Here is a 72,089-nt window from a genome sequence, read left to right on the forward strand (position 1 = left end):
TCACCTTGGAAAGGCGTTGTTCGATTTGGTAAACGAGGGAAATTAAATCCAAGGTATATTGGACCATTCAAGATTATTGATCGTGTCGGACCAGTAGCTTACCGACTTGAGTTACCTTAACAACTCGCGACTGTACATAACACTTTCCACGTCTCGAATTTGAAGAAATATTTTGCTAAAGAAGATCTCACTATTACGTTAGATGAAATCCAAATCAACGAAAAACTTCAATTCATCGAAGAACCCGTCGAAATAATGGATCGTGAGGTTAAAAGACTTAAGCAAAACAAGATACCAATTGTTAAGGTTCGATGGAATGCTTGTAGAGGACCCGAGTTCACCTGGGAGCGTGAAGATCAGATGAAGAAGAAATACCCGCATCTATTTCCAGAAGATTCGTCAACACCTTCAACAGCTTAAAATTTCGGGACGAAATTTATTTAACGGGTAGGTACTGTAGTGACCCGAACTTTTCCATGTTTATATATATTAATTGAGATTGATATTTACATGATTAAATGTTTCCAACATGTTAAGCAATCAAACTTGTTAAGACTTGATTAATTGAAATATGTTTCATATAGACAATTGACCACCCAAGTTGACCGGTGATTCACGAACGTTAAAACTTGTAAAAACTATATGATGACATATATATGGATATATATATAGTTAACATGATACTATGATAAGTAAACATATCATAAAGTATATTAACAATGAACTACATATGTAAAAATAAGACTACTAACTTAATGATTTTTAAACGAGACATATATGTAACGATTATCGTTGTAAAGACATTTAATGTATATATATCATATTAAGAGATATTCATACATGATAATATCATGATAATATAATAATTTAAAGTCTCATTTGATATTATAAACATTGGGTTAACAACATTTAACAAGATCGTTAACCTAAAGGTTTCAAAACAACACTTACATGTAACGACTAACGATGACTTAACGACTCAGTTAAAATGTATATACATGTAGTGTTTTAATATGTATTTATACACTTTTGAAAGACTTCAATACACTTATCAAAATACTTCTACTTAACAAAAATGCTTACAATTACATCCTCGTTCAGTTTCATCAACAATTCTACTCGTATGCACCCGTATTCGTACTCGTACAATACATAGCTTTTAGATGTATGTACTATTGGTATATACACTCCAATTATCAGCTCTTAGCAGCCCATGTGAGTCACCTAACACATGTGGGAACCATCATTTGGCAACTAGCATGAAATATCTCATAAAATTACAAAAATATGAGTAATCATTCATGACTTATTTACATGAAAACAAAATTACATATCCTTTATATCTAATCCATACACCAACGACCAAAAACACCTACAAACACTTTCATTCTTCAATTTTCTTCATTTAATTGATCTCTCTCAAGTTCTATCTTCAAGTTCTAAGTGTTCTTCATATATTCTACAAGTTCTAGTTACATAAAATCAAGAATACTTTCAAGTTTGCTAGCTCACTTCCAATCTTGTAAGGTGATCATCCAACCTCAAGAAATCTTTGTTTCTTATAGTAGGTTATCATTCTAATACAAGGTAATAATCATATTCAAACTTTGGTTCAATTTCTATAACTATAACAATCTTATTTCAAGTGATGATCTTACTTGAACTTGTTTTCGTGTCATGATTCTGCTTCAAGAACTTCGAGATATCCAAGGATCCGTTGAAGCTAGATCCATTTTTCTATTTTCCAGTAGGTTTATCCAAGGAACTTAAGGTAGTAATGATGTTCATAATATCATTCGATTCATACATATAAAGCTATCTTATTCGAAGGTTTAAACTTGTAATGACTAGAACATAGTTTAGTTAATTCTAAACTTGTTCGCAAACAAAAGTTAATCCTTCTAACTTGACTTTTAAAATCAACTAAACACATGTTATATATCTATATGATATGCTAACTTAATGATTTAAAACCTGGAAACACGAAAAACACCGTAAAACCGGATTTACGCCGTTTTAGTAACACCGCGGGCTGTTTTGGGTTAGTTAATTAAAAACTATGATAAACTTTGATTTAAAAGTTGTTATTCTGAGAAAATGATTTTTATTATGAACATGAAACTATATCCAAAAATTATGGTTAAACTCAAAGTGGAAGTATGTTTTCTAAAATGGTCATCTAGACGTCGTTCTTTCGACTGAAATGACTACCTTTACAAAAATGACTTGTTACTTATTTTTCTGACTATAAACCTATACTTTTTCTGTTTAGATTCATAAAATAGAGTTCAATATGAAACCATAGCAATTTGATTCACTCAAAACGGATTTAAAATGAAGAAGTTATGGGTAAAACAAGATTGGATAATTTTTCTCATTTTAGCTACGTGAAAATTGGTAACAAATCTATTCCAACCATAACTTAATCAACTTGTATTGTATATTATGTAATCTTGAGATACCATAGACACGTATACAATATTTCGACCTATCATGTCGACACATCTATATATATTTCGGAACAACCATAGACACTCTATATGTGAATGTTGGAGTTAGCTATACAGGGTTGAGGTTGATTCCAAAATATATATAGTTTGAGTTGTGAGCAATACTGAGATACGTATACACTGGGTCGTGGATTGATTCAAGATAATATTTATCGATTTATTTCTATACATCTAACTGTGGACAACTAGTTGTAGGTTACTAACGAGGACAGCTGACTTAATAAACTTAAAACATCAAAATATATTAAAAGTGTTGTAAATATATTTTGAACATACTTTGATATATATGTATATATTGTTATAGGTTCGTGAATCAACCAGTGGCCAAGTCTTACTTCCCGACGAAGTAAAAATCTGTGAAAGTGAGTTATAGTCCCACTTTTAAAATCTAATATTTTTGGGATGAGAATAAATGCAGGTTTTATAAATGATTTACAAAATAGACACAAGTACGTGAAACTACATTCTATGGTTGAATTATTGAAATCGAATATGCCCCTTTTTATTAAGTCTGGTAATCTAAGAATTAGGGAACAGACACCCTAATTGACGCGAATCCTAAAGATAGATCTATTGGGCCTAACAAACCCCATCCAAAGTACTGGATGCTTTAGTACTTCGAAATTTATATCATATCCGAAGGGTGTCCCGGAATGATGGGGATATTCTTATATATGCATCTTGTTAATGTCGGTTACCAGGTGTTCACTATATGAATGAATTTTATCTCTATGTATGGGATGTATATTGAAATATGAAATCTTGTGGTCTATTATTATGATTTGATATATATAGGTTAAACCTATAACTCACCAACATTTTTGTTGACGTTTTAAGCATGTTTATTCTCAGGTGATTATTAAGAGCTTCCGCTGTCGCATACTTAAATAAGGATGAGATTTGGAGTCCATGCTTGTATGATATTGTGTAAAAACTGCATTCAAGAAACTTATTTTGTTGTAACATATTTGTATTGTAAACCATTATGTAATGGTCGTGTGTAAACAGGATATTTTAGATTATCATTATTTGATAATCTACGTAAAGCTTTTTAAACCTTTATTGATGAAATAAAGGTTATGATTTGTTTTTAAATGAATGCAGTCTTTGAAAAACGTCTCATATAGAGGTCAAAACCTCGCAACGAAATCAATTAATATGGAACGTTTTTAATCAATAAGAACGGGACATTTCAATTTGTTCCTTTCGTTCTATTAACCCCTGGTCCGTAGACCTCACACTTCGCCGCGCTATGACCATTTCTTTTACACTTGTTGCAAAATTTGGTGCAGAACCCCGAGTGATACTTTTCACACCTTTGGCATAGCTGCTTCTGATTGTTGTTGTTGTTGCGGTTATTATTGTTGTTGGGATGATTGTTGTAGTTGCTGTTGTTGTTGTTGTTGTTGTTGTTGTTGTTGTTGTTGTTGTTGTTGTTGTTGTTGTTGTTGTTGTTGTTGTTGTTGTTGTTGGGCCGTTTGTTGTAGTTGCGATTGTTGAGATAATTGTTGCGATTATTGTTGTAATTGCTGTTGTTGTTGTATTGCTGATTCTTATCACCGTTTTCCTCCCACTTTCTTTTGACTTGCTTCACATTGGCCTCTTCAGCAGTCTGTTCTTTAATTCTTTCTTCAATCTGGTTCACTAGTTTGTGTGCCATTCTACATGCCTGTTGTATGGAGGCGGGCTCGTGTGAACTTATATCTTCTTGGATTCTTTCTGGTAATCCTTTCACAAACGCGTCGATCTTCTCTTCCTCATCTTCGAATGCTCCCGGACACAATAGGCACAATTCTGTGAATCGTCTTTCGTACGTGGTAATATCAAATCCTTGGGTTCGTAACCCTCTAAGTTCTGTCTTGAGCTTATTGACCTCGGTTCTGGGACAGTACTTCTCGTTCATCAAGTGCTTGAATGCTGACCACGGTAGTGCGTACGCATCGTCTTGTCCCACTTGCTCTAGATAGGTATTCCACCATGTTAACGCAGAACCTGTGAAGGTATGCGTAGCGTACTTTACATTGTCCTCTTCAGTACACTTACTTATGGCAAACACCGATTCGACCTTCTCGGTCCACCGTTTCAATCCAATCGGTCCTTCGGTTCCATCAAATTCCAAAGGTTTGCAGGCAGTGAATTCTTTGTAGGTGCATCCTACACGATTTCCTGTACTGCTAGATCCAAGGTTATTGTTGGTATGTAGCGCAGCCTGTACTGCGGCTATGTTTGAAGCTAGAAAAGTACGGAATTCCTCTTCATTCATATTCACGGTGTGTCGAGTAGTCGGTGCCATTTCCTTCAAAATAGTCAAATGGAACAAGTTAATCATACAGATTATTAAGAGTAGTTAATATTATTTCGTAGCATAATATGAACTCATTTATAAAAGCTTTTTCTTCATATTAGCATTTTATAAGTTTAAATTCGGGTAGTACCTACCCGTTAAGTTCATACTTAGCAGCTAATATACAATTCAACTACTACAATTCTATATGAAAAACTGATTATAATAATATTTCGCGTTCAAACTTTTACACAATATTTTACAAACTTACAATACCGCTTATTTTACATATAGCATGAAATATAGCACACAATAAATTTGATACAAGATGGTTGTGAAGATAATTCTAGCTAGTACACAAGTCGTTCAGCAAAGGCAATAAAGACACGTAATTCATACGTCCAGAAACAAGTCATGCATTCTGGTTTTACTAGGATTACTTCCCATCCTTGGTCTTGTGGAACATAACCGTTATGGCCGTTGATAAGATAGCGTGTTGTAACGTCGTCAAAGGGAAGAGGGTTACGTAATGTCCAACAGTCCCGTAACAATCTAAAAACCTCATTTCTTACCCTAATTACCGACTCCGTCACTTGTGGGAACGTTTTGTTTAATAGTTGTAGCCCGATGTTCTTGTTCTCACTTTGGTGAGAAGCGAACATTACTAATCCGTAAGCATAACATGCTTCTTTATGTTGCATGTTAGCCACTTTTTCTAAATCACGAAGTCCAATATTCGGATATATTGAGTCAAAATAATTTCTTAACCCATTGCGTAAAATAGCATTTGGGTTCCCCGCAATATATGCGTCAAAGTAAACACATCGTAACTTATGGATTTCCCAATGTGATATCCCCCATCTTTCGAACGAAAGCCTTTTATAAACCAAGGCATTCTTGGAACGTTCTTCGAATGTCTTACAAACTGATCTCGCCTTAAATAGTTGTGCCGAAGAATTCTGACCGACTCTAGACAAGATTTCATCAATCATGTCTCCGGGTAGGTCTCTTAAAATATTGGGTTGTCTATCCATTTTGTGTTTTTATACTGTAAAATAGACAAGAGTTAGATTCATAAAAAAAAAATACTTATTAATACAAGCAATTTTTACATATATCATAAAGCATAAGCACACTATATTACATATATTACACCACACGAATACAACTATCTTATTCCGACTCGCTTGTTTCTTCTTCTTCGGTTTTGGTTCGTTTTACCAAGTTTCTAGGGATATATGATGTTCCCCTAATACGAGCCGTCGTTTTCCACATTGGTTTAGAAAAACCTGGTGGTTTAGAGGTTCCCGGGTCATTGTTACAACTTAAGGACTTCGGGGGATGACGATACATATAAAGTTCATCGGGGTTGGAATTAGATTTCTCTATTTTTATGCCCTTTCCCTTATTATTTTCTTTTGCCTTTTTAAATTCAGTTGGGGTAATTTCTATAACATCATCAGAATTCTCGTCAGAATCCGATTCATCGGAGAATTGGTAATCCTCCCAATATTTTGCTTCCTTAGCGGAAACACCATTGACCATAATTAACCTTGGTCGGTTGGTTGAGGATTTTCTTTTACTTAACCGTTTTATTATTTCCCCCACCAGTTCTATTTCTTCATCCGGTTCTGATTCTTCTTCCGGTTCCGATTCTTCTTCTGGTTCCGACTCTTCTTCCGGTTCCTCTTCGGGAACTTGTGAATCAGTCCACGAATCATTCCAATTTACATTTGACTCTTCATTATTATTAGGTGAGTCAATGGGACTTGTTCTAGAGGTAGACATCTATCACATAATATCAAACGCGTTAAGAGATTAATATATCACATAATATTCACATGTTAAAAATATATAGTTTCCAACAAAATTTGTTAAGCAATCATTTTTCAAGTAAACACGGTCGAAGTCCAGACTCACTAATGCATCCTAACAAACTCGATAAGACACACTAATGAAAAATTCTGGTTCTCTAAGACCAACGCTCGGATACCAACTGAAATGTCCCGTTCTTATTGATTAAAAACGTTCCATATTAATTGATTTCGTTGCGAGGTTTTGACCTCTATATGAGACGTTTTTCAAAGACTGCATTGATTTTAAAACAAACCATAACCTTTATTTCATCAATAAAGGTTTAAAAAGCTTTACGTAGATTATCAAATAATGATAATCTAAAATATCCTGTTTACACGCGACCATTACATAATGGTTTACAATACAAATATATTACAACGAAATAAGTTTCTTGAATGCAGTTTTTACACAATATCATACAAGCATGGACTCCAAATCTCGTCCTTATTTAAGTATGCGATAGCGGAAGCTCTTAATAATCACCTGAGAATAAACATGCTTAAAACGTCAACAAAAATGTTGGTGAGTTATAGGTTTAACCTATATATATCAAATCATAATAATAGACCACAAGATTTCATATTTCAATACACATCCCATACATAGAGATAAAAATCATTCATATGGTGAACACCTGGTAACCGACATTAACAAGATGCATATATAAGAATATCCCCATCATTCCGGGACACCCTTCGGATATGATATAAATTTCGAAGTACTAAAGCATCCGGTACTTTGGATGGGGTTTGTTAGGCCCAATAGATCTATCTTTAGGATTCGCGTCAATTAGGGGCATATTCAATTTCGATAATTCAACCATAGAATGTAGTTTCACGTACTTGTGTCTATTTTGTAAATCATTTATAAAACCTGCATGTATTCTCATCCCAAAAATATTAGATTTTAAAAGTGGGACTATAACTCACTTTCACAGATTTTTACTTCGTCGAGAAGTAAGACTTGGCCACTGTTGATTCACGAACCTATAACAATATATACATATGTATTAAAGTATGTTCAAAATATATTTACAACACTTTTAATATATTTTGATGTTTTAAGTTTATTAAGTCAGCTGTCCTCGTTAGTAACCTACAACTAGTTGTCCCCAGTTAGATGTACAGAAATAAATCGATAAATATTATCTTGAATCAATCCACGACCCAGTGTATACGTATCTCAGTATTGATCACAACTCAAACTATATATATTTTGGAATCAACCTCAACCCTGTATAGCTAACTCCAACATTCACATATAGAGTGTCTATGGTTGTTCCGAAATATATATAGATGTGTCGACATGATAGGTCGAAACATTGTATACGTGTCTATGGTATCTCAAGATTACATAATATACAATACAAGTTGATTAAGTTATGGTTGGAATAGATTTGTTACCAATTTTCACGTAGCTAAAATGAGAAAAATTATCCAATCTTGTTTTACCCATAACTTCTTCATTTTAAATCCGTTTTGAGTGAATCAAATTGCTATGGTTTCATATTGAACTCTATTTTATGAATCTAAACAGAAAAATTATAGGTTTATAGTCGGAAAAATAAGTTACAAGTCGTTTTTGTAAAGGTAGTCATTTCAGTCGAAAGAACGACGTCTAGATGACCATTTTAGAAAACATACTTCCACTTTGAGTTTAACCATAATTTTTGGATATAGTTTCATGTTCATAATAAAAATCATTTTCTCAGAATAACAATTTTTAAATCAAAGTTTATCATAGTTTTTAATTAACTAACCCAAAACAGCCCGCGGTGTTACTACGACGGCGTAAATCCGGTTTTACGGTGTTTTTCGTGTTTCCGGATTTTAAATCATTAAGTTAGCATATCATATAGATATAGAACATGTGTGTAGTTAATTTTAAAAGTCAAGTTAGAAGGATTAACTTTTGTTTGCGAACAAGTTTAGAATTAACTAAACTATGTTCTAGTGATTACGAGTTTAAACCTTCGAATAAGATAGTTTTATATATATGAATCGAATGATGTTATGAACATCATTACTACCTCAAGTTTAGTAGGTAAACCTACTGGAAGTGACAAGAAATGATCTAGCTTCAAAGGATCTTGGATGGCTTGAAAGTTCTTGAAGTAGGATCATGACACAAAAACAAGTTCAAGTAAGATTTTTACTCGAATTAAGATAGTTTATAGTTATAGAAATTGAATCAAAGTTTGAATATGAATATTACCTTGAATAAGAAAGATAACCTACTGTATATAACAAAGGTTTCTTGATCTTAGATGATTACTTGGAATGGATTAGAAAGCTTGGAAGTAAATTAGTAAACTTGAAGGGATTTTTGAAGTGTTCTTGAAGTGTTCTTCCTATGATGATTATAGCTTGATTCTTGAAGTGATTTTTGATGAAGATGATGATTAACTACTGGAAAAATACATTCATAATAGTGTGTGTGTGTTGAGAGAGAATTAGAAAGAGAATTGGAAGTGAAATGGAGTGAATGATGAGTGGTAATTGGTGAGTGGTGAGTGGGGTTAAAAGGAGTTCTAGTTAGTTGACTAGCTCATGGTAGAAGTTAAAATTGATTAGTCATACATGACATAATTAAGAGTGGAATCCCATGCTAGTTCCTATTGGTATATACCCATAGTAAGTAGTTTTGAAGCTGTGTATAATACGGGTAAGAATACGACTAGAATTCTTGATGAAAAAAAAGAATGGGAAAGTAACTGTAACCATTTTCGTTAAGTATGAGTGTTTTGATATATGTCTTGAAGTCTTCCAAAAGTATTTTAATACATCTAAATACACTACATGTATATACATTTTAACTGAGTCGTTAAGTCATCGTTAGTCGTTACATGTAAGTGTTGTTTTGAAACCTTTAAGTTAACGATCTCAATTAATGTTGTTAACCCATTGTTTATTATATCTAATGAGATGTTAAATTATTATATTATCATGATATTATGATATATTAATATATCTTAATATGATATATATACATTTAAATGTCGTTACAACGATAATCGTTACATATATGTCTCGTTTCGAAATCCTTAAGTTAGTAGTCTTGTTTATATGTATATAACTCATTGTTAATATACTTATGGAGATACGTACTTATCATAATCTCATGTTAACCATATGTATATCCATATATATATCGTCATGTCGTTTTTTACAAGTTTTAACGTTCGTGAATCGCCGGTCAACTTGGGTGGTCAATTGTCTATATGAAACATATTTCAATTAATCAAGTCTTAACAAGTTTGATTGCTTAACATGTTGGAAACATTTAATCATGTAAATATCAATCTCAATTAATATATATAAACATGGAAAAGTTCGGGTCACTACAACCACTATCGAGGAGACGACGTGCCCGTGCAAAAGTGCATATCGGCACAAGTCTTCTACGTTTATCACCGTGAATAATTAACTCTCTCCCACTTGGGGTCTTCACACGAATAAATTTTTCATGGCATGCAATATCGGCTCTATTACGATCGAGCCAATCCATACCCACAACAATATCAAAATCGCCCAAAGTCATTGGAATGAGATCTATCTTAAAGTTTTCGGCACCAAACACAACATCACAATTTTTGCACACATCGACCACTAGCACTGTCTTGCCGTCCGCTATTTCGACTTCTACCGGACGACTTAACTTAGCTAACGGTCTATTAAGTTTAGGCACAAATTTAGGAGACACAAACGACAAATTTGCACCACTATCGAAGAGAATCCTTGCCGGATTAGAATTAACCATGAAAGTACCTGAGACAACTTCATTCGATTGTTTGGCTTCATCATTGGTCATCAAATAGTTGTGACCCCTAGCCGTACCCGCCGCCTTTTCTAACTTCTTGACATGATCATTATTTAAATCGGGACATTCCGGCCTCTTGTGCCCCTCCTTCCCACAATTAAAACACGTGACCGACTTGGTCAAACAATCACGGGCGTAATGACCCGACTTCCCACAACTATAACAAGTAGGCACAAAAGTATTTGAACCACCCTTCTTCACACTTCCGATGCTTTCGGACCCCTTCTTGTTCTTTTTGTGGGAAAAGCTCGATTGACTCGAATTCTCGAACTTCCTCTTTCCAAAAGTAAAACTACTCTTTCTCAACACATGCGCTTCAAAACCCTTTGCCATATTGAACAATTCATCGAAGCTCTTCACCACGTTCACACTAATTTTCTCTTGATAGTTATCATTCAAGATTCGATAGAAATCTTCTTTCAACATTTTATCATTCCCGACATACTCCGGGCAAAATTGGGTCTTGGACAAAAACACGGATTTGAGAGTGTTCAAATCCATCGACCCTTGCCTCAAGGAACGTAGTTCATCCTTAAGCCTTGTAAGATCGGCCGAAGTTCGGTATTCATCGAAAAACTCCGCCTTGAATTCATCCCATGTGAACTCCATGCATTGTTCTTCGCCATAAAGTCGGATCTTCGCGTCCCACCACAATTTAGCATCACCTCTTAACATGCTACAACCATATCTCGTCTTTTTATCAAGAGGGCATTCACACGTACGAAAAGCCCCCTCCATGTCGGAGATCCAACGGGCACTCTTAAGTGGGTCCCGTTCACCATCGAAGGTAGGAGGTTAAGAGTCCTTGAAATTCTTATAGAAGAAGTCCCGTCTCCCCACATTATCCTCTTGAAGAACGACCTTCACTTGCTCCTTGACTACATTGACTAATTGCTCGTCAATCGTATCTAGAAACATTTTCTTAACATCCTCGAGGAACTCCGCCTTTTGACGTTTAAAGATGGCCTCAACTTTGGCCGTGGACTCAACGTCCTCACTCATACTTCCGTCATTGGTGTCGTGTCCATTTCTCATCTTCATTCTATAAAACGGAAAAGATTTAAACAACGAAACGAAAGGACTTAACACATATGTATATACATATACACCACACTACTCCATCTTGCTCGACAATCGTCGTACATTACTTGTTTGACACGATTTGCACCCGTAACAACAGTAGCTAATCATTGTTACGCGAGCACGTCGCATTAACTTGCTAGTACCACGTCCATCTCGCTTGATGATTGCTAAACACAACACAAAACCATTAGCACAAGGTTAGTTCACATAAACCAAAGTACTAACAATTCCCGATTAGACCCAAAGTCCTACAAGTCCCGCATAAAGTGTACACACAATAAAGTCTAAGTCTAGGCACCTATCTCAAGTCGCCTAAATCCCTTAGACCATGCTCTGATACCACTTATAACAACCCAAACCAAACCACGAACGACCCGCGTTAAAATCTCAAAATAAAAAAAAATTTGCTGGGACAGCATATGGCGCGGCGCGCTAAACTGGTCTGTCCCAAAAGTCATGAAATGCGAAAAAGATCGGCCACTTCCTGACATAATTAGACAATACGCTTTTAACAACATATTCAAACATGTAAAACTAACACAATTCAAACATAAAATAAGTTTTACAAAGCGGGGCCCACTTTGGCCGTTTTACAAGTTTAGTACATAACGTGTGTTTCGACCACCAAAAAGTTTAAGTACCAAACGACACGAAGAGCATGGTGTTTGGGATTAAACTACCCAAGTCATGGTCAAACTCCAAAAGCTAACACATCCAAGAGGCGTCCCTTAACAAGCGAGATCTCTAATCCAACCGTATGCCCTTACCCTTATCCACGCCGGAACCTATAAAATGGTAAACAACGAGAGGGTAAGCTAACGCTTAGTGAGTAGAATAAATATATACATGCATATAAGACTTACCTACTCGCATCCACGATATCATATAACGCATACAAATGCATAACGCCTCAATAAATAAGCTAGTACCATCAAATCGTACAACTAGCAACATCAATAGCATAATATTCATAATAATAATTTAATGCTAACGTCAACAACTATAAACCATGGTTAACCAATATCTTCGCAAGGGAATGACTTCGCGAAACAAGTCATCGATGTTCATAACAACCGTTAGCTCCCAAAAACGGCTATGGTATGCTAACCCCCGAGGTGTTCCAAAAACTGCTATGGCATCACCCCCAAGTGTTCCCAAAAACGGCTATGGCATCACTTGATCAACGTGTGAGTAAAACACGGCTATTACTCACAATCATGTACACAAACACGGCTATGTGCACAATAACTCGGATAATAATGTGGGAGTAAAACACGGCTATTACTCGCCACTCTATGCACAAACACGGCTATGTGCATAAATATAAAACGTGGATAAAACGGCTATGTCTCACAAATACGGTCACAAAATGGCTATGTGACACCATTAATACGGCACGTAAATCATATACATACATATATAGATTTTTCACTCACCTCAAAGTCTTGATGAGAGATAGACAAGCTCGGAAACCTTCAATGTAACGTACCTATTACATTATACATAATGTCAATCACAAACTCAAGTTGGTCAACCAACTCAAACTCCATTCTATAGTCATTTTGACCCATGGTGCAATCTCGACCCATTTGCACCCTTAACCCTAATATTTGGGTCAATCATAACCAAAACCCTATCATTTGCCAAATTAGGTCTTAAAACACTTTTCAACACAAGTTCTATGCATTTTAAACATACACTAACTATCTTAGGTCCATTATGACCCATTTGACCACTTAAAAGTCAATACACCCATTTCGGGTCATCCACTAACCCACTTAACACCCATTTACATATATATAAGTGTGCTAGTACTTTAACTAACCAATTTAGGCTCATAAACATAGTTTACTACTTTGAAAACCCTAGTTAATCATCTTTGGGTCTACATGACCCAAATTCACCCAAAACACCCAAATTCACTAACAAATGGGTCTTAGTGTTCATTACCTACACAAACCCTAATTCTTAAACAATTAAAACAAGGAAATTAGTTTTAGGGCTTACCACAACTATCAAAACGTAGTAAATGAGGAGATGAACAACTTTAGTGCTTGCACTTTGACCCGATTCGAGTTTCTTCTTCCTTAATTTGAGCTCTCTCACTCTAGAATCTAACTCTCTCTCTAGAATTGATTGGAAGATGATAAGGTGGGTGAATATGGAGTAAATGACACTCCAAACGACTGATCCAAGCCTTAAAGTCGGACCTTAAGTGGTTTTACCAAAATGCCCTTAAAATATCTAATTTAAAAAGAAAAAGGAATCTGTCAGCCCGTAATGACGCGGCGCGCCAAATGCCCAGTTCAACTACTTTTGCCTTTTAATTATATACAACGTATACCCCACAACTTGAATCACTTATTCACACATATGTACAATGAAATATTTGGGTCTTACATCGAACAAGTAAAGAAGAAGGTTATGCGTGTGAAATGGCTAGACGTCAATTAGCTACCAATGGTCACAAAGTGCAGCTGTTGACCAATCACTTCAAAGTCAACGTCTCAAATGTTGATGGTCACTTCTTTCATTACAGTGTATGCATCATTCTCATCCATTTAATGTTTGTTCAAAATTAATGTGACAGTTTACTCTGTATTTGTTTGTTACTGATTTATTTTGTTTTGTGCTTCTGTTTTACAAACATGGGCTCCCAGTTGAGGGAAAAGGTGTAGGAAGGAAGGTGTTGGAACGAGTTCAGAAAACATATGATATTATTCTTGAAATCATATGTGGCTAACTTTGTGTTGATTAAATTGATATCGCAGAGGGTGTCTAAGTAAGTTTGTGTTTATACATTTTGTGGGTAAGTAATTTATGATTAAATAAAAACTGCAATGAGCAGAATTCACAAATATCTCGAATACATATATATTTCATAAAATAACAATCCCTTATTTTTAAAAATTTGATTTGTATTAGAAATGCTTATTATATATTTCAAATTTATCTTTTGTTAATATCTTCTAAAAATATAGGCGATCAGATTGTTTTATGAATAATCGAGTCAAATAATCGGTGGTTCTATTTCAATACGGTACGTTAACCATAGTTCTATTTAAATTCAGTGGTGTTGCCTATTGTCTGCTTACTATTATGTGATCTCATAGTTTTATTTTTTTTTCTTTCAAAATTGATCAACTACTCTGTTTTGGGATTGGATATCTCATTGTTGATTACATGTTATGATATGGTTTAATGGCAATTACTATATTGGTAATCCTTTAGTTTTAGGTTAAAAAAGTAGTAGGTAACTGTTCAAGTGTTTGGAATCTTCTTTGAATACTTTTTTAATACATCTTTTTGTATATAGTATCACTAATTTGTTAAGTTTGCTGAAGTATCCACTTAAATCTCTTATGTGGCTGCATCTCCAACACTAAGTTTTCAAATTTTTTTTTTTTTTGTCGGGTTATCAAGCAGCATATGTATTATGTATTCTGCCCATGTTGACTCAATTAGGCCATCCATAGCTAAATTTGCATTGATATGGGATGGTCTAACTTTGTTACTACATAATGGTAATTAGCTGAACCTTCAGTGTTATCTAATTATATGTTGTCGGAGTGGCCACATACGAGGTGGTAAATTGGGTGGAGCGGGTAATGGGTCAAGATGGAGCAGAACAACACAACCCACATACTCTTAATCCTTATCATTTTTCTTTTCGTTATTTCGTTGGGTATTAATAAAAATCTCTTTTTTGCGATTTACGATGTTAGTTTGATTATATTTAATACACTTGAATTATTAGTTTTCAGTCTTAATTATATAAACTTATCTAATTTGCGCAGTTTGTTCCGCATTTATCAGGATATTACATCAGAATGGGTGCGAATATAGCTAAATTTTTATGTTAAGTAGTACGTTTGAAAAGCAGTGTAAGTTGTGAATGGCTTTAATGGACCAAGCTCTTACCTTACACATTTGAGGTACATTTAAGTAGTCTATTTTGTTTACTTGAGTAGTTGTCTATTTTGTCTACTGTACTTGTTCTTTTAAAGTAGGTATTGCAACTGTTATTATTAATTAGTTATGATTGATTATAGTTTTGGATTTAGTCCCTAGATGTTTAAGGCATATTGGTGTTTGTTTGTTATAAATATTTACGAATTATAAGTACTATGGTGAGGCTGCAGGTTTGCTACGAACTTGATACGTTGATGAAGTACGTAGATGATAAAGGCATTTCAATTTTTGTGTTGAGCACATTTGCCCATTCTCAGCTGACCTCATTGAACACATTTTAAAGTGTTATTCAAGTAACTTCAAACCTCCAAATATATGAACATGGTAGACAATAAGTATAGGTAGGATAATGGGCGGGGCGGAGGATTATGTAACACACTAGGGATTTCTTATGGGTTAGTTGTACATGTGTAAGAAATGGCTGTTAATAATTTTATGATTAATGATACACGTTCGTTGTTATCATCCGCAAATCTTGTTTTATTGAATCTTAACTCTGTACGCACAAAGTCGATAGAGGAATGTTGATGAGGATCAAAGGATCCGTTGGAAGACAAACGCTCTTCACAACAATAATTAAAACACAAACGTGATTTAACCCATAAAAATACTCTCGTAAAGATCCTTTACGTAAACATGAAAGAGTTTCAAACTCAATATGGTTTATTGATTAAAAGATAGATAGCTCCTACGTACATAAAAGGAGTATATATATAAAATACAAAATAGACCTATAAGACTCCTAACCGACCTAAACTTCTAGTAATCTCGATTTGTATCCTATCTAGACATATATTATAATATTTCAATGTGATAAACAAATAAAGAACATAAATAACTCGATTCTTGGCTTTGCCTCCAAGTAAAAATCTGCCCAACCCAATATAGCTCTTTAATCAGCTCGGTTCCACATCAGTCTTCCCCACTTGAAAAGAACTCGCCCTCGAGTTCCAACTTGAATAAGACGATTTACCCGGATCAAAGATAAACCAATCAATGACAACTTGATGAACAGTGCAACTCAAATAAAATGATATGCCCGGATCAAATGCAAACACACCAATTACATATTCATAATTTCCATTCCAAATAAGTTTGCGACGACCTCTTGCAAAATTCTTATCCTCTAAAATCCTTTGACCTTTCTCCCCTTCTTTAAAAGAACTCGACCTCGAGTTCTCAATGATAAACACGAGCAAATCTTCTTTATTAATCCTCTTGCTTGCATCCAGGAAGTTATTCATAGAAGCAATTAAAATCTTATTTCCTCCGTTATCTTTTGAAACTATTACATCGTCACTTTTAGCAACGATACATTCGGAACTCGCGACTACTTTACATATGGCTAAATTATCTTCTTTTAAATTAGAGCCTAACGAGTTTGAATCTTTTTCAACATTAAACAGTATATCATTTTGTATCTCCTCCAAAATAGTTTCTTTTTCTGGACACGAGGATATATTTTCTGGACACGAGGATATATTTTCTGCCTCAAGATGACTCTCTTCAACTATTTTATTATTTTCTGCCTCAAGTTGACTCCCTTCAACTATTTTGTCACGATTCTTCATACGATCTGATTCTGATTTCTTCAACCTCGAGATTAAACTTTTCATCGAATCAAAAAACTCTTCCGTATCGAGATTCTCTTTAACAGGTTGACTCTGCTGGTAGAGTTGTGGTTGATAGTAAGGATGATAGTAGGGCAGTCGTGGATAGTAGGGTTGATGGTAGGATTGTGGTTCATAGTAAATGGGGCATTGGTGGTATTGAGATAATCCATATTGGTAGTATTGATGTGATTCGTTCCAAAGTCGTACATCATAAGTAGCTCTTCGGGTTTCTTCTTCAAGCCATCGCTGTTTTGCACGCTCGTTGGATTTATTAACTTTATCTAGCGTTTTCTTGAGTTCTTTCAGAGCGATAGCGAGATCGTGACTTCGGTTACCCTTATCGCCGGCCATTGAAACTAGAAAAGAAAAAAAAATCTTTTTTTCAGATGAACAGTAATCTGACAGAAATCTGACTGATGAACAGTACCCGGCAGATGAACAGTGGGGTGAATAGTGATTTTTTGATGAACAGTAATTTTCTGACGGGATGAACAGTAGCGATGAACAGTGATTCGCCGTGAACAGTACCCCCTGTGAACAGTACCGAATTTTTTATTTATTTATATATATAGGATATCAAAACCCAAACGTGGGAGAGACCCAACTAATGGGAGTTAAGATATGTTAGATAAACTATCAAAATTCAAACGTGGGCGAGACCCAACTAATCGAATGATGATAGGGTGGATCGATTGCTCTGAATACCAATTGATGAGGATCAAAGGATCCGTTGGAAGACAAACGCTCTTCACAACAATAATTAAAACACAATTTAACCCGTAAAAATACTCTCGTAAAGAGCTTTTACGTAAACATGAAAGAGTTTCAAACTCAATATGGTTTATTGATTAAAAGATAGATAGCTCCCCCTTCCTACGTACATAAAAGGAGTATATATATAAAATACAAAATAGACCTATAAGACTCCTAACCGACCTAAACTTCTAGTAATCTCGATTTGTATCCTATCTAGACATATATTATAATATTTCAATGTGATAAACAAATAAAGAACATAAATAACTCGATTCTTGGCTTTTCCTCCAAGTAAAAATCTGCCCAACCCAATATAGCTCTTTAATCAGCTCGGTTCCACATCAGGAATGCACCTTTATTATTTGGGTGTGGGAACTGTTGAAGCTAATCCAGATCATGCTGTCAATCTCATCCATTATGAGGTACATTTAGTTTTGTAATCACATCAATTAAAATAGTCTGTAGAGGTGGTAAATTGGGTGGGTCATTAGGTTTTGATAAATTGTCAAATCTCAAAACTTAAAAAAGTAATGGTATTGCATCAAAATAGGTCAGGTTGGGTTGCATTTATAATACAAAAAATACTATATTTTTATTAATATTTAATATTTAATATTTAATATAGAGTATCATATTGAATTACAATTACAATGTTACTATTATGGTAGCAATAATAAAATGTTTTTTCTTCTACTATGATGCCTTGGGAGGTTTTACTCATAAAAGTAAAATTGAGTGAATATTTTAACAATACCACCGATTGACCCACATTCTTTTTTAACGAATGATACAATTCTTTATCCGAATGATATGACCCATTCTTAAATAATTATTTATGATTTTCACGTGTATTTTTGTGTGATTATGTTCACGTCATATGATATGGAGTTGTTGCATCCCTACAGGATGCCGCCTCTGTTTCAGTTGCAATTCTGAAAAAGAAGCTACGCAGTCGGTTATTTTTGGGCTGTGACAATCATCCTGTATACGGGTTTGTTCTTATCACATTTCGTATTCGTGCACGAAGCTCGTCCTAATCTAAATAAAGTTGTTTTTTCAGGCAAGAAGTTATAGACTTGGTTGCTAAGAGTGGGAAATTTGATCAGTCGTTTGTGGGCTTTACAGGTAAATTAACAAACCAGATCCTTTAATATGGACAAAAAACATACAGGGATCATTCATAATTCTTCAATGGCATACTATATACCTTAACAATGGATATTTTTTATCAATCACATACTTACATTTCATGATATGATACGGTGTGCAGGCACTGAGGTGTTTTGGGTAAAAAGTTGAACAACTCAAGGACAAGGAAGGAGATAGGATGGGAGCCAAAGTATAAAAGCTTTGCTCATTTTCTTTGTCGGTCAAATTATATTATATTGAGTCCTAAGTCTATATATTCGTGGCACTCAACATCTAAACCACATCTGATGCTGCCAAATATAAATTGGTAAAATGGGTGCATTGTTGTTGGTTACTTCAAAAAAATTTACTCTATACATTACTGCTTAACATCAGCTTTTGTAAAAAAATAAATATTTTTGTTAATCCTCATAAAAGTAACATGCACCCATTTGTCGAAAAGTTACTGGAAGTGCCATGATTAGGCTTGTTCTGAATTCAACAAGTGAGCCATGTACAATTTTGCGTGCTTGAAAGATATGTTATTGGATAATATATAATGCTTTCGTGAACTAGATATGTGTAATATTTACTTCGATAACATCATATTGTAAAATATAAATAGACATGCTTTTAGATGTAGGTATTATTTTGGTTCCGGAGATTTTACATGCATTCAAGGATTACATTAAAATTCTCATTATAGGTGTCAATATGAGCGGCTTTTATAATTAGTCAAGTGAGTAATATATTACGTTAAGATTCTTATTATATGTGTCACTATGGGTGGTTTTTGTATTTACATTTTTAAACATTTGAAATATTATATTATTTATTAGTGTTATCATTGAAAGTAATTTATTACAATATGTAGGGTTTTGGGTTTAGATTTAAGGTTTAGGTTTAGGGTTTAGGGTTTATATTTTAAGGCTTAGGTTTTAGGGTTAGGGTTTAGAGTTTTTAGGGTTTAGGTTAGGGTTCAAGGTTTAGCGTTTAGATTTAGGGTGTAGGGTTTAGATTTAGTGTTTAGGGTTTAGATTTAGGGTTTAGGGTTTAGATTATAGGGTTTTGAGTTTAGGTTTATGCTTTTGGGTAGATTTAGGGTTTAGGGTTTTGGGTTTTGGGTTTTGGGTTTTGGGTTTAGATTTAGGGTTTGAGGTTTAGGTTTTGGGTTTAGATTCTAGGGCTTATGGTTTAGGGCTTATGGTTTAGGGTTAGGGTTTAGAGTTTTTAGGGGTTAGGTTAGAGTTTAGAGTTTAGAGTTTAGATTTAATTTAGGGTTTGGAGTTTAGATTTAGATTTAGGGTTTGGGGTTTAGGTTAGGGTTTAGAGTTTAGATTTAGCGTTTAGATTTTAGGGTTTAGAGTTTAGGTTTAGGGTTTTTGGTTTAGATTTAGGTTTATGTAAGGTCTAGAGTTTAGATTCTAGGGTTTAGATTTTAGGACTTAGGTTTTAGGTTTTAGGGTTTAGGGTTAGGTTTTGTTTTAGTTTTTAAATTAAAAGATTTAGAAATGTTTGGGTTTAAGGTGTAGGGTTTAGATTTTATGGTTTAGATTATAGTAGGTCTATATAATGGGTCAATTCTTGTGACGCTCATGCTAATGAAATAGTTATATATGTATATATTTAGTATTTTCATCCATGATAAAAATATCGTTTAATATGTTAGATATGTGCAACGTATTATTAGGTCAATATATGTTATTTGTTATAATTCAGTAGGCTTATAACTACCTTTAGTGGATTGGTTCTTGAATATAGACTTTGAAAATCTTAAGAACAAGAATATATGAGTAAAGAGAGAAAGGAAGAAACACTATGGATGTAAGTGTGAGAAATGGTACAACTTTACAAGCATAACTCATGGGTATTTATACTACAAAAAGATACTATGGAAGTGACCCCAAGTTGACTATAAAATTGTACCAAAATTGACTATCCATACTTGCATTATTGTAGTTCCATACTTGCACAATTATTATTATTATCATAACACTCCCCCTTGGATAGCAATTTTGTTTGTTAAAGATCAACTGTAAGTTACTGCCTCGTTAAAAACCTTGGCCAAAGAAAAACCCAGTGGGATAAAAACTTTAGCTAAGGGAAAAAGAGTGCAGCATATAGTTGACTCCCCCTCAAGTAGACATTGCTGAGCTGTTACATCTTTTGAACTTGCCTCATGCCAATATTGTGAACATGCGTTCTGAAAATAGCAGTTGAAAGTGCTTTGGTGAAAAGATCAGCAGAGTTTTGATGGATTGAACATATATCATTTCAATCTAGTTGTCCTTAATGATGTCTTGAGTGTATGAGAAGAATCTAGGAGGTATGTGTTTTGTTCGGTCACTTTTGATATATCATTCTTTCATTTGTGCTATGCAAGCTGCATTATCTTCATAGATAGATGTTGGACTTTTATCGGGTTCTAGTCCACAAGAATAAGTAATGAGTTGTGTCATTGATCTCAACCAAAAACATTCCCAAGTAGCTTCATGTAATGCAACCACTTTGGCATGATTTGATGATGTTGCAACAAGTGTTTGTTTTTTAGAACGCCATGATATTGCAGTACCTCCATTTAGGAATACATATCCAGTTTGAGATTTAGCTTTATGTGGATCAGATAAATAACCTGCATCTGCATAACCAACCAAAACTTGTTTTGATTCGTTAGAATAAAATAATCCTAAATCGGTAGTTCCTCGAAGGTATCGAAATATGTGTTTGATCTCATTCCAGTGTCTTTTGATAGGAGCAGAGCTGAACCTTACCAACAAATTAACTGCAAAAGAAATGTCAGGTCTTGTATAATTTGTAAGATATACATAAGAGCTCCAATTGCCCTAAGTTATGGTACTTCTGGTCCCAGAATATCTTCATGATCTTCACATGGACGAAATGGATCAGCTTCAACATTGAGTGATCTAACAACCATAGGAGTACTTAATGGTTTTGTCTTGTCCATATTAAAATGTTTCAAAATCTTTTCAGTATATGTTGTTTGATGTACAAGTAAACCATTAGGCATATGCTCAATTTGTAAACCAAGGTAATACTTGGTTTTTCCGAGATCTTTCATTTCAAATTCTTTCTTTAGAAGTTGAATGGCTTCATGGATCTCTTTATTTGTACCTATGTTGTTAAGATCATCGACATAAACAGCTATGATCACATATCCGGATGTTGTTTTCTTAATGAATACACATGGGCAAATATAATTATTTGTATACCCTTTGCTTATCAAGTAATCACTTAATCGTTTATACCACATGCAACCCGATTGTTTCAACCCATATAAAGACCTTTGTAACTTGATTGAGTACATTTCTTTAAGTTTTGCATTGGTTGCTTCTGATACCTTAAATCTTTCAGGTATCTTCATATATATATATATCACTATCAAGTGATCCATATAGATAAGCAGTCACAACATCCATGAGATGCATTTCTAAATTTTTAGAAATTGCCAGGATGATTAAGTATCTAAAAGTAATTGCATCCATAACAGGAGAATAAGTTTCCTCATAATCAATTCCTGGTCTTTGAGAAAAATCTTGAGTTACAAGTATAGCTTTACCTTGTAACTTCATTTTTCTCATTTCCTTTTCGGGTAAAAATTCATTTGTGTCCCATACGTTTCACATCTTTAAAGTGAAAATGATTTATCCGAAAACTTTTCTTTTATTGAGCAATTCTAATTCAGCTCGTATATAGTCATGTCTATTTTGACATTCAATGACAGATTTTGGTTTCAGCTCATCATCTTTATTCATGATGTCATTATATGAAAAATTCTCATCAATATTTGTCATTCCATTTCGATTCCATATTATTGCATAATTTATTGCAATTTATGTATTTACATTTATCAATACCCTCTGCAGAAGGAATATTGATTTGTGGTTCTTCTTGAACACTTTCTTTTACCTCATTATCAGCTGATTTTTCTTTTCGAGGATTTTTATCTTTGGAACCAATTGGTCTCCCACGTTTCAGGCGTGGCAAAGACTCATGAGTGACATTTCCAACTTTTAGAATTTCAATTCTAGCTGAAGCATTTACTGCTGGTATACATGATTTAGTCACTCCTTTTTGTATCTGTAAATGCATCAGGTAATTTATTTGCAAGTTCTTGCATATGCATTATTTTTTTAACTTTCTTTTCGCATTCTTTTGTGCGATGATCAAGATACATTAATTTATGTTCACACCATGAAACATCCTTTTCTTTATTTTTCATTTCTCTCCCTAATCTAGGGAACAATGATAATCAGCAAAACGTGCTGTAAAAACATTATCCGTTATAGGTTCAATATATCTTATAATTGAAGATGTTTCATATTTAACATATATATATATCCCCATCCTCCTTTGAGGACCCATTTTAGTGCGTTGTGGTTGTGTAACTAGAATATACACTGCACAATCAAATGTTCTAATGGTGGGAAATATTTAGCTCTCGGCCAAAATCAAGTTGTAGGGGAGAATATTTATGAGTTGCACTTTGTCAAAAGTGAAATAATATCGCAGCATGTAAATTTGCATGTCCCCATATATATCACCTTGAATTCTTTCAAGAAACATTGGTGATTCTTTCTCAATGTGTTTTTCATTAATCACCATATGTGCTTTTCATTAATCACCATATGTGCTTTTCATTAATCACCATATGTGCTTTTCATTAATCACCATATGTGCTTTTAATTAATGGTTTTTCATTAATCACCATATGTGGTTTTCATTAATCATCATATGTGCTTTTTATCATATGCGCTTTTAATCATATGCGTTATGGTCTAAAACCATTTATTTATGAGTGATACATAACAAGCTAGGAATCTTAGAAAATTCAAACCATTCAAGTCTCAAGGTAGCTCATGGTTTATTTAATTAAGATTTTTCAACAGATTCACTCTCGTTTTCTTTTCTTTTGGGACTTATTTGTAGAGCTAAATAAGATGTTCATGTATTCAAGAAATAGTTACGCACAAGGAATTCAAATGATTCCAAACTTTAATCACGCTCACAATTTGAGCATCATCTTCCCTTTCATTAATTTGGGGAGTGGTTCAGCCAAGAACCTCGCAAGATTCAACGTTGCCAGATAAAAGAACATCTTTTACTATTAACACATGAAGTTCACACTAGTAAACTTTTCCGATTTCTCGGCATGAGAGAACCGAGCATGCATGCTCGAAGTGGGGACAACTTACTCAATGAACCCCACAATGTCAATCATACATGATCAACATATATCATTAACCTTATGTATGCATATAGCAAAACAATATAAAGCAAATAAGCATGCTCATATCTAATACTCCCTCCAAAAACAACAGTAGTAGAGGTCATGATCAATTATGGGCTGAGATAAACTCTAGAATGGATATATTTCAAAGATAGAATTTTGTTATCTACAATCACAATGGACATGTCATAATCACAAATAGATATAGACTAAATAATTCAAAATTCCATGACTATTGATTTATATGATCGTGCATTCGTAATGGCTACAAAATAATCACATATGATATGTTAGTTTAATAAAAACATCTCACCATTCTGATCATAATTGACATATATTATTATATTATTATAATACAATAATACTTTTGAGTTTTGACCATAGTAAATAGACATATGCATTACCATTACCATTTACAACATATGCATAAAGAATTAGATATTTTCAGACGAATCTTTTAAACCAATTAGTTGTTCATAAAAGCAGTTCAAATACAAAAGCATATAAGCAGTTATATGGTCACTAAAATTAACAACCAGTTTAATTGTATCTAATTCCATGGCATACTCTTATTGACCATTATATCTAGTGGTTGACCATTATTCAAATACTCGTATATGTGTAATAGTCAGTACAAGTCTTTAAATTAAAGAGGCCCACACATATTTACAAGATATCCAATTACCCATTATCTAAGTGGACCCATGAAAATGTATTCAACAAGATCATTATCACATAGCCTTGATGAAATCATATTAATTTAAACCATACATATTAATTTAAACCATATAATCAAGGAATACATTAGGAACACATATGGACAGAATGATTAATTTAGCATTATGCAGTATAGCATATCATCAACAACTATGCTCAACAACTACACTAGCACAATTATAAATAGCCCCACTATCATCATCTTTATCTTTATACGTTAATATAAAAATAATCCATATCAATAATTCATATAAATCAAATGAACCATTATTTGCAACAAAATAATAATCTATACAATATATATAATCTCTATATATCTTTATGTCTATATTATTTATGCAACAAATAACTAATCCACAAACCAACAGAATAAATAGTGAACTCTGTCAAACGAGTTTATATATTCCGATTTTAGAAACGATAGTGAGCATCTCTTTTTCAGGCAACTTTTAAGTAAGATATACATAAATTATCAATATTGACTAATTTATAACCAACTCGGCAAATTTATGACCACCCAAAGTATCCGCAAAATAAATATGTACGTTAACTATTGGAGATTTTTTATTTATCAACACATAAATACAAAATAAAAAAAATCTACCCAAAAGCTGTCTGTACACTATCTGATACATGTGGTAGATAATCGATATATTAAATCAAACGATATCATATATTGAAAATCCATTATTATGGTCATAAAGGACATATAATAATAAAGTAATAATAGTTTCAACATAGGTGTTTACAGCCAATACCTATCAAATCAATAGGATATATATTTTATATACATATTACAAAGAATTTTATATGCTGTATGTTCATAAAAGTGGACCGTGGATAAAAAACGGCACCGGTGTTTATCGAAAATAAACGAACAAGTCAGTTTGTCTTATAAAACCTTTTTGACCAACGAATGATCTGTTGTTTATAAAAGCTCAGTTTCGTTTATCGAGTCTGTTTAAGATTGTAAGGAAATTGTTATGAAACTGAATCAGATAAACTTCTCATGTTAAACGGATTTTAAACATGTATAATCTAACTATAAGCAATCATAACAAATAATCAGATTATGAACAAAGATTGAAACGATCATACCACAAATAGGTTGAACAGGTACTCTGCGGTTCCGAAATCTGCAAAAGAATAACAAAACCAGTGGAACCGGGCTTGTGTTTGACACAATTCCCTTAAACAGATTCGACGTCTGTTCCCAGGGTACACCGGTTCGAAGCAGCGTACTGCCGGACTTGAATATTTATTTTGATTAGTGACTTGTACTTGCTTAGATAAACCTTGTTTATACGGAGCACTTCGTGCTGATAACGTGTTATAATTCAGTAGGCTTATAACTACCTTTAGTGGATTGGTTCTTGAATATAGACTTTGAAAATCTTAAGAACAAGAATATATGAGTAAAGAGAGAAAGGAAGAAACACTATGGATGTAAGTGTGAGAAATGGTACAACTTTACAAGCATAACTCATGGGTATTTATACTACAAAAAGATACTATGGAAGTGACCCCAAGTTGACTATAAAATTGTACCAAAATTGACTATCCATACTTGCATTATTGTAGTTCCATACTTGCACAATTATTATTATTATCATAACATTATTGAATATATCACAGCCTTTTATAATTTATCTAATATTGTTTGCTTTTTAATCAACCTAACAAATACTCTATCAAATTCTATCATTTCATAAAACCCGCGAAATCGCGGGTCTTTAACTAGTAATTCAATAATACTCGTATAAAAAAATATGATAATCAGTAAAGGTAATCAATGATAACTGTTATATGATTATGATGATTTGAAATTAAACCATTGATTATAATTTCAACTAAAACATACTCCGTATTTGTCTAATTAGAAATAGATCTTTCATAATTAGTTACTTGTCACCATCCAAATTAATTATTTATCTCTTCCTCTAATTAATTACTCTGTATTATTTATTATTAGTATTTATTAATTATTAATAAATATTACTCGACTTACTTGGTAATTGTTGATAAATAAATTATTAATTATTGGTATAATTCGGTATATTCGATAAATACAATGATTGCGAATTGTGACAGGTAATATTTATTACTTGAACAATCTACAACATCTAAATATAGTTACAAAACATACATAATCACGAAAATTCAAGATAACTAGTGTGCAGTGCCCGTGCGTTGCACGTCGGGGAAGGTTCAATGTGGAGATGGAGTGCGGTTATAGTAAATGGTTTATACAATGGTAAAAGTTACGATGAGTAACATTCCTGGGGTATGTGAATTTCACAACAGTTTATTTTTTAATATAGCAAAATAATAAGCATACACCAATAGTTAATATTACATGCTCTATGATTGTAGCAGTGGGTTAATTTGAAGACAAAACTATATAAGATCTTTTTAGCCAAGTTGATAAATTGTGTGGTTTGGGTTCAGTTTGCGGGAGTAAGCTTTGCGTGGTAGAATCAACTGCCCAAAAAGAGAGAAAAACAATTGTTAGTCATCTGCATTAAACTAAACATGACAGAACATGATGGGTTGAAATTTTTAGTTAGGAGGGCCAAAAATATGAACCAAAATGTTTTATTGCAGTGTCATATAAAATAAGCATCATCATACCGTAGTCAAATACAAAGTGAAAAGTAAAACAATATAAATACACATTGTCATAGATATAGAACCCATAACGTATCACCCATTATCAACATGTTTAGCTATTTACCTATTAATCTGTTATAGTGAGGTATCTCTATCTCTACATGGGAATTAAAACAAATATAAAACAATTTACTCAATAGCTGATGTACATATTTAAAAGGTTACTCACAGATTTAAAAACATATTGATTTGAATAAGTAGTTATTATGATACTAAGCATAAAGAGATAATTATGATGTCTGATAAAATACAATTATGATACAGTTAATAAATGAAAAGTTCTAGAAAATGAGTTAGCTGTTATCACAATAATAAGCAATAAGCATAGTTAGTTTACATCAATGACTACTGAGTTCATTTTGGGATATTACTGATTAGTGTTTTGAAAGCAATTTTGGAAGAGAGAAAGCGACGGTTCTATGAATGAAAAATATATTTGGTGAATTTTTAGGGAGGCCTAATACACTATATATTTTATTAACCCTTTAGTTAGTATGAAACTTGTACTAATAACCTAATAATCAGGGGTGCCTGATGCCCTCTTTTGTCTCAACTAAACTTCGGCCTTGAACATGATAGGGGGTACAATGCTTGTGAGTAGTTGGCCACGGGTATAGACACGTTACATATAGATAGTAGCAGAACTTCTGGGAACATATTCTACCCGTAACATAACATACCTGGCACAATAGTGAGGTGCAGATGGCAGTGAGTGCTTGTACGAAAAGTACGCTTATGATAAGATGCTCGGCACCATGTACCTGTTAGTTTGCGAACGATAAGCAAATCAGTTTCCGGAGCTTGGAATTATATAAAGTGTAAATAACATCTTACCTTAACTGGTACTTCGCACGATCAGTATTGTTGTGTCCTTACACTGGTCAAATTAGGTTGATGAAAGTCTCCTTGTAGACAACATTTCTCGTGTAGTGCTTAAAGTCTTCATCGTTGTCATTTACTATGGCTATTTTCAGGCCATTCGGGTTCGTTACTCGTGAAAGCGCAACATATAGTTTACCATGGCTGAAAACGGGTTTAGGCAAAAAGAGACCGACGAATTGGAGAGACTGGCCTTGGCTTTTGTTGATGGTCATTGCATAGCATGGTTTTACAGGGAATTGTATTCTTTGCATGACAAACGGCCACTTAGTTTGTGTAGAAGTCAGGACAATCCTGGGTATTATGACCATATTTCCTATATGCGATCCGGTAATGATCCGAGCTTGGATAACGAATTTCTGAAAATCGGTTATAATCAGTCGGGTTCCGTTACACATGCCCGCACTTGGATATACATTTCGTAACAACATTATGGGCTGGCCTATTTTGAGTTTCAGCTTGTGAGGAGGAACACCGGGGAAATTCAGCTTATTTAAGAACTCAACCGGGTAGGTTTGATGTTGTTCTAATGCATCAGTTGATCCCTTGCAAATCTCGTCCGAACTCTTAAATGTCATTGTCTCACCTTTTAGCTTTTTAAACATATGTTTGTTAATCTCATCTGCATCATCATTTCTCGGGGTTAAAATTGCTCGTTCACGCAAATAGTCCTCATCATCTTGCCTTTGAGTAAAATCAGGGAATATGCTGTTGACGATGTCTTCAATGGGTGTTTTTCTGATTTCACAATAAACCCCTCCGGAATTTGTATCCAAGTTGGTTCGTCTTCGCCCTCTTTTGATTTTGCAGGTACTATTCCATCCCCTATGTCTAAAACCCATTTGTTGAATAGGTGTTTTCGAGTATCAATTTGTCCATCAGATGTATATTCGTTAACCCTCATTATGAGGGAAAGCGTAAATAGTTGACAGTCCTTCCACAAATCTGATCTGTTAATGCACGATTAAACCACCTCTTGTCGTTTGCCTTTCGGTATGAAGGGTAGGATTTGTATGAAGTCGCCTCCCAGTAAGATAGGCATCCCTCCAAACAATTTGCCTCTGTTTTCTTCTTTTTTGGCGCCTAAAATATCTCTCAATGTTTTGTCTAATGCTTCAAATGCATATCTTTGAGTCATTGGAGCTTCATCCCAGATTATTAATCTAACTTCGTGCATTAGCTCGGCTAAATGTGATTTTTGTTTTATACCGCAGGTGCTGTTTTCCATCAATTCTAACGGTATGAAGAATCTGCTGTGCGATGTTCTACCTCCGGGTAAAAGCAATGAAGCGATTCCTGTTTTTATAAAATGATAACATCAAAACATGTTAAATTAGAAACTGGTAAACAAACTACAAAACATGTAATGAAAATATATTTCTGAAATACTCAAAGATTTTGAAATAAATATACCTGATGATGCAACTGCAAGAACTGCCATGCTTTCTGATCTTAATTTTGTGAGTATAGCGTTGTATAAGAAAGTTTTCCCCGTGCCTCCAGGTCCATACACAAAAAACAGCCCGCCTTTCTGCTGTTTAACTGATGTGACAACGTTCTCGTAGATTATTAGTTGTTCTGAGTTTAAAGAGTTAAAAAGGCTCTCATGCAAATTCCTCATTTCTTCTACATTGTAATTTAATTCTTCTCGAATCAAACGATTGTCAAGTTTCGTAAGGAGTGAAGGGTCTGGTTGTGGAAGATCTTGGTAGTCACTTAATGATTTCCCATTTCTATTAAGGATTGCTTGGATTTCAACCAGACAATAATTTTTTATTTGGGTCTCAGTGAGAATCAACTCTGGGAACTTAAAGTGTTTCCTTTTTTTATGTAAAATATCTTCCGACAAAGCTTCCCAGTTTAGTTCCCATAATTTTAATGGGCTGCTGACATTACAAAAGAGCAACATGGTGACGAACAAATCTCGAAGTTGGGCACCTGAGGCCCACAATCTTGCTTCAGATATAGCTTCTGTCCATTCCTGATCGTCATTAAGCAGACCATATGCGAAGCAAGCATCTTTAAATGTGTTTCGTACTCTACCATCAACTGTACAGATTTCTTCAAACGATCGGGGGCCTTTTACTATATTTAACAACATCCTTAGATAGTAACGCTCTCCAGAGGCTGGGTGTGAATATACAATACGTCCAATGCATCCCCTTTGTTTTCTAATGGTCCAGGTTTTGGCTTTTTGATCCCACACGTAGTGTTGAGGGATTTTTGCGTAAGTGAGTTTTCTCGAGTTTGCATCTCGTTTGTTAAGCTCAAACCACTCGGTGAACATTGTTTCTTTGATGCTTTCTCTCTGTAGTAGGGCAGGAAGGCTTTTTGAATCACGTAGCGTGACACTCTGTTGATTTGGTAGATGATACGACAATTTTATTACAGATGGTTTTGAATAGTGGATATCAAAGGAGAACATGAGCCAAACAGCTTCACATGGAGACAAATAGTGACAGTCTAAATAATTCTTGATTTCGTCGACTTCAACTATTTTTTCGGGTTCTGACTCAGTACTAGTTGTCAGGTTTTCTTGTATGACTATAGTTGCTCTATCTAGCCCTTTGTTTAAGTACTTAAATAAGTACTTAATTGCCCGAGATCTATTACACCATTCGACATTTATTTGTGCATTATACTTAAGCAGCATAAAGCGATTGTAAGGTACTACGAAACTGTTATCAAGGGTGCCTTTACCTTTAGCGACTTTCACTCCATTGTTTCTTCGTCTATAGTTTGGGTATCCATCTTCGTCTATTGTTGTTTCTACATAAAACGGTTTTGGGAAATGTTTTGAACACTTTTTATCAATGATGCAAGGGGAGTCCATGTTCTTCCCACCGCAAGGCCCATGTAACATATATTCTGTCACTGCTTTGTAATCCTTGGGATCATTTGTTTCGGAGGGGATTTCAGCTGATATAATATCATCAATGTCCGACGGTGTTTGGCATTTATATGCACGTGTCAACCATATTAGCATATGAACATGAGGTAAGCCGTGTTTTTGAAATTCAATGATATATATAGCTGCCAAGGGAAATTATACAGTATATTAGTGAAATAAAGCAAGTATTAAACAGTAATAGTAACCTAGTTTGTAAATATTGGGTAGGCGAACCTGCTCGACATATGCCGAAAATGTTATGTTTCATTATATCAGCCATAAGGTGATCGAGCTTCTGTTTGAAAAGTCGTGCGATAATTTCTGGGCGATCTGGTGCTTTCTGACCCTCAATATAGCTGAGCATCTCATCAATTTCTGGCCACTTGGGATTAGAGGTGAAGGTGATGAATAAATCTGGATTTTCGTATTCACGGCATAAAGCCATTGCATCTTGGTAGTTTTGAATCATATATCGTGGGCTACATGTATGGGAAGAGGGTAAAACTATCCTTTTTCCTATTGATGCTGCCTTGGTGTCGCCTTTCATTACTGCATCACAGACATTATGATATAGGTCAGTCCTCAAATCATTTTGATGATTTCGTACCCACCGTAATCTTTGTTCTTCGATAGCTGTATAAGCATCAACCAAATATTGTTGAAATAAGTGTCCACCTCTAAGTAGAGTGGTGCCCTCATTTCTCGATGTTGAATCCTGTAACAATAGAACTCACGCATGGTTACGTAACCTCGGTTTGTTTTCCTGTGCCCATTGTTATTATGGTATGGGATTTGTTCGTGGAAGCCTGTTTCTCCATAGGGAAAAAGCAAAGGGTATTGTAATGCCATGTATAAATGGTGAAGCTCTGAGATTCGCTTAGGAGCAGAGTTTTTTTTTGCTACAATTATGTCTCTTGCATTATTACAGTGGCCAAAATCGCTCGTAACCAAGGCTGCTATTTCAGCTACGTTAGGTGCGTTATATTGTCGTGAGTTTGGTCTTTTACCAAGCAGCCAAAGCTCAAAGTCTGATGATGTATTCTGAGCAGACCAGTCTCTGGCCATACGAAATGCTTGTGCTACAACGCTACATTCATTCAACATGTTAATGAGGTTTGCTGTTATTGATGCATCGGGGATTTGTCTGGAAGCAGGGTCGAGGAAAGCAGACATCCGATTGTTAGTTTCATTTTGGGTGTCGTAAAAGTACAGTTGTGCATACCTTGGTTGATTTCCTGCTTGGGGCATAAGAGAACCAATTGTGTGATAGGTTTGACCACTTATTCTAAATGTATATGGTCCTCTTCCCTTGTTTAAAGAGTGGTCTATTTTGGCTCCGAATGATGTAAAGCAAAACATACTATTATAAATCCTTATCTGTTCTCTGAATTTGGATGTTGTGGGATCAGTGTAATCAAGCAACCGTTTGAGCAATGGTGGAGGATCATTGAGTTTCGGTAGGAGTACTTTGCCATTTTGGCAACAAATGGAGAATGTTGGTCTTTTGGTTTTCTTGGCTTTGTTACTCCTCTCTTCATACCACATTGTGCTGTTGCAAGTTGGGCATTTATATGATGGAGGTCCTTGGTTATAATACGAAACATGAGAACCTGCCATTTTAAATGTGTAAATGTCATAGTTGAATAATGTGTTTTTGTTGTTGAGCTGAGTAAGCTAAAACATAGGAGAAATTAGAGATGTGTAGTAGTTAATAGTTATTTTGTTTTTAAAGATGGAGGGGGGATTCTGGTGAAGTTTACAAATTTACCTGAGGAGTTGGATGCTTTCTTCATAACTCCTTTTTTAGAAGAACATATATGGGCATTATGTGGATCTGAAGTAAGAAAATGGATGTAGAAAGGGTTAAGGTGTGGAAAATCAGATTGAACCAGTGGCAAGAAGAAGAGAGTGTACCTGCTGTAGTTGCCTCCGTGAGTGACTGGTTTGGAAGCTTGGCGGGTGCTGATAAACCTGTTTTGTTGTATCAGAAGGCAGTCAAAATCGAAAGGGGTGAATTTGATTTAAATAGCAGGTTTATTTCCCCAACTCCATAGTCTGTAGAAATAAGCAGTTATTGAAAGTATAAAGTTGAGGCTGTACCTGGTTGTCGACGTATATTGGGAGTTAGTTTCAAGCCACAATATGAGGAGCTTTTTCCGTCTGACATAATATTGGATGTCGATTGAATTGTCACTGAGTTGTGTAGTAAGCTGGAGAGAGGGAAAACTGTAACCATATAAGAGGTTCAAATCAAATGAGTTACAACAATTCAATTATATATATATATATATATATATATATATATATATATATATATATATATATATATATATAGAGGGGCAGGATCAATGGGAAAGTAACCAATCGGGGGGAAGCGGGGGGAAGCAAAAAAAAAAAAAAATTTCGCTTTTTTTGAATTTTTTTTTTTTCCGGCATCAAGATCACACGAAAATATGAACATTTAGAAGAGACACTTCGTGATGAATGTTATTATTTAGGCGGGAAAACGATCGACAAAAATAACATTCAAGATAATATTGTTCGTGAAGAATATGAACGTTTTTTTTTTTCATGTTTTGTGAAGTAAAATTTAGCCCGATTTAGAGTTTAGGGTTTAGGGTTTAGGGTTTGGTGTTTTGGGTTTATTCCATAAACCCAAAACACCAAACCCTAAACCCTAAACCCTAAACCCTAAATCGTTCGTGTTAAAAACTCAATCTAAATCCTAAATCTAAACCCTAAACCCTAAATTTCTAAACCCTAATATCTAAACCCTATAAACCCTAATATCTAAACCCCAATAGCTAAAACCTCAAAATACGCTCGAAAAACACGATAATTGTTATATATTACTTCTTCGAGCGTTTTCCCGCCAAAATAAAAACATTTATCACAAAGTGTCTCTACTAAATGTTCATATTTTCATCTCATCTATAATGTTCGTGAACAAAGTTTTTTCAAAAAACGAAAAAAAAAAGTTTTTGCTTCCCCCCGCTTCCCCCCGAATGGTTACTTCCCTCTTGATCCTACCACTATATATATATATATATATATATATATATATATATATATATATATATATATATATATATATATATATATATATAAAGATGGATTTCACCAACAGATAAAGCGTATGTTCACTTTCCAATTCGTATGTTTTCTAGAATCATAAGTTTGTGATGCTGACTTTTTCAATGTGTAAATGTGAGACATAATGTAATCAGTAAGCTAATGTACTATGTATTTTACTTATGTATAATATAAATATATACTAAAGTAAGCTAATGGTACTTACAGTCCCTTTGCAAATTTAGTCATGACTCTTTTCATCGTGTATAATATCGACCCACACATATAGATGAGTTGCACAATATATAAAGACTGATTTGATAAAGAGTATAAAATGTTTAGTGTTAAAAAGTAGGAATGTATAGTGGGTAATAGTATTTGTTTTTTCAAAGAAGCTGATTTTTGTGATTTTTTAATAATTAACAAAGATACCTGAGGAGGTTGATGTTGTCTTCGTAAGTCCCTTTTTATAAGAGGAGATTTGGGCTTGATGTGGAGCTATAGCAATGTAACGCAGGTTAAAAGTGGGCGGGGGTGGAAAAGTGGTTGGAAAAGAAGACTAAAGACGAAAAACCTACCTGTCTTAGTTGCCTCGGTGCATGAGTATGTTGTGGTTAATGCTTGGCCTACACAATATAATTAACATATAAGCATAGATCTTATTAAAATTACTCTAAGCGAGGGTTTTAGGAAGTGTAACATTACCCATGTTTATTGGAATATCTGGGTCAGTTAACTTGAGGCCCACATACGTGCGAAGCACACCATTCATTTGAGTCCTCGTTGAATGTATGACCATCGAATTGTGGAGTATGTTGGAGAAGGATGAGAATATTTCACCTCCATAGGTAGTAACTGGACGAAGAGGATGTATAAGTCATATTAGTTGTCTTTAGAAGCACAGGGATTAGCACACAATTAATATGTAAGAAGTTTGCATTTCAACTGTGTAGCAGGAAAACATGTTGACTGACCGTTGTATACTTTACCTGATTCGAGGGTAGATGGTTGGATTATTCGCAAACCACAATAAGTCTGTGTTTTGCCATATGATGTAACTGATTTTGATGAGTGTATTGAGATAGAACCATTCAAGAATGATGAGAGTTGTACATAGTGGCTTGTATCTTCTAATACATCTGTGCGAAAAGAGGCAGACATGCATACAATGTAAACATCTATGTTTGTAGACTTAAGGAAGTATAACATACCTGAATCCATCGGTGTAGAGGAGAAGTGGCGATAACCAGAATCCACTGTAGATGATGGCTGGGAAGGTAAAGGTGCAAGAATTGGTTATTTATTGTAGTGGGTGGCCTTTCCTATTCTTCAGTTATAAAGCTTTTGATTTTCTTTCAACAGACCATTAAATATTGACTTATTGTTGACTATTAGCTATTTTGATTAATTTTAGGGAAACTTATTTTAATTGAGTTGCAGTGATAATTCCAGCAGCCTCATTTTTTTTTTGTGTGTGCAACCTCTTCTTTTTTTTGGTGCAGAAGTCTGATGTTTCTGGTGCGAATCCCTTTTAGTTATTCACAGCTCTAATGACCGGGTCATGTTAAGAGGTTTAATGCATCTGCAATGTATAGCTGTAACAAATGTATATCACAATTCTAAAAAAATAGAATTACATTATGGTTGAAGCATTTGGACAGCCTTCTCACCTTCTTCAACCGTACTCAATGTCACAACCCCAAAACCCCTACTTTGATCAGTATCTCACAAATAAAAAAATCATCACACCAAACTGCAACATAGTTTTAGCATATTTTTCAATTATATACAACTTATACCATTCCATATAAACAGACTTGTATTCACATACAGTTGAAAAAGGTTAAAATGTACAAAAAAACAAACAACATTCACTTACTAAAGTCCTCTGGTTACCCTATATACTAAGTAAAGGCTATGAGACCAAGAATCATTTTACCACTTTTACTCAAAACGACACCAAAAACCAAGTCTCCTGAAAACATCCCAGCAATAAAATTTCTAGAACACGTTGCTGCACAACAGCTGCAAACCCTTCATTTTGACGCCCATTTAAAACATGTTGACACTCGGTAACACCAAACATATCATATACCATTTTAAAGATTTTCGGGAATACTTTCTATCGTTATTAATAATTTTCATCCAAACTCGACTATCTTCAAGTTACGGACCCGCAAAATAAGGCTAAGAGTCATTTTACACTTTCGCCAAAAATGACACCAAAAATGTTTGGCGGCCCAAACTCTTTTCCAATATATTCGCGTGACCCAAAATCACTCCAAAACTTTAGAATAACATTATAAACCTGTCGAAAATTTCAAATTTGCAAAATAACGTAAACAGGTTGTAATGGACAATTATGACCCAAACAAATCATAATTTCCCACCTTCACTAAAATAAGTTGACTCCTTTTTAAAATACCAAAACAAAAATAAGGCTTTGTTCTTTTTTGGGTAACTAACTTTTTAGGCCGTCGATAAGAAATGCATAAGACAGTAAGCGAAAAACATTAGTGAAAAGGTATTTAGTTACAGTTTAATATTTTATTAATATAAACGTTTAACTAAATACCTTCAGACTCGTGTAAAATAGAAGGTTGGCATGGTAATTGACGGGCAGAATTTGTGCTACTAACAGAAGAATGAGAAAAAATAAGTCCATAAGTACCCACTGCAAGTACAACAAAATATATGGTCAACAAATATATATCAATAGTTTAATGAACACTTTCAAATACATATACAACATCATATACAACATGATATACAAAAACCAACAGAAGTTATCAACCTATAAAAAAAGGCTAAACACAACCAAATGCTATATATAAAGCAAACAATGTATCAAAATTCATATCATATGAATGTAGTTATCTTTGACATTTCATCAAAGATCTTTTTATTCATTTTCACAATGACTATGCATATGTATATTTTCTTTTGGTACGTGGATTTGACCCAACACAAAAGAATATGAGATTCGGATGTTAAAAGTTTGAAGAAGGAAATCAAAGGTATGATGTAAAACAACACAATTTGATACATGAATCATTTACATCAATCTTAACCCCTTCTTGCACTAAACTTATTGAAATACTGCATATGTATTGGGCGCCAATGTTTTTACATGAATATATTATTATTTTTTGTCGGATTTGTTCTTTCATAATCTACATAGTGGGTGAAATTTAAAAGGCGCCATTTGGTAGCGAATAAAGCATATGGTTTCTGTATGGCCTACACGGTAATTTGGGTGGGGTGTAAATGGATAGCAAACAGTATGGCACCATCAACACAACTGGTAGCTAAGCAAAGTGAAATTCATAACCGACAAATATATTTCATTGTAGACAAATACTTTTTCATAACATTGGCATTAAATTAAAAGATTCAAAACGACCAATGGTCTTATTATTGAACAAAACAGAAAACATGAAGAAACGGGACTGTGTCCAGCTAATTTAAAAACAAAAAATGCGTATTCTATTAACCGCATTATTTATTCATGCTAAATGCGTATTCCATAAATCGCATTATTTATTCATGTATGCAGATACCCGGAACCTTGCTTCTCATCTGCTACTTGGCTGCAACAATCGTCTCCCCATCATCCGAATCCGAGCTTTCAACCACAAACCTATAGTCAAGAGAAACACATATCTATATAAGATTGGGCAGGAGGGTGTGTATATATATATGTATATATATATAGACATACATATGTATATAAAGAATAAAAGACTTACTTGCGATGACTGGGACGTTCTAGTTCCTTAGCTGGAGTATTGACATGCAGGTTTCGTTTCTGACCTTTCGGGGTTGAGCTCCTCGCCTTAGTGGTTTTAGCAAGTGAAAAGGTTGTGGGGGCTGCTGCCGCATCTCCTGGATTCCCAGGTGAGGAATCTGTGTCGTCGGGGTCAACCGTGAAAACCTTTATGCAGTTGAAGCTTTCGTAGGTGCCGTGCTCGTAGTAGGAGCTTGGCTTTAACAGGAAGGTGTGGGTGGTATTGATCAGATTTGCTAATGCGTTGGGCAAAACTGAAGTGCTGGAACCCTGTTTGCGAATGAGAAGAATTAATTAGTATTGTATAAAGTTGAGGAATTTAATATTGAAACCAAACCTTATCCATGTCAGCCAGAAGAGATTGGGCAGTGCCATTAACTATTTGTTCTGCGGTTTCATCAAAAAAAACAATAACAGCTGCAGCAGAGTCATCGTTTACATCAAACTGCAGCCTGAACCTGGAAGGGTGGAATTATTTTGGAGCCGAGTCAGCCATTATTTAAAAACAGATGGAAATGGTGTTGACATATGTAGAGTGAATAACCCAATATATATGTGTTTCATTACCGGGTTGTCGGGTAAGGAACCTCTTTTTCACAAGACTGACACCAAAACTGGTTACCTTGACGTGATATTCCCTTCCTAGAAGTGCATGTTGGACGGTGGTTGAATGCCTACCACAATATATTTGACATGTTTTTTTGGTGACTCAATTCCATAGATTCAATGTCAAAGGTAGCCTACAATTTTGGTGTATGAAACCAAAATATGAAATTGGAAAAGGAATAGTATGGCTATGTATTGTAGTATTATTTTCATACATGGTGTTCACATGTACCTAATACATGTGTAAGATGCATTATAAATACATGGCCATGAAGAAGGTGAAGATCATCCAAATGGATCCAATCCAAGAAAGGATCAAGTGATCCACAGAGAGAGGATCAAGTATCACAAATGTAGTAAACATAGTTGATCGATAATATCAACGGAGTGTGTTTCTTTGTGAGGTCGAGAGTTTTTATTCTTGTAAGGAGTGTAAAAGGGTGTACGGGAAACTTAGATTTTATCCTAAAATCTAAGGGGCTTGGGTTTGGGTTAACTCATAGTGTACTTTTTCTTGTACCGGGATCTTTTATATTATAAGAATAAAAGGAGACTCTTGGGGTGGACGTAGGCAGGGTTTGCCGAACCACGTTAAATCGTCGTGTTATCAGTTACTTTATTTTGCATTATATTATTTCTCGCAAGTTTGTCTCAACAAATTATATCCTCGCTTCCGCTGGTGTGGGTGCGCTAGGCAAGTTGTCATAACAAGTGGTATCAGAGCATCCAGATGTTTCGGATAGTTTTTTGTATGGAGATGACGAGAAACGGCGGTATGCAATTTATGGTGGAGCCTTTTCAGATGGCGGATGACGATTGGAATACTTTTTGAACACTTAAATGTGTTTAATGGTCTGGTTGATCAACTTGCAAAAGTTGAGGTTTATGTTGAGGAAGAAGATAAGACCCTTATTCTTCTTGCCTCTCTTTCCAGTTCGTATGATATTGTGGTTACTACTGTTCTTTATAGTAAGGCTACTGTAAAGATGGAGGATGTAGTATTGGCAATCTTATTAGAAGATAAGAGACGAAGATCCAGTGACCGTTTTGAGCATGGGTTTGCTATGGTTGGTCATGGAAGGGGAAGGTTTGCCATGAAGAGATCTAGTGATAACAGTAGGTCTATATCAGGAGAAGGCGTAAAGGGTATCCAGTGCTTCAAATGTAATGAGTGGGGTCACCAAGGAAGGACTGTCCACTTTGGATGAATGGTGAAGGTAAATCTGGGGGTTCATCGGTTGTGATAGCAGTTAATGTACCGGTGGAAGATGTTCTCACAATCTTCAAAAGTTCTATTTCTGCTCAAGATGAATGGATTTTAGATTCTGGTTGTACGATGCATGTGTGTTCCAAGGAAGCTTAATTTGATAAGCTAATGTTAAAGAAAGCGGGGTGCTGACTTTAGGTGATGGATCAACATGTGATTTTGAGGGTGTTTGCATGGTGAAAATAAAATTGTTTCAACGAGCTGCTTACGCTCTTGGTGGTGTGGCGTACACACCAAGGATGTACAAGAATCTAATTTCCTTATGATTGTAAGATTCTCAAGGATACGGCTATTAGGCCGTAGGTGGGGTTATGAAAATCACACGTGGTGTGAAGGTCCTGATGAAGCGAGAGAAGTATGAGGGTTTATATCGTCTGGTGGCGAGTACAAAATGTACTCGTGTCTCGAAGGTTTTGAAAGCGTGCACGCGGGAACAGGTTGGGAACATGTTGGGACATGTTTGACCAAGGTAGACGATGGTGAGAAGGAAAATCCTACTGTGGTGGGAGAGGTGATTCGAGACTCCTCTCTGGTGTCAACTAGGTAAGTTGAAGGGGTCAGCTGCACATGGTTATTGGCCGGTTTTATTTGAATCAGGTTCAGAACCAAGGTGATTCAAGGTGTGTGTAGCGGGGATAAGGTGGCCAATGGTGAAAGTATTTGGTGATAGTATTTTCAGTGAAGAAGAAGGTGGAATGTTCGCCAAGGTGGAGATTGTTGGACGGTGGTTGAATGCCAACCACAATATATTTGACATGTTTTTTTGGTGGCTCAATTCCATAGATTCAATGCCAAAGGTAGCCTACAATTTTGGTGTATGAAACCAAAATATGAAATTGGAAAAGGAATAGTATGGCTATGTATTGTAGTATTATTTTTATACATGGTGTTCACATGTACCTAATACATGTGTAAGATGCATTATAAATACATGGCCATGGAGAAGGTGAAGATCATCCAAATGGATCCAATCCAAGAAAGGATCAAGTGATCCACAGAGAGAGGATCAAGTATCACAAATGTAGTAAACATAGTTGATCGATAATATCAACGGAGTGTGTTTCTTTGTGAGGTCGATAGTTTTTATTCTTGTAAGGAGTGTAAAAGGGTGTACGGGAAACTTAGATTTTATCCTAAAATCTAAGGGGCTTGGGTTTGGGTTAACTCATAGTGTACTTTTTCTTGTACCGGGATCTTTTATATTATAAGAATAAAAGGAGACTCTTGGGGTGGACGTAGGCAGGGTTTGCCGAACCACGTTAAATCGTCGTGTTATCAGTTACTTTATTTTTCATTATATTATTTCTCGCAAGTTTATCTCAACAAATTATATCCTCGCTTCCGCTGGTGTGGGTGCGCTAGGCAAGTTGTCATAACAGTGCAAATGCTGCAACTAAAATAGTACCAACTACTTTTGGTACGAACATTAGCAATATGCAGTGTACATTTGAATGTGTCAGCCTAATAAAACACGAAGTGGATGAAGGTTAGGCACAGAATGTTAGCGTGGTTGTTGTTAAAAAAGAGTAAATACAGGAGCGAATTTCCACATACAGCAGAGTGCTTCCGTTGGCGGGCCAGGTCAAGCAACTCCGCAAGTGTGCCTTCTTTTGCCGAGCCAAGTTCACCTTCGGCTACACAGTCCTCGAGAACCCCAGCAAGGGCCTTGCCACTGAATAAACAAAAGCAACCAACATTTTACTTTAACAAAAATATACATCATATATATACCTATAGATATATATGTCATGTTTGTGTGGTGCTTTGTGTGTATATAAACAGGTAACGTACCTGACTTTGGATTTGAATGCTTGCAACGCTGGAATCTCGGGGTCATCCATAACCAAAGTGGACGAAGAGCTTGAAATTGACAGGCTTCCTGAAATGGTTGCAGGGGCAAAAAATGGTCACTATAAACATAATGGATGAGGTGCATAATGGGAGTTGAGAGATAGCCTACTAGAGCGATTGATTTTCACAGTCACCGAAGACAAAATGAGACAGTATAAGGCGGTGGTGTGTAGCCCATTGTGTTCAGAGACCTTTTGCACGAAAGAATGTCCTAAATTGCCCCAGAGGGTTACTGGCAGCTTCTTGCCCCTGGTGGATAAAATTGTTTGAGTGGGTAGTGTAGACAAATGATAAATTAAATGTGTAAGTAAACAATAGGGCAAGAAATGATAGTAATAGAAATAATTGTTGAAATGTCTCGTTCATATTGATTATAAACGTTCCATATTAATTGATTTCGTCGCGAGGTTTTGACCTCTATATGAGACGTTTTTCAAAGACTGCATTCATTTTTAAAACAACCATAACCTTTATTTTATCTATAAAGGTTTAAAAGGCATTACGTAGATTATCAAATAATGATAATCTAAAATATACCGTTTACACACGATCATTACATAATGGTTTACAATAAGAATATATTACATCAAAAATAAGTTTCTTGAATGCAGTTTTTACATAATATCATACAAGCATGGACTCCAAATCTTGTCCTTATTTTAGTATGCAACAGCGGAAGCTCTTAATAATCACCTGAGAATAAAAATGCTTAAAACGTCAACAAAAATGTTGGTGAGTTATAGGTTTAACCTATATATTATCAAATCATAATAATAGACCACAAGATTTCATATTTCAATATACATCCCATACATAGAGATAAAAATCATTCATATGGTGAATACCTGGTAACCGACATTTACAAAATGCATATAAGAATATCCCCTATCATTCCGGGAAATCCTTCGGACATGATAAAAACGAATTCGAAGTACTAAAGCATCCGGTACTTTGGATGAGGTTCGTTAGGCCCAATAGATCTATCTTTAGGATTCGCGTCAATTAGTAGATCGGTTTACTAATTCTTAGGCTACCAAGCAAAAGGGGCATATTCGGCTTCGATCATTCACCCATATAATGTAGTTTCATTTACTTGTGTCTATTTCGTAAAACATTTATAAAACTGCATGTATTCTCATCCCAAAATATTAGATTTTAAAAGTGGGACTATAACTCACTTTCGCAGATTTTTACTTCGTCGGGAAGTAAGACTTGGCCACTGGTCGATTCACGAACCTATAACAAATATGTACATATATATCAAAGTATGTTCAAAATATATTTACAACATTTTTAATACGTTTTAATGTTTTAAGTTTATTAAGTCAGTTGTCCTCGTTAGTAACCTACAACTAGTTGTCCACAATTAGATGTACAGAAATAAATCGATATATATTATCTTGAATCAATCCACGACCCAGTGTATACACGTCTCAGGCTAGATCGCAACTCAAAGTATATATATTTTTGGAATCAACCTCAACCCTGTATAGCTAACTCCGACATTACTGCATATAGAGTGTCTATGGTTGTTCCAAATAATATATATAGATGGGTCGATATGATATGTCAAAACATTTGCATACGTATCTATGGTATCCCAAGATTACTTAATATATTATAATACATGTATAATACAATATAAGTTAGCTAGGATATGATTAATATAGATTTGTTACCAATTTTCACGTAGCTACAACAAGCAAAAATAACCAATCTTGTTTTACCCATAACTTCTTCGTTTTAAATCCATTTTGAGTGAATCCAATTGCTATGGTTTCATATTGAACTTAAGTTTATGAATCTATACAGAAAAAGTATAAGTTTATTGTCGGAATTATAGGTTACAAGTCGTTTTTGTAAAGGTAGTCATTTCAGTCGAAAGAACGACGTCTAGATGACCATTTTGGAAAACATACTTCCACTTTGAGTTTAACCATGATTTTTGAATATAGTTTCATGTTCATAAGAAAAATCATTTTCCCAGAAGAATAACTTTTAAATCAAAGTTTATCATAGTTTTTAATTAACTAACCCAAAACAGCCCGCGGTGTTACTACAACGGCGTATATTCGGTTTTACGGTGTTTTTCGTGTTTTCCAGTTTTAAATCATTAAGTTAGCATATCATATTGATATAGAACATGTGTTTAGTTGATTTTAAAAGTCAAGTTAGAAGGATTAACTTTTGTTTGCGAACAAGTTTAGAATTAACTAAACTATGTTCTAGTGATTTCAAGTTTAAACCTTCGAATAAGGTAGTTTTATATATATGAATTGAATGATGTTATGAACATCATTACTACCTCAGGTTTTGTGGATAAACCTACTGGAAATGAGAAAAATAGATCTAGCTTTAAAGGATCCTTGGATGGCTTGAAAGTTCTTGAAGCAGAATCATGACACGAAAACAAGTTCAAGTAAGATTTTCACTCGAAATAAGATTGTTATAGTTATAGAAATTGAATCAAAGTTTGAATATGAGTATTACCTTGTATTAGAAAGATATCTTACTGTAAATAAGAAAGATTTCTTGAAGTTGGATGATCACTTTACAAGATTGGAAGTAAGCTAGCAAACTTGGAAGTATTCTTGATTTTATGAAACTAGAACTTATAGAATTTATGAAGAACACTTAGAACTTGAAGATAGAACTTGAGAGAGATCACTTAGATGAAGAAAATTGAAGAATGAAAGTGTTTGTAGGTGTTTTTGGTCGTTGGTATATGGATTAGATATAAAGGATGTGTAATTTTGTTTTCATGTAAATAAGTCATGAATGATTACTCATATTTTTGTAATTTTATGAGATATTTCATGCTAGTTGCCAAATGATGGTTCTCACATGTGTTAGGTGACTCACATGGGCTGCTAAGAGCTGATCATTAGAGTGTATATACCAATAGTACATACATCTAAAAGCTGTGTATTGTACGAGTACGAATACGGGTGCATACGAGTAGAATTGTTGATGAAACTGAACGAGGATGTAATTGTAAGCATTTTTGTTAAGTAGAAGTATTTTGATAAGTGTCTTGAAGTATTTCAAAAATGTATGAATACATAATAAAACACTACATGTATATACATTTTAACTGAGTCGTTAAGTCATCGTTAGTCGTTAGATGTAAATATTGTTTTGAAACCTTTAGGTTAACGATCTTGTTAAATGTTGTTAACCCATTGTTTATTATATCTAAAAAGATGTTAAATTATTACATTATCATGATATTATGATATATTAATATATCTTATTATGATATATATACAGTTAAATGTTGTTACAACGATAATCGTTACATATATGTCTCATTTCGAAATCATTAAGTTAGTAGTCTTGTTTTTACATATGTAGTTCATTGTTAATACACTTAATGACATGTTTACTTATCATTTATCATGATTAAACATAGTGTATCAATATCTTAATATGATTCATATGTATTTAGTAAGACGTTATAACGATAATCGTTATATATATCGTTTCGAGTTTCTTAATTCAACAAACTCAATTTTATGTATATAACTCATTGTTAAAATACCTAATGAGATACTTACTTATCATAATATTATGTTAACTATATATATAATCATATATATGTCATCGTATAGTTTTTACAAGTTTTAACGTTCGTGAATCATCGGTCAACTTGGGTGGTCAATTGTCTATATGAAACCTATTTCAATTAATCAAGTCTTAACAAGTTTGATTGCTTAACATGTTGGAAACACTTAATAATGTAAATATCAATTTCATTTAATATAAATAAACATGGAAAAGTTCAGGTCACTACAGTACCTACCCGTTAAATAAATTTCGTCCCGAAATTTTAAGCAGTTGAAGGTGTTGACGTATCTTCTAGAAATAAGTGCGGGTACTTCTTCTTCATCTGATCTTCTCGTTCCCAGGTGAACTCGGGTCCTCTACGAGCATTCCATCGAACCTTAACAATTGGTATCTTATTTTGCTTAAGTCTTTTAACCTCACGATCCATTATTTCGACGGGTTCTTTGATGAATTGAAGTTTTTCGTTGATTTGGATTTCGTCTAAAGGAATAGTGAGATCTTCTTTAGCAAAACATTTCTTCAAATTCGAGACGTGGAAAGTGTTATGTACAGCCACGAGTTGTTGAGGTAACTCAAGTCGGTAAGCTACTGGTCCGACACAATCAATAATCTTGAATGGTCCAATATACCTTGGATTTAGTTTCCCTCGTTTACCAAATCGAACAACGCCTTTCCAAGGTGAAACTTTAAGCATGACCATCTCGCCAATTTCAAATTCTATATCTTTTCTTTTAATGTCAGCGTAGCTCTTTTGTCGACTTTGGGTGGTTTTCAATCGTTGTTGAATTTGGATGATCTTCTCGGTAGTTTCTTGTATTATCTCCGGACCCGTAATCTGTCTATCCCCCACTTCACTCTAACAAATCGGAGACCTGCACTTTCTACCATAAAGTGCTTCAAACGGCGCCATCTCAATGCTTGAATGGTAGCTGTTGTTGTAGGAAAATTCTGCTAACGGCAGATGTCGATCCCAATTGTTTCCGAAATCAATAACATATGCTCATAGCATGTCTTCAAGCGTTTGTATCGTCCTTTTGCTCTGTCCATCAGTTTGTGGATGATAGGCAGTACTCATGTCTAGACGAGTTCCTAATGCTTGCTGTAATGTCTGCCAGAATCTTGAAATAAATCTGCCATCCCTATCAGAGATAATAGAGATTGGTATTCCATGTCTGGAGACGACTTCCTTCAAATACAGTCGTGCTAACTTCTCCATCTTGTCATCTTCTCTTATTGGCAGGAAGTGTGCTGATTTGGTGAGACGATCAACTATTACCCAAATAGTATCAAAACCACTTGCAGTCCTTGGCAATTTAGTGATGAAATCCATGGTAATGTTTTCCCATTTCCATTACGGGATTTCGGGTTGTTGAAGTAGACCTGATGGTTTCTGATGCTCAACTTTAACCTTAGAACACGTCAAACATTCTCCTACGTATTTAGCAACATCGGCTTTCATATCTGGCCACCAAAAATGTTTCTTGAGATCCTTGTACATCTTCCCCGTTCCAGGATGTATTGAGTATCTGATTTTATGAGCTTCTCTAAGTACCATTTCTCTCATATCTCCAAATTTTGGTACCCAAATTCTTTCAGCCCTATACCGGGTTCCGTCTTCCCGAATATTAAGATGCTTCTCCGATCCTTTGGGTATTTCATTCTTTAAATTTCCCTCTTTTATAACTCCTTGTTGCGCCTCCTTTATTTGAGTAGTAAGGTTAGTGTGAATCATTATATTCATAGATTTTACTCGAATGGGTTCTCTGTCCTTTCTGCTCAAGGCGTCGGCTACCACATTTGCCTTCCCCGGGTGGTAACGAATCTCAAAGTCGTAATCATTCAACAATTCAATCCACCTACGCTGCCTCATATTCAGTTGTTTCTGATTAAATATGTGTTGAAGACTTTTGTGTTCGGTATATATAATACTTTTGACCCCATATAAGTAGTGCCTCCAAGTCTTTAATGCAAAAACAACCGCGCCTAATTCCAAATCATGCGTCGTATAATTCTGTTCGTGAATCTTCAATTGTCTAGACGCATAAGCAATTACTTTCGTTCGTTGCATTAATATACAACCTAGACCTTGCTTTGAGGCGTCACAATATATCACAAAATCATCATTCCCTTCAGGTAATGACAATATAGGTGTCGTAGTTAACTTTTTCTTCAATAACTGAAACGCTTTCTCTCGTTCATCCTTCCATTCCAATTTCTTCCCTTTATGCGTTAATGCAGTCAAGGGTTTTGCTATTCTGGAAAAGTCTTGGATGAACCTTCTGTAGTAACCAGCTAGTCCTAAAAACTGGCGTATGTGTTTCGGAGTTTTCGGGGTTTCCCACTTTTCAACGGTTTCAATCTTTGCTGGATCCACCTGAATACCTTCTTTGTTCACTATATGACCTAGGAATTGAACTTCTTCCAACCAAAATGCACACTTTGAAAACTTAGCGTACAGTTTTTCTTTTCTCAGCAACTCTAGAACTTTTCTCAAATGTTCTTCGTGCTCTTGATCATTCTTCGAGTAAATAAGTATGTCATCGATGAAAACAATGACAAACTTGTCAAGATATGGCCCACACACTCGGTTCATGAGGTCCATGAACACAGCTGGTGCGTTAGTCAATCCAAACGGCATAACCATAAACTCGTAATGACCGTAACGCGTCCTAAAAGCAGTCTTTGGAATATCATCCTCCTTCACCCGCATTTGATGATATCCAGAACATAAATCGATCTTCGAATAAACAGACGAGCCTTGTAGTTGATCAAATAAGTCGTCGATTCTCGGTAGTGGGTAGCGGTTCTTGATGGTAAGTTTGTTCAACTCTCGGTAGTCGATACATAACCTGAATGTACCAGCTTTCTTCTTGACAAACAAAACAGGAGCTCCCCATGGTGATGTGCTTGGTCGAATGAAACCACGCTCTAAAAGTTCTTGTAATTGGCTCTGAAGTTCCTTCATTTCGCTGGGTGCGAGTCTGTATGGAGCACGAGCTATTGGTGCAGCTCCTGGTACAAGGTCTATTTGAAATTCAACGGATCGATGTGGAGGTAATCCCGGTAATTCTTTCGAAAATACATCGGGAAATTCTTTTGCGACGGGAAAATAACTGATGTTCTTTTCTTCAGGTTTAACTTCCTCGATATGATTACGTAACAACCTTTTCTTATTAGTTTTTGCACCTTCAAACTACTAATAAGATTTAATTTCGCGTTGTTCTTTTCTCCGTACACCATTAAAGGTTTTCCTTTTTCACGCATAATGCGAATCGCATTTTTGTAACAAACGACCTCTGCTCTCACCTTTTTCAACCAGTCCATGCCAATTATTACATCAAAACCCCTAACTCGACTGGTATTAAATCAATCTTAAACGTTTCATCACCCAGTTTAATTTCTCTATCCCGACATATATTATCTGCTGAAATTAATTTACCATTTGCTAATTCGAGTAAAAATTTATTATCCAAAGGCGTCAATGGGAAACTTAATTTAGCACAAAATTCTCTACTCATATAGCTTCTATCCGCACCCGAATCAAATAAAACATAAGCAGATTTATCGTCAATAAGAAACGTACCCGTAACAAGCTCCGGGTCTTCCCGTGCTTCTGCCGCATTAATATTGAAAACTCTTCCACGGCCCTGCCCATTAGTAATCCCCTGATTCGGGCAATTTCTAATAATGTGGCCCGGTTTTCCACATTTATAACAAACAGCGTTGGTATTACTTGCTCCGACACTATTCGTTTAGGCATTACTTGTTCCGACATTATTTGCTCCCTTAGTTCTGTTAAACTTTGGTCTGTAGACCTCACACTTTGTCGCGCTATGACCATTTCTTTTACACCTGTTGCAAAATGTCGTGCAAAACCCCTGGTGATTTTCTTCACACCTATGACATGGCTGTTTTTGGTTTTTATTGTCGTTGTTGTTATTGAAGTTGTTGTTGGGATTGTTATTGTTATTGAAACGGTTGTTGTAGTTGTTGTTGTTGTTGGGATGTTTGTTGTAGTTATTGTTAGGATTGCGGTTATTGTTGCGATTGTTGTTGCGGTTGTTGGGATAGTTGTTGCGATTGTGGTTGTAATTGTTATTGTTGTTGTACTGGTGACTCTTGTCACCATTTTCCTCCCACTTCCTCTTGAGTTGTTTCGTGTTGGCTTCTTCGGTTGCCTGCTCTTTAATTCTTCCCTCAATCTGATTTATGAGTTTATGAGCCATTCGACTTGCCTTCTGTATAGAAGCGGGCTCGTGTGAACTTACATCTTCTTGAATCCTTACTGGTAACCCTTTTACAAATGCGTCAATCTTCTCTTCTTCATCTTCGAATGCTCCCGGACACAATACGCACAACTCTGTGAATCGTCGTTCATATTTGGTAACGTCGAACCCTTGTGTTCGTAACTCTCTAAGTTCTTCCTTGAGTTTATTGACTTCATTTCTAGGACGGTACTGCTCGTTCATCAATTGCTTGAATGCCGACCACGGTAGTGCGTAAGCAGCATTTTGTCCTACCTGTTCAAGATAGGTGTTCCACCACGTTAACGCAGTACCTGTGAAGGTATGCGTAGCGTACTTAACTTTGTCCTCTTCAGTACACTTACTTATGGCAAACACCGATTCGAATTTCTCGGTCCACCGTTTCAATCCAATTGGTCCTTCGGTTCCATCAAATTCCAAAGGTTTGCAGGCACTGAATTCTTTGTAGGTGCATCCTACACGATTTCTTGCGCCGTTAGCTGCATTGCTAGATTCAGAGTTATTGTTGGTATGTAGCGCAGCCTGTACTGCAGCAATGTTTGCAGCAAGACAAGTACGAAATTCCTCTTCGCTCATATTCATGGTGTGTCGAGTAGTCGGTGCCATTTTCTTCAAAATAGCCAACTGAATCGAGTTAATCATACAGAATATTAAGAGTAGTCAATAGTATTTTGTAGCATAATATGAACTCATTTATAAAAGCTTTTTCTTCATATTAGCGTTTTATAAATTTAAATTCGGGTACTACCTACCCGTTAAGTTCATACTTAGTAGCTAATATACAATTCAACTACTACAATTCCATATGAAAAACTAATTATAATAATATATCACATATAAATATTCTTCAAACTTACAACTTCGCTATATTACATATAACATGAAATATAGTACACTTTGATACAGGACAGTTTTGAAGATAAATCTAGTTAATACGCAAGTTGTTCAGCAAAGGAAATAAAGACACGTAATTCATAAGTCCAGAAATAAGTCATGCATTCTGGTTTTACTAAGACGACTTCCCATCCTTGGTCTTGTGGAAAATAACCGTTATGACCATTGGCTAGGCAGCATGTTGTAATGTCGTCAAAAGGACGAGGGTTTCGTAATGTCCAACAGCCCCGTAATAATCTAAAAACCTTGTTTCTCACCCCAACTACTGAATCCGTCACTTGTGGGAAGGTCTTATTTAAAAGTTGCAATCCGATGTTCTTTTTCTCACTTTGGTAAGAAGCGAACATCACTAACCCGTAAGCATAACATGCTTCTTTATGTTGCATGTTAGAAGCTCTTTCTAATTCACGAAATCATATGTTGGGATATGTTGAGTCAAAATAGGTTCTTAACCCGTAGCGTAAAATTTCATTTGGGTTCCCCGCATTTAATGATTTAAAGAAAACACAGCGTAACTTACGGTCTCCCCAGTGTGATATACCCCACCTATCAAAGGAAAGCCTTTTATAAACTAAGGCATTTCTGGAAAGTCTTTCAAATGTTTGACAAGTTAATTTCGCCATAACTAAATGTGCTGATGAATTCTGACCGACTCTAGACAAGATTTCCTCAATCATATCCTCTGGTAGGTCTTCTAAAATATTCGATTGTCTACCCTTAACGTCCATTTTGTTTTTATACTGTAAAATAGACAAGGATTAGATTCGTAAAAGATAATTAACAAACAATACAAGCAATTTTTACATAGAACATAAAAGTACAAGCACACTACAATACATATAATACACAACATGATTACAACCCTCTAATCTGAATCACTGGTTTCTTCTTCTTCGGACTTGGTTCGTTTTCCTAATTTTCTAGGAACATATGGTGTTCCTCTAATACGAGCCGTCGTTTTTCACAATGGTTTAGAAAAACCTGGTGGTTTAGAGGTTCCCGGATCATTGTTACATTTTAGGAAATACGGATGTTGCCGATACATATAAAGTTCATCGGGGTTGGAATCGGGTTTCTCTATTTTTATACCTTTTCCCTTATTATTTTCTTTCGCTTTATTAAATTGGGTCGAGGTAATTTCTATAACATCATCGGAATCCTCATCGGGATCCAATTCATCAAAAAATTGGTAATCTTCCCAATATTTTGCTTCCTCGGCGGAAACACCATTGACCATTATTAACTTTGGTCTGTTGGTTGAGGATTATCTTTTATTTAATCGATTTACTATAGGTATCAATATTTCTTCCTCCGGAACCTCTTCTTCTGGTTCCTTCTCTTCCGATTCCTCCTCTTCTGGTTCCTCCTCTTCCGGTTCCTCCTCTTCCGGTCCTTCTTCTTCCGGTTCCTCTTCGGGAATTTGTGAATCTTCCCAAAATATGTTCGACTCTTCATTATTATTAGGTGAATCAATGGGATTTGTACTAGAGATAGACATCTATCACACAATATCAAACACGTTAGGAGATTAATATATTACATAATATTTACATGTTAATAATATATAGTTTCCAACAAAAAATGTTAAGCAATCGTTTTTGAAGAAAAACATGGTCGAAGTCCAGACTCACTAATGCATCCTAACTAACTCGGTAAGACACACTAATGCAATTTTTTGGTTCTCTAAGACCAACGCTCTGATACCAACTGAAATGACCCGTTCATATTGATTATAAACGTTCCATATTAATTGATTTCTTCGAGAGATTTTGACCTCTATATGAGACGTTTTTCAAAGACTGCATTCATTTTTAAAACAACCATAACCTTTATTTTATCTATAAAGGTTTAAAAAGCATTACGTAGATTATCAAATAATGATTATCTAAAATATACCGTTTACACACGACCATTACATAATAGTTTACAATAAGAATATATTACATCAAAAATAAGTTTCTTGAATGCAGTTTTTACATAATATCATACAAGCATGGACTCCAAATCTTGTCCTTATTTTAGTATGCAATAGCGGAAGCTCTTAATAATCACCTGAGAATAAACATGCTTAAAACGTCAACAAAAATGTTGGTGAGTTATAGGTTTAACCTATATATTATCAAATCATAATAATAGACCACAAGATTTCATATTTCAATATACATCCCACACATAGAGATAAAAATCATTCATATGGTGAACACCTGGTAACCGAAATTAACAAGATGCATATAAGAATATCCCCTATCATTCCGGGAAATCCTTCGGACATGATAAAAACGAATTCGAAGTACTAAAGCATCCGGTACTTTGGATGGGGTTCGTTAGGCCCAATAGATCTATCTTTAGGATTCGCGTCAATTAGTAGATCGGTTTACTAATTCTTAGGCTACCAAGCAAAAGGGGCATATTCGGCTTCGATCATTCACCCATATAATGTAGTTTCATTTACTTGTGTCTATTTCGTAAAACATTTATAAAACTGCATGTATTCTCATCCCAAAATATTAGATTTTAAAAGTGGGACTATAACTCACTTTCGCAGATTTTTACTTCGTCGGGAAGTAAGACTTGGCCACTGGTCGATTCACGAACCTATAACAAATATGTACATATATATAAAAGTATGTTCAAAATATATTTACAACATTTTTAATACGTTTTAATGTTTTAAGTTTATTAAGTCAGCTGTCCTCGTTAGTAACCTACAACTAGTTGTCCACAATTAGATGTACAAAAATAAATCGATATATATTATCTTGAATCAATCCACGACCCAGTGTATACACGTCTCAGGCTAGATCACAACTCAAACTATATATATTTTTGGAATCAACCTCAACCCTGTATAGCTAACTCCGACATTACTGCATATAGAGTGTCTATGGTTGTTCCAAATAATATATATAGATGGGTCGATATGATATGTCAAAATATTTGCATACGTGTCTATGGTATCCCAAGATTACATAATATATTAGAATATATGTATAATACAATATAAGTTAGCTAGGATATGATTAATATAGATTTGTTACCAATTTTCACGTAGCTACAACAAGCAAAAATAACAAATCTTGTTTTACCCATAACTTCTTCGTTTTAAATCCGTTTTGAGTGAATCCAATTGCTATGGTTTCATATTGAAATTAAGTTTATGAATCTATACATAAAAAGTATAAGTTTATTGTCAGAATTACAGGTTACAAGTCGTTTTTGTAAAGGTAGTCATTTCAGTCGAAAGAACGACGTCTAGATGACCATTTTGGAAAACATACTTCCACTTTGAGTTTAACCATGATTTTTGGATATAGTTTCATGTTCATAAGAAAAATCATTTTCCCAGAAGAACAACTTTTAAATCAAAGTTTATCATAGTTTTTAATTAACTAACCCAAAACAGCCCGCGGTGTTACTACAACGGCGTATATCCGGTTTTACGGTATTTTTCGTGTTTTCCAGTTTTAAATCATTAAGTTAGCATATCATATAGATATAGAACATGTGTTTAGTTAATTTTAAAAGTCAAGTTAGAAGGATTAACTTTTGTTTGCGAACAAGTTTAGAATTAACTAAACTATGTTCTAGTGATTTCAAGTTTAAACCTCCGAATAAGGTAGTTTTATATATATGAATCGAATGATGTTATGAACATCATTACTACCTCAGGTTTTGTGGATAAACCTACTGGAAATGAGAAAAATAGATCTAGCTTTAAAGGATCCTTGGATGGCTTGAAAGTTCTTGAAGCAGAATCATGACACGAAAACAAGTTCAAGTAAGATTTCCACTCGAAATAAGATTGTTATAGTTATAGAAATTGAATCAAAGTTTGAATATGAGTATTACCTTGTATTAGAAAAATATCTTACTGTAAATAAGAAAGATTTCTTGAAGTTGGATGATCACTTTACAAGATTGGAAGTAAGCTAGCAAACTTGGAAGTATTCTTGATTTTATGAAACTAGAACTTATAGAATTTATGAAGAACATTTAGAACTTGAAGATAGAACTTGAGAGAGATCACTTAGATGAAGAAAATTGAAGAATTAAAGTGTTTGTAGGTGTTTTTGGTCATTGGTATATGGATTAGATATAAAGGATGTGTAATTTTGTTTTCATGTAAATAAGTCATGAATGATTACTCATATTTTTGTAATTTTATGAGATATTTCATGCTAGTTGCCAAATGATGGTTTACACATGTGTTAGGTGACTCACATGGGCTACTAAGAGCTGATCATTGGAGTGTATATACCAATAGTACATACATCTAAAAGCTGTGTATTGTACGAGTACGAATACGGGTGCATACGAGTAGAATTGTTGATGAAACTGAACGAGGATGTAATTGTAACCATTTTTGTTAAGTAGAAGTATTTTGATAAGTGTCTTGAAGTCTTTCAAAAATGTATGAATACATAATAAAACACTACATGTATATACATTTTAACTGAGTTGTTAAGTCATCGTTAGTCGTTAGATGTAAATGTTGTTTTGAAACCTTTAGGTTAACGATCTTGTTAAATGTTGGTAACCCATTGTTTATTATATCTAAAAAGATGTTAAATTATTACATTATCATGATATTATGATATATTAATATATCTTATTATGATATATATATATATATACAGTTAAATGTTGTTACAACGATAATCGTTACATATATGTCTCGTTTCGAAATCATTAAGTTAGTAGTCTTGTTTTTACATATGTAGTTCATTGTTAATACACTTAATGACATGTTTACTTATCATTTATCATGATTAAACATAGTGTATCAATATCTTAATATGATTCATATGTATTTAGTAAGACGTTATAACGATAATCGTTATATATATCGTTTCGAGTTTCTTAATTCAACAAACTCAATTTTATGTATATAACTCATTGTTAAAATACCTAATGAGATACTTACTTATCATAATATTATGTTAACTATATATATAATCATATATATGTCATCATGTAGTTTTTACAAGTTTTAACGTTCGTGAATCATCGGTCAATTTGGGTGGTCAATTGTCTATATGAAACATATTTCAATTAATCAAGTCTTAACAAGTTTGATTGTTTAACATGTTGGAAACACTTAATCATGTAAATATTAATTTTATTTAATATAAATAAATATGGAAAAGTTCGGGTCACTACAGTTGTAATAACCATTAGTGGAGGCAATGTAAGAGTCACCTTTCATTTGCAAGTTCGAAATCCAGGGTCGTTGATCCTGTTTTTTGGTCCTTTAGTTTACCAACATTGAGGGCATAACCAATCACATCTGTAGTGTTTTCAACATGTATATTATACCATCTGTGAAATTACTAATGTTATCAAATTAGGCAAAAAAAATGCATATGCCCTTACCGACTAAATATTTGCCACCCGTGACCTCAAGAGCTTCGAATTCAATGCAGCTGTACGGATGACGAATGAAACCAACATTGTCATTACCTGCCTCTCTTCGCAAATAGGTGGAACCTTGTAATTCAATCATAAGTGGGCTGGCCTTCATAATACGGTACTCCTCTTTGTTTCGTATAACTTGAAAGTTGCCAATCAAATAAACACATCCTTCTTTTAGCCTTGGGATGAAACAATGCGCAATGTTATTCTTAGCAGTGCATTGGAAAACAGTCCCCTGCGAAAAATGGTCGAAAGCAAATGATAATCAATCTATATATATATATATATATATATATATATATATATATATATATATATATATATATATATATATATATATATATATATATATATATGGGCAGGATCAATGGGGAAGTAACCAATCGGGGGGAAGCAAATTTTTTTTTTTTTTGAAAATTTTTTTTTCCGGCATCAAGATCACACGAAAATATGAACATTTAGAAGAGACACTTCGTGATGAATGTTATTATTTAGGCGGGAAAACGATCGACAAAAATAACATTCAAGATAATATTGTTCGTGAAGAATATGAACATTTTTTTTCCATGTTTTATGAAGTAAAATTTAGCCCGATTTAGAGTTTAGGGTTTAGGGTTTATCCATAAACCCAAAACACCAAACCCAAAACCCTAAACCCTAAACCCTAAACTCTAAACCGTTCGTGTTAAAAACTCAATCTAAATCCTAAATCTAAACCCTAAACCCTAAATTTCTAAACCCTAATATCTAAACCCTATAAACCCTAATATCTAAACCCTAATATCTAAACCCCAATAGCTAAAACCTCAAAATACGCTCGAAAAACACGATAATTGTTATATATTACTTCTTCGAGCGTTTTCCCGCCAAAATAAAAACATTTATCACAAAGTGTCTCTACTAAATATTCATATTTTCATCTCATCTATAATGTTCGTGAACAAAGTTTTTTCAAAAAACGAAAGAAAAAAAAGATTTTGCTTCCCCCCTCTTCCCCCCGAATGGTTACTTCCCTCTTGATCCTACCACTATATATATATATATATATATATATATATATATATATATATATATATATATATATATATATATATATATATATATATATATATATATATATATATATAGGGGCAGGATCAATGGAGAAGTAACCAATCGGAGGGAAGCAAAAAAAAAAAAAAAATTCGTTTTTTGAAAAAACCCTAAACCCTAAATTTCTAAACCCTAATATCTAAACCCTATAAACCCTAATATCTAAACCCTAATGTCTAAAACCTCAACATACGCTCGAAAAATACGATAATTGATATATATTACTTCTTCGAGCGTTTTTCCACCAAAATAATAACATTCATCACGAAGTGTCTTTTCTAAATGTTCTTATTTTCATCCAATCTATAATGTTCATGAACAAAGTTTTTTCAAAAACCGAAAAAAAAAATTTGCTTCCCCCCGATTGGTTACTTCCCTCTTGATCCTACCACTATATATATATATATATATATATATATATATATATATATATATATATATATATATATATATATATATATTTAGAATAAAATAGATAAAACCAAATATACGATTACATAAGTATGGTGTGGTGAGTCATTCAAATTGATTCATGTAACTTTATTTAACATCACTGTATTTGTTTATCTTTTGTACAGAAAAAAAAATTCTTTAAAATGAAAGAGTATCAAGGGAAAAAAGAAGAACATATGAACATGTATTCCATCGTCTCTCCATCAACTCTTAAAATCTAAATAGCTCATTCATATTATAGAATGTTTTAAAATAATTAATCAGTACCAATTTTATACCTTCTTATCTGAAACAATGTAGTCGGTACTCAGGTATTTACCATAAGCAGTATATGTGTCCCAACGTCAACAAACCATTATCGTGACTTCAGCATCCGTCCCTTCCTCGAGTTCATGAAGATGCATATGCACCCTTTGTTCAACCGGTGTTGGTGGGGTTTCAATCGATTGAGCCATTTCAATTTAGAACAACGATTTTGAATTGCAATTTGAAGGAAGCTTGTGTTTGTGTGATTCATGTTTACTGGGGATGAAGCAATTTATAGGAGGGAAGGAAGACGAATAACGTATGGAGGGATATGAAAGAGATGGGAGTTACAGTATCTAAAGGGTTGCCTATACATATGCCGGCGATGGTTTTCCAGGGGGAAGGGAACGATCCGTCTACGATCGATGTCGATTGAATTTAGGTTGTTGGAGCCGTTTGGCGGTGGGCTGGGGAGATAATTATAAAAGGGTATCTATAAACCAATTAACGTGAGGTAAATTGAGTTTGGCAAACATTCTTAGTCTAATCAATCTATCTATATATCTATTAGTTTAAAATATATCTATATCTATATTTTAAACATAATGAATTATTGTAGAAATTGTCGTGTTTTTTAACTATGTTGTATAACAAAAAATTATAGGAACAGTAAACCACATAAGCCAATAATTTGAATTAAATGTATTTAATTATAATAAGGAAATAATAAACCACAAAAGCCAATTTAAATTAAATGCATTAATATTAAATTAAATAAATAAGGGTCCATCACAGACAATAATTTAAATTAAATGTATTTTTATTAAATGAAATAAATAAGGGTAAATCACAAACACTTAATTACCGTAGGAAGAGAGGTTTTACTGTATTGTATTTTACCGTGAAATAAATGATACAAATAAATCATACTTAATGACCTAGGACTCAATTATTATAGATATATATATATATATATATATATATATATATATATATATATATATATATATATATATATAGATTATGATTCGGAATTGTAATATCGATTTAGGTTCACTAACATGTTTTGTATTTAAGCCCAAGAGTTTCATACTACTCTAAAACTAATTGGTGATAGAGAGAGGTTCTCACAAGTTTATGTACATACATTTATTTTTTTTTCTTTTTCTATGTGAGACACACAAACCGATTAGCTCCAACAATCACTCATTTAATCGATTTATCCATACACTTGTATCATATAACGTAACTGTTTGTCCTGGACCCGTTCATTTACATCTCGACTTTTCCCGGACCCATTTAATCGATTTGTCCATACACTTGTATCATATAAAGTGATTGTTTGTCCCGAACCCGTTCATTTACATCTCGACTTTTTCCGGACACGTGACCTCTTCTCCTGGTCACGCCCACAGTCACCTCGATTTGAATCGCCGCTGCCACAATGATTAAACATGTGCTACATTGTCTGATATTATTTGTAGGATCGATCTAGGTCCACCAACATGTCCTGCATATAAGCTCAAAAGTTCGATAGTACTCTCTAAAACCAATTTGGTGATAGAAGGAGATTTTCATAAGCTTATATACATATATTTATTTATTTTCCTTTCTTATGTGGGACACACAAACCGATTAGCTCCAACAAGAAATTTCGAACTTGACCTCAAATCTGATAACTAAAGTATTGGACTGTCAGTTTAGTGACACTCAGACACGTCAGTATTTTATCAGAAACAGTGAAGAAAGTTTAACTTAGTCTTTCAACTCATCTTTACATTATACGTAGTATTTATTATACACGGACCTCGAAAACATAAAACGGCGCACACTCGCTTTATGCCCTCGAACATACTCACAAGAAAGAAAACCTCAAAAACGCTTAAAAACCGAAGCGGTGCTACTGGTGTCTTCAACGCTCCAAAGAAACTATGGACATGGGTGAACTGGTTTACTCAAAGTCCTTCAGTTTGTTAATAAGAGATGGATATATTATTTATTCAAAAATATATATACTAATTGGCGTAAGTCAGTGGCCAATACCACCCTGCCACCTACCTGATTATTACTGTTATACTGTAGAGGCTTTCTTTCTTTTCTTTTTTTTAAAATTTATGTCACAAACAGTGTACCACCTCTAACACCAACATCCTGCCACCACCACCGCCAATCTACCACCATCAGCAACCTGCCACCTGCCACAGCCGCCACCTGACAACATCCTCTGGCAACCACCGTCGGTACCCAACACCATCACCCAGATCTGGAATAAAAATAAAAACATAAAATTATAAGGAAGAAAAAATCAGATCTGCAAAAAACATTAATCCTTATATATGCAAACTCTCTGAACATATACACATACCTGAAAATTTATAAGGAAGCTGACTTATTTGAGCATGTGTTTGGCCGAAAATAAAAAAGGAAATATAGATTGAAAATTCCATTGCCCACAACCACCGCCACCATTTCATCTATCTATCTATATATCTATCAAAATATACACATAACCAAATTAATACTCTCACAACTAATGATACGCATATCCGCAAGACTATGCGGATTCCGCATCTAAAGCCCTAGACCGCACACAAACTACCATATAAGGCGTGTGGCACGGGTATAGCCGCACATTATGCGCCTATACCATCTGATGATAGTTTCATATACTTGCATAAGGATCCAGTACATTCTAGAAGAATGTACGGTATAATCAATTCGGATTCTTTTCCTTAAATAACGAAAGTTAGTTGGGACAAGATCACATTTAATTAGGGAAGAGATTCTACCGAAACCCTAATTCATGAGCCTATAAATATATAGCTCATGAACCCTAATAGAGATTATTCATTCATTTAGTCATACGTAAACCACAGTATACAAATCTCCATCGTACGAATAAAGCTTCTTACGATCTTGAAGACTTTCAGGTATGTCTCGAACTATAAAACCTTCATGTCTTAGGGTCACTCAACCTCGTATGCTAGGTTGTTGGTGGACTCTCAAATCGGCCACCCTGTCAGAATTGAAACGATACCGATATGGGTTATCCACGACTAAGTGTCGGAGGTTCGAATATTGTTAGTCCTTAAACCCCTTTATGCACTCAAGCGTAGGTTCACCTTAACCCCGTGAAAATAAGCTTGATCATTTGGCGCCATCCGTGGGACCGGTTACATGAGCAAATAAGAAGGAAATTCATAATGAATCTAATTCGTTTTTGTGTTTTCAATAAAATATTTTTTATTCATACTAATCGGTCAATTTCAGGTTGTTCACATAATTCAGATCAATGGCGGACAACAAAGGTTCGAAGCTGACTTTTCAGACATTTACAAGTCAAAGAACACATGCACAAATATCAAAACATGCATCTGTGACGGAAGGGAAAAAGGTGTCAAAACCCCCTTCGACAGAAGCTATCCAAACAGGGCCGACAAGCGCCGAGACGGAAAAAATTGTTCCTCCGATCACGGTAGGGACAGAAAGTGAGTGGCTGCAGAGTAGTTGAGAAGATGTGCCCCTAGCAGTAGAAACTAGCTATGTAAGTTTCAAAGAAGTGGAAACGGGACGCACGAAGTCTTCGGAAAAAATAAGTTTCGGATCTCCAGCCAACATGAGCTATATACGCTCTAAAGAAACAGACGACAGGTATGACTCTTCGTCAAGTGGTGCCAAGATAATAGCAAAAACTACGTATGTAGGAACAATCCTAATTATCACAACGGTGGAACCAGAAACTCAAACTTCGAGGGTTACCCCGGCAAGTGCGCAAGAAGAAATTAGAAGATTGGGTTTGAGAAACCTAGATGGTTCGTATATTACAGTAGCGTCGCTACAAGCGAAGATGACCTATGCACCGCCCCAACCAAATGTAGGTGGGTTAATGCGAACTCAACACCAGGGTGATGAGGAGAGTGCGCCTTATAATCCGCTGGAACCAAGTAGCTCGAATAATTTTATTTCACAATTGCAGCAAGTTGCACCTCCACATTTAGCGCAAGCACTCAATGAGCCAGCGCGATTCCAGGAGTTTATGCAAAATTGGTTTGCAGTAATGCAAAGGGCATAAAGCAAGACAATCTCTAGAGGTGGCTCCCACTACAGAAAAATTCGCCGGACATATAGCGAATCACCCGTTCCCTCAAGCACCTGTAATATCGCTAACATTAGGAAGCTACGATGGGTTATCTGACCCTGATAACTTCCTACAAAGGTTTGAGGGAACGGAAAGAACCCACAATTGGGAAGACGAGGTAGCATGTCATATGCTACCAATCGTGTTGCAAGGAGTGGCGCGGGAGTGGTTCAATAATTTAACTCCCAGAAGCATAACGGGGTATGCAGACTTAAGATCCCGGTTTCTACTTAATTTTCATAGTCTGCGTGCGCGTAGAAGAACGCATGTGCTGTAATGACCAGAAAATTTCGACTAATTTTAAACCAAACTCTCGATACGATTTGATATTTCTAACACGATATGCAAAGTCTGTTAGGTTGAGTCTCAAAAATTTTGAACTGTTTCATACATTTAATTGACCTTCGACTGTTCCCGACGATTCACGAACATTTGTGTGTAAATATATATATGAATTTTATACATAAGTAATATTATATATATTGTAATTTATAAATATTAAATATTCAATATATGTTATTATATGATATATATTATATAATTAGTAAATATGATATAATTAATAAATTGTAATATTAATATGGTAAATGTAATTACAAGTTTAATTATAGTTGTTATATTACTATCATTTTTATTATTAATATTAATAATCAGTATTATTAAAAATTATTACATACATTTGATTTGTTATATTATTATTATTATTACTAATATTATTGTTATCATTATTAATAACATTACTATTATAATTAGTAATAAAATTATGATCTTAGATATTATTATTACATTATTATTATTATTTCTATTATTATTATTATTAGTATTTTTATTATTGCTAATATTATTAATGGTATTCTTATTAATATATTTATAGTATATACAAACAAGTATGATATGTTAAGAATCAACATTCAAATAAGATAATTTAGAAGAAACAAAATGGTTAAATACATAAGTCAGATATCATCGAATTCTATTTCATATCACGATCAACCTTTATCAACAAAACTTTTCATGTCTGCAAATTGATACCAATTCACAAGATAACAAGAGTCAAATACAAAATTGTGGGATATTGATATCAAAATGTAGTACGAATCTGTTATCAATCACAATCCACTTTTAATTCTTTTTCATCATTCCCTGCTCACGAAATTCATTCTGTCGACTCCAATTCACTACGAAACAACTACAGAAACCATTCAGTTAGACATCGCGATCACCTTTATTCATTTTTACATTCTTCTCTTGATTTCTTCCCCTGATAAAGATTCTTAGACGACTTCAATTTCATTATAAAACAAGTTTGAATAGAAATCAGTAACAGAAAAATGTACGAAATTGTTACCAGTCGTATTCAACTTGTATATATATATATATATATATATATAAATTTTATCTGTACCTTATTGCTTCTTCTGTCGACCCAATCAAATCTACGAAACAATCTGTAATCGAATCTTGTGCTGTATATATCGTACGTGAAAGGGCCCGTTCATATACATTATAAACGATTCACAATAGTTGATTACATTGCGAGGTATTTGACCTCTATATGATACATTTTACAAACATTGCATTCGTTTTTAAAAGACAAACTTTCTTTACATTGAAAATTGACATGCATGCATACCATTTCATAATATCCACTATCCAACTATAAATTAATTTAATAATAATCTTTGATGAACTCAATGACTCGAATGCAACGTTCTTCGAAATATGCTATGAAAGACTCCAAGTAATATCTTTAAAATGAGCAAATGCACAGCGGAAGATTTCTTTAACACCTGAGAATAAACATGCTTTAAAGTGTCAACCAAAAGGTTGGTGAGTTCATTAGTTTATCATAATCATTTATTTCCATCATTTTAATAGACCACAAGAATTTCATTTCCAGTTCTCATAAATATACGTCCCATGCATAGAGACAAAAATAATCATTCATATGGTGAACACCTGGTAACCGACATTAACTAGATACATATAAGAATATCCCCTATCATTCCGGGATCCTCCTTCGGACATGATATAAATTTTGAAGTACTAAAGCATCCGGTACTTTGGATGGGGTTTGTTAGGCCCAATAGATCTATCTTTAGGATTCGCGTCAATTAGGGTGTCTGTTCCCTAATTCTTAGATTACCAGACTTTAATAAAAAGGAGCATATTCGATTTCGATAATTCAACCATAGAATGTAGTTTCAATTACTTGTGTCTATTTCGTCAAACATTTATAAAAGCGCATGTATTCTCAGTCCCAAAAATATAAAGGGTAAAAAGGCAAATGAAACTCACCATACTGTATTTCGTAGTAAAAATACATATAACGTCATTGAACAAGTGCAAGGTTGGCCTCGGATTCACGAACGTATCAATATTGAGATTCAATATTGCAGGAAAGGTACGTAGACGCAACGGAAATGATAAACACTATATTGACCTCACGAGCATACCCATGAACCATACTCAATCACCTCCATAGCTATAACCCATAATTTCCTTAATCCTATCCTACTCGAAAAACAATTTCGAAATCACTCGGACAGTACTCCGTCGTAATATTTTATGTATACTAATAATACCTTGAAATAATACTGAGTAAATATATATATGTAAATCGATTGAGAGAGTTTAGAGAAAAATATTTTCAAGTTTCTATGAAATAATGAAACATATTGAATTCTATTTATAATATATTTTTAAATTATTAAAGTGAATTATTAAAGTATGAATTATTAAAGTGAATTATTAAAGTATGAATTATTAAAGTGAATTATTAAAGTATGAATTATTAAAGTGAATTATTAAAGTATGAATTATTAAAGTGAATTATTAAAGTTAAAGTAAAGTAAAAATAAAGTAAAGGTAAAGTTTAAGTATAGTAAAATTATAAAACTATGTACGTATAATACGCGTATAAATATATATAATATTAATTTAAATCGTTATATATATTTAATAAAATAAAATATAAATATCGTTATCTTTATCATACTAGTTAAGTAATGAGTTGTCAAAAGTAGTTCTAGATATTTATAAAAGTTATATACGTTTTAATAATAAAGTTCTTTTTAAACTGAAAACGTTTTTGTACATTTGAAACTAAATAGATCAATCGAGTCTTTATGAGATTCAATCTTCCACTATCCTTTGTCTAGTTCTCAATGATTGACAATTTGTTCTTATTTATAAATCACTTTACCATTTTCCGAATATTGTTAAAATGGAAAGATTTCTCAAATGAACGTGGGCCTTTCAATAGAGACTTGTAATCATAATTCAATATATCTGATAATTCAATCATTTGATCTTATCTTCTAATTCCATTGATAAACATTTTGAAACAGATACAATCATATAAAGTATTTAATCTAATATTTTGTTTACGTTTCAAGTTATAATATATATACACATATACATATATAATCATATTTGTTTAATGGTTCGTGAATCGTTGGAACTTGGTCGAGGTTGAATGAATGTATGAACATAGTTTAAAATTCTTTTAATTTAACTTAACAAATATTGCTTATCGTGTCGGAAACATATAAAGATTAAAGTTTAAATTTGGTTGGAAATTTCCGGGTTGTCACAGTACCTACCCGTTAAAGAAATTTCGTCCCGAAATTTGAGTGAAAAGGTCGTGAATGATAATAAGTATTTTTCATGATGCATACGGGCTGAAAATTAGAGTTTTATCATCAGCGAATAATTTGGATAAACAATCCATTTATATGAAGAGTACAAATGAAGCTAACATAGAAGAGTGAAATAAGTAAGTGTAGATTCATCTTATCATTTGACGTAGATATGATTGATTCCCAGATTTCAAGGGATTTGAAGAAAATCTTCTTAATAAGATTTGACTCTCCGGTAATCAAGGGAATTAGGATCCGCTTTAAATGTGATCGTCCATTTTAATTGTTCTGTAGGAGATTTTCTTATAAATTCACCTCCTTCGTTTCCTTACAACTCACACCTTCTGTTGATGCATTTTATACAACTCCCTTGACATCTACCCACGTCTATTGCAGGTACAACAGTTTACAGGCCACCATGATTGCTTGTTATTATCCTATCCGTGTTTGTATGTGGTTACAGGAACTGCAGGAACGAGATTTAGATGTTTGACTATGTTAGACTTAGTCAGACGTACGAGTGAAGCCTCACTAGTACGGCTGACAGGCTCATACGCACGGTTGATGCTGAGCTAAGTCACAATTACAACCTAAATGAGAAGACACGAGTGAGTGATCACCCGTACGGCTGATGAAGCCAACTCGTACGTGTGATGAATGAATCGTATGGGTGAGTCAACAGCAGGGGTATATAAAGTCTTATATTCTTCATTTTAGGTTAAGCCTCTCATTTGTTACACACACTCAGATCTAGTGAGCTCCTCCGATTCTCTCTCAGTCCAAATCACCCAGGTGGTGAATAATAGCTCTAGGTGTTGATCTAATCACACTTGATTTAGTTGTGGTTTGACTAAATTAATAAAAAAAAAAAACTTAACCTATTCACTAGAGGGTTTGATTCACTTATTCCGCCATTGTGTGAGTTAAATCTGTTGATTTCTAAGTTTCTAGTCATGTTTCATCACCTTCTATTCTTTCCCCCTCAACTCATATTTTAAAGTATTCATCAATATGCTCCATCCAGTTCTGATTCTCGATATACTTCTAACTTTCATATCGGTCATTCTTCTTTTTCATCTACCGCCGGAAGAATCTATTTACTTCTACTATACTCTTGGGTTTATAGTGTTTCTAGTTCTCCCGTGTCTTTATATTGCTATATGCATCGATATATATGGTTTATAATTTCTGGTTTGTCATTGGGATTTATATGTTCCCTTATATTTCAAAGTCTCTGCTTCTGTCTTCTATAATCATTATCATTCACAGTTAATGCTCTCTTTTATTTGCTGCAATTTATACCCCAATTTCTATTTCGGAGTTTTGTCCTTTCGTTTCTTCTTCTTGTGATTAAGCATCGCTTGTAATGGTCCAGAATTCACAGATATGAATTTCGGAATGAACATTGTTAATGTTCTAGGAAGGAAATTGTGATGGCACGATCTTGATTTGTCAAATTACTAGAATACCTTGGAAAAGGCCGAATCATCAAGAAATATTTTCTTGATATTTTAGAGGTTAAATAGAATACAAGAGTCGTATAACATGGCACATGATGATGTTATGATCTGTGAATCATCACGTTCCATTTAGAAACTCAGCATGACTTACTGTAATATAATCACATTGATCAAGTGTCATTATATTATACTAATTCATGCTTCAGTTCCCAACATTACTTCAAAATATTCCTATTTTAAACTTGAATGTTTCAGAATTTAGAAACTAAAATAGTTTCTTTTATGATGTAATACAGATAGCGCGAAGAGGTAAATGATTTCAAATAAGAAAAATTAAGAAAATATCTTCAGAAATATGGAGGATATTTATAATGAAAGATATGATGATATTTTAGAATTTATAATATCAGAGGATGATGAAGAATATTGTCCGCAGCGGTTTAGAGTCAGGAGCAAGGTATTCGTTAATGACTTCAGCAGGTACTGAATCATTTGGATCCTTTGAAGTCAGGTTCAGTCTTTGTAATTTGTCCACAGCCTCCTTCCTACTTTGCTCAATTCGTTTTTCAGTTCCAAAACTTCTCTTTTTCTGTACTTTGCCAGCACACTTCATCATTATAATCCAGCTTTTACCGTTTAAAGTAGTTTATAGTTTTTGCTGCTTCATCAGCATTTTTTTTTCTTTTTCGGAGAACCAATTTGTAGTTCGGAGTGTTTTTCAGAAACTTCACATTCAAATTAAGTCCAGAAGATAGACGTTATATATACACATATAACTGTTGGCGTAGACATCCTGCGAGATTTCAAAATACTGATTGCTAATTCCCAATGATTCGTATGGCAATTCTCATTACAAGATGCGAATGAGTAAATGATGGGGTTTCAATGAATAATTATAATGACTTTTTGGAGAGGCTAAAGTCAAAGGGTAATGAAGTTGTTGGTACATCTGCTAATAATGTGGTGGAATGTAAAAGGTTCCCTGGTAACAATGGTGTATATCTCAAGGTTATAATAAGGTTAGTCTGAATGAAAAGTCGAAGTTGACTTGCTGGAGCTATGACAAAACTGGCTACTTTGAATAGGAGTCGCAAAGTTATTTTTTCAAATAAATGCCAAAGAATCTAACGCGGATACGTTATTTAAACTTTTACTTTGGTTTCAAGAGTTTTTCGGGTACATAACTGTGGGTAACATGTGGTTGGATCATCATCTCGATTGCTCATCATTCGAAGTGTCTTCAGAAATTTTCGAAGGGTTTGAACACAGATTGTAACCGTTAACATACATTTGATGTTCTAACACAGTTTTGAAGTCAAAATATAACTTGTGAAAGATGTAAGGATCTAAGAGTGATGATTTTGGTCATATCTCAAGTTGAATTTTGAGATTTCAAAATCAGAATATGTAATTAAATTTTGAATGAGTATGGTTGTTTTGATTTCTATAAAAGAATGTATATTGTTGTGAAAGTAGCGAGTATAATGGATGATTTGCTGAATCAGATTCGAAGAATGTAACATATTAATTGTGAATTTATATATCTCTCGGGTATTACCTACCCGTTAAAAAAAAATTTCACAATTAATATTTTGTACAAAAGAATTTTATTACAGTCTTTATGAAAATATATATATGTATATTTTCTTCAGATGTAACATAGATTTAATGAGTTAATGTTAAATTAAACTCATTTGATTTACAGTTGAAACTAGAATTGAATAATCCCTAAAGGCTTTAAAAAGTACATAACTTTTACGCAGTATTTCTTTAATGACATTGAAATTATGAATCAATACTTCGTTATTTGTTGATGTATGATGTTCGGTTCGTGGAATTCTTGTGAATTTCGCAAAGTACGAATGATGTTATCTGAAAAGTTTCGGGTACATCGATGATGAAAGTGTAAAATCAAATATATACTTGATTTATTATGAATTGAAATTTGTTGAATTGCGACAGAGATTGTAGTTAACGCTGGTTAAGTTGCGGCCGAAGGACGTACATTATTGCATATTTGTAATATGAATTAACCGAGTAGTTAAGATTCACACACAATAGCTTAGCACGGAAAGATTTATTTCAAAATATATATATATATATATATATATATATATATATATATATATATATATATATATATATATATATATATATATATATATAATATACATATAATTTCTTCAGAGGGAATGAGTTAATTCTTCATAACTCGTTGATACAATATACACGTTATTGATTCGTAATGATGTCCACAGTGATTCTTGAACTGACGGAGTTTGTGATGTTATCGGTGTTGTTGATTCGGATGTTGACTGTACTGACGATGCTGGTAACGCTGACGGTACTGTTGATGCTGTTGGTAAATCAAGTTTAGCTTGTTAATCACACACCATTTTTGTCAGGGTTTCTACTCTTTCTTCTATCATTTTGGTTCGTTTAACTGATTTATGGTTAGGGCTAGATTAGATAATCTCTCAGACTTTAGAGATTACATAATCGCCGCGGAATGTTTCTCCAATGAAGTTATGAATTAATACTTCGTCAGTTATTGTTGTTGGCACTCCTTGGTATCTATGGTGCGTATGATGTTGATGCTCGTGGGACAGATTGTGAAGTTGAGGTTTACAACGCGGTTGTGGTTGGAGGTGGTAATGGTACTATTGGCGTTGATGATGGTGGTACTGGTTATGCTGCTGGTGTTTGTAATCTTTGCACCATATTCTCTAAAGCCACTACCCGAGCGCGAAGCTCGTTGACTTCTTCTATTATACCGGGGTGATTGTCGGTTCGAACGAGTGGATAAATATAATCTAGAATTTGATGTAGTATATAATCGTGACGAGATACTCTGGAAATGAGAGAGAAAATGGTGTTTTCGGATTGGTTCACCGGTAAGTGCTTCAGGTTCTTTGTTAAGAGGGCAATGGGGTGGATGGAAGGGATCACCTTCTTCTTGTCTCCAATGATTGAGGAGGCTAAGAACCCATCCCCAATTCATCCAGAATAGATGATGGCTGATTGGTTGATCCATTCTGGTCACACTGCTTTCAGAGCTGGAGTGGGATTCCATTTCGGAATCCGAGGAACTTGAATTAATGATGAATTCCATTTCGTACGATTGAATAAGGATTTTTTGATATGAAATGATTTTCGGTTATCGGATGGTATTCTAATTACATAGAATATCCATAGATATAGAATAAAAGATTTCGCAGATTACGGAGGAATTTGCAGGATATGTCAGGTAAAGTTTAAAGTAACAGATACGATAAGATATGATTTAGCAGATACGCTAAGATATGAATTTTGTCTATACACTACTCATGCAATTAATGTAGCAAGACGTGTCTAGACTAGTAATGATAAGCAGGTAATTTCCTAAGAATGATAAGCAGATGATTTCCGACTAAAAATGATAAGCAAAACTTTTGACATGCAGACACGGTCGAAGTCCAGACTCACTAATGCATCCTAACGACTTATCAGTTAGACACACTAATGCAGACATGGTTCGCTAAGACCACCGCTCTGATACCAACTGAAAGGGCCCGTTCATATACATTATAAATGATTCACAATAGTTGATTACATTGCGAGGTATTTGACCTCTATAGGATACATTTTACAAACATTGCATTCGTTTTTAAAAGACAAACTTTCTTTACAGTGAAAATTGACAGGCATGCATACCATTTCATAATATCCACTATCCAACTATAAATTAATTTAATAATAATCTTTGATGAACTCAATGACTCGAATGCAACGTTCTTCGAAATATGCTATGAAAGACTCCAAGTAAGATCTTTAAAATGAGCAAATGCACAGCGGAAGATTTCTTTAACACCTGAGAATAAACATGCTTTAAAGTGTCAACCAAAAGGTTGGTGAGTTCATTAGTTTATCATAATCATTTATTTCCATCATTTTAATAGACCACAAGAATTTCATTTCCAGTTCTTATAAATATACGTCCCATGCATAGAGACAAAAATAATCATTCATATGGTGAACACCTGGTAACCGACATTAACTAGATACATATAAGAATATCCCCTATCATTCCGGGATCCTCCTTCGGACATGATATAAATTTCGAAGTACTAAAGCATCCGGTACTTTGGATGGGGTTTGTTAGGCCCAATAGATCTATCTTTAGGATTCGCGTCAATTAGGGTGTCTGTTCCCTAATTCTTAGATTACCAGACTTTAATAAAAAGGGGCATATTCGATTTCGATAATTCAACCATAGAATGTAGTTTCAATTACTTGTGTCTATTTCGTCAAACATTTATAAAAGCGCATGTATTCTCAGTCCCAAAAATATAAAGGGTAAAAAGGCAAATGAAACTCACCATACTGTATTTCGTAGTAAAAATACATATAACGTCATTGAACAAGTGCAAGGTTGGCCTCGGATTCACGAACGTATCAATATTGAGATTCAATATTGCAGGAAAGGTACGTAGACGCAACGGAAATGATAAACACTATATTGACCTCACGAGCATACCCATGAACCATACTCAATCACCTCCATAGCTATAACCCATAATTTCCTTAATCCTATCCTACTCGAAAAACAATTTCGAAATCACTCGGACAGTACTCCGTCGTAATATTTTATGTATACTAATAATACCTTGAAATAATACGGAGTAAATATATATATGTAAATCGATTGAGAGAGTTTAGAGAAAAATATTTTCAAGTTTCTATGAAATAATGAAACCTATTGAATTCTATTTATAATAGATTTTTAAATTATTAAAGTGAATTATTAAAGTATGAATTATTAAAGTAAATTATTAAAGTATGAATTATTAAAGTGAATTATTAAAGTATGAATTATTAAAGTGAATTATTAAAGTATGAATTATTAAAGTGAATTATTAAAGTATGAATTATT

The 72,089-nt window shown here is 34.2% G+C and overlaps 3 protein-coding genes and 1 long non-coding RNA gene across 4 annotated transcripts; all 4 read right to left on the reverse strand.

Annotated features, from left to right (window-relative positions):
- Positions 1 to 28,538: 28,538 nt before the first annotated feature.
- Positions 28,539 to 29,378, reverse strand: LOC139874434 (uncharacterized). The gene has a single exon (XM_071861869.1). It carries the CDS (start codon positions 29,376 to 29,378, stop codon positions 28,539 to 28,541), a length of 840 nt encoding a protein of 279 aa, XP_071717970.1.
- Positions 28,870 to 30,675, reverse strand: LOC139877864 (ATP-dependent DNA helicase PIF1-like). The gene is made up of 2 exons (XM_071865265.1): positions 29,950 to 30,675; positions 28,870 to 29,832 (listed from the first exon to the last, which is right to left on the reverse strand). The coding sequence occupies exons 1-2, from the start codon at positions 30,635 to 30,637 to the stop codon at positions 29,501 to 29,503; spliced, it is 1,020 nt and encodes a 339-aa protein (XP_071721366.1). The 5' UTR covers positions 30,638 to 30,675; the 3' UTR covers positions 28,870 to 29,500.
- LOC139874435 (uncharacterized) lies at positions 30,640 to 35,719 on the reverse strand. The gene is made up of 10 exons (XM_071861870.1): positions 35,710 to 35,719; positions 35,488 to 35,637; positions 35,077 to 35,124; positions 33,527 to 33,652; positions 33,341 to 33,397; positions 33,195 to 33,260; positions 32,038 to 33,036; positions 31,661 to 31,975; positions 30,960 to 31,569; positions 30,640 to 30,889 (listed from the first exon to the last, which is right to left on the reverse strand). Exons 1-10 carry the CDS (start codon positions 35,717 to 35,719, stop codon positions 30,640 to 30,642), a joined length of 2,631 nt encoding a protein of 876 aa, XP_071717971.1.
- A 20,200-nt stretch (positions 35,720 to 55,919) lies between these two features.
- Positions 55,920 to 58,388, reverse strand: LOC139876430 (uncharacterized). Its single transcript, XR_011768083.1, has 3 exons — positions 57,971 to 58,388; positions 56,109 to 56,382; positions 55,920 to 56,022 (listed from the first exon to the last, which is right to left on the reverse strand). It is a non-coding gene; the product is annotated as an uncharacterized lncRNA (long non-coding RNA).
- Positions 58,389 to 72,089: the final 13,701 nt, after the last annotated feature.

Source organism: Rutidosis leptorrhynchoides, chromosome 11 (genome assembly GCF_046630445.1).
Source record: "Rutidosis leptorrhynchoides isolate AG116_Rl617_1_P2 chromosome 11, CSIRO_AGI_Rlap_v1, whole genome shotgun sequence".
Taxonomy (NCBI): Eukaryota; Viridiplantae; Streptophyta; class Magnoliopsida; order Asterales; family Asteraceae; genus Rutidosis; species Rutidosis leptorrhynchoides.

What these genes read in the sequence shown, in the direction of transcription:
- LOC139874434 (XM_071861869.1), bottom strand. Translation starts at nt 29,378, where the DNA reads ATGGGTTTTAGACATAGGGGATGGAATAGTACCTGCAAAATCAAAAGA.
- LOC139877864 (XM_071865265.1), bottom strand. Translation starts at nt 30,637, where the DNA reads ATGTTGTTAAATATAGTAAAAGGCCCCCGATCGTTTGAAGAAATCTGT. An exon ending in TCTTGCAGTTGCATCATCAG is followed by an intron (nt 29,833 to 29,949) that starts GTATATTTATTT and finishes TTATAAAAACAG; the next exon opens with GAATCGCTTCATTGCTTTTA.
- LOC139874435 (XM_071861870.1), bottom strand. An exon ending in CACCGAGGCAACTAAGACAG is followed by an intron (nt 33,653 to 35,076) that starts GTAGGTTTTTCG and finishes ATATGGTTACAG; the next exon opens with TTTTCCCTCTCTCCAGCTTA. An exon ending in TGTGAAGCTGTTTGGCTCAT is followed by an intron (nt 30,890 to 30,959) that starts GTTCTCCTTTGA and finishes CCAAATCAACAG; the next exon opens with AGTGTCACGCTACGTGATTC.